This window comes from Canis lupus, chromosome 27 (assembly GCF_011100685.1).
Source record: "Canis lupus familiaris isolate Mischka breed German Shepherd chromosome 27, alternate assembly UU_Cfam_GSD_1.0, whole genome shotgun sequence".
In the NCBI taxonomy this organism is placed as follows: Eukaryota; Metazoa; Chordata; class Mammalia; order Carnivora; family Canidae; genus Canis; species Canis lupus.
In genome coordinates, this window is record NC_049248.1 from 10,485,295 (window position 1) to 10,557,383 (window position 72,089).

General features: G+C 34.6%; 1 protein-coding gene across 3 annotated transcripts; it reads right to left on the reverse strand.

The window, feature by feature from the left end:
- Positions 1-15,281: 15,281 nt before the first annotated feature.
- Positions 15,282-39,273, reverse strand: KLRK1 (killer cell lectin like receptor K1). 3 transcript variants are annotated; one of them, XM_038576779.1, is made up of 9 exons: positions 39,116-39,273; positions 34,635-34,758; positions 33,562-33,623; positions 32,189-32,296; positions 27,044-27,139; positions 26,545-26,625; positions 25,997-26,148; positions 24,669-24,772; positions 15,282-15,537 (listed from the first exon to the last, which is right to left on the reverse strand). In XM_038576779.1, exons 3-9 carry the CDS (start codon positions 33,599-33,601, stop codon positions 15,420-15,422), a joined length of 699 nt encoding a protein of 232 aa, XP_038432707.1. In that variant the 5' UTR covers positions 33,602-33,623; positions 34,635-34,758; positions 39,116-39,273; the 3' UTR covers positions 15,282-15,419. The 3 variants fall into 3 exon arrangements, with proteins under 3 accessions (XP_038432707.1, XP_038432709.1, XP_038432708.1); XM_038576781.1 differs by having other exon boundaries at positions 26,545-26,580; positions 39,116-39,272; XM_038576780.1 differs by lacking the exons at positions 34,635-34,758; positions 39,116-39,273 and adding an exon at positions 34,795-34,865.
- Between the last annotated feature and the right edge of the window lie 32,816 nt (positions 39,274-72,089).

Below are 72,089 nucleotides of genomic sequence, written 5' to 3' on the forward strand. Positions count from 1 at the left end.
TTTAAATCTAGGCTGAAGGTGGATAATGAAAGATATTCTAAATATAACCCAATAAATTCTGCTGATGTCTGCCTTCTGAGTGAAATCTCCAGGGCCCATTTTGCTTAGAGAGACATCTGAAATAGTAAAACCAAACAAACAAAAGAATTTTCAAAGGAATTTTAATTTTGTAGGTGCTTTAGAGGGGTCTTATTTATAACCTATACCAATTTTTCTCACAGTTGATTTTTTTTTTCTTTTGCCCACTTCTCTTACAGGATAAATAGTCTCTAAAAACTATCCCTCTGCATATCTTTCTATTTGGTTAACATCACATTCCTGAGAGTTGAATATTTCTACTTCTACCCACTTGGCTTAATTGAACTCTTTATTATGTAAGTTTATTCTCATTTATTTATTCTGTTTTTTATTTTTAATTTTTTAAAAAATTTTATTTATTTATTTTTTTATGATAGTCACAGAGAGAGAGAGAGGCGCAGAGACACAGGCAGAGGGAGAAGCAGGCTCCATGCACCGGGAGCCCGACGTGGGATTCGATCCCGGGTCTCCAGGATCGCTCCCTGGGCCAAAGGCAGGAGCCAAACCGCTGCGCCACCCAGGGATCCCTATTCTGTTTTTTAAAAATATTCACTCACTTTAAAAAAATATCACTGCGAAAACACATGCTCTAGCTATTGGAAAGAAGGGATAAAAATAACCTGAGTAAAGGCAACATTCACTTGAAGTAGGGGTTGGGGAGGAACAGGGAGGGGATAGTCACATATTTATAAACACGCTCTCCATCGTGATCACATAAACATTTTACACAAATTTGATGCTTGAAATGAAACACAAGGAATTCAGTCAGATGAGTGCAAGCTGGCCACAGATAGATGATCTTTCACTGATCCTACTCTGACAAGTGGATTTTGATAATATTGTAGACTATGAAGAATGCAAATTCAAGAAATCCAAGTTCAGGGAACTTCAGAAGAGAGGTATATATAGAGTCACATTTTGGAATACAGGTCAAGAAGATCCAATTTTTAGTATATGTGCTGCCGAGGTGAGCACAGGTCAAGAAGATCCAAAAGCTGAAATAGTCAGTATGATCATGACAGTCAATGACATTTTACCTGCTGCACTGAATCTACTGACTGTGGAGTTAGTCATTCATATCTGATAGTATTTCCATTTTATGCTTCTTACAAATTTTGTATCTTGGGTCACCTGGATGGCTCAGTAATTCAGCAGCTGCCTTTCACTCAGGGCATGATCCTGGGGTCCTGGGATGGAGTCCCGCATCAGGCTCCACACAGGGAGCCTGCTTCTCCCTCTGCCTATGTCTCTGCCTCTCTCTGTGTGTCTTTCATGAATAAATACATAAAATCTTTAAAAACATTGTATCTCTACTGAAAAGATCCATTTTTTATGCCAAGTTTCATACATCCTGTAAGATGCTTAAGCCTGTCAATCATTGTTATTGGAAATTATTTGTCTAGAAATTACACCTAATTTACCTCCCAATCTGGTTTGCAATACTTTCTCAAAAGTCTTGTAATGGTAAAATGTATTCCACTTAATGCAGAGTCTATTGTTCATCCAAGTGGATTTGCTGTCCCTTCCTCTGTGGCATTTGCTCTGTATTTGTGGATCTTGTATGTGAGGAAGTTCCCTCTCTCTCTCTGCCATCTGAGGTGGCTCACTTTGTATCATTTTAGGATCCTGGGCATAAGCTGGTTTTCTGTTCCTTTTCTGGAAGCAGGTAGCTTTAGCTTATTTTCAGTTCAGGGCACATGGCAGACTAGTTTTCCACCCTTTCCTCCACTGGCACTTGAACCCCTCCTAGAATGGAGGATGCAGTAGGTGATGGTGGAGTATTTTATTTCTCCTTCCCCAGTGGTAGCTTATCTTTTTCAAGGTCCTACAGTCAGAATGTTTAGGGCACCAGGTGGGTTTTATGTTTGTTCCTCAAAAGCAGACACTTACTACCTTTTACTAGGGTCCAGCGCAGGATCTCTAGATTTACCCCTTAACCCCACAAACTTTGGCAGACCTTGTAGACCTGTGCCACAGAAAGGAGATCTCTCAGATCTTCTAAATTTTTCTCATTTTTCCACAAACACTCAGGAAAAGACAATGGGAAATGACTGCAACTGGGTGTGAATTCTGATCAGCCTAGTGCTGCAATTATTTCTAAAGTCTTGTAATATTAAAATTCTTCAATGATTTTATAGCTGCCACTTTTCCTCCTATGTTTTCCCAAAGGTAAAATGGGGGGGGGGGTGGGTTCTGTATTTGCACAGAAGCAGGGCTTATTACCTCTTTAGAATTCAGTTCATCTGATTGCTTTTTTAATTCAGCAATCTCGTTCATTCAAAATGAATTATGATTTTACAGATTATCTTCCTTTTCCCTACTTTTAGTATGTGAGCTATGTTGTTGTATGGTTTACTACACCTAAAGTAGAAGCAGAACTCTGAATAAATCTTTAGAATGAACAAGTTTTATTCATCTTTTCCATAGATCTTTGTCTTCCATCTTCATGGAAGTTCATTGCAGTGATTCTGTGGATAACTTGCCTGATGCTTGTTTTGTCTGTTGGAATCTTAGCCACAATGTGTAAGTCACTATGCAAAACAGAAATCTGCCTTTCCATTACTCACACAATGAATATTTTTTATCAATTCAATTTCTTGATCCCATATAATATTCTCTGTATGGAGTTGAAAATGACTTCTTATTAGAGACATATCAAACTATTGTCCATTTTTAAGCATATGATGAACTCTACAAAATGCCTTACTATTTGTTCTCATATTTCCTTTACCCCCAAAAAAATCTTTTAAAAAAATCTTTCTCTTTGAGAAACTCACTCACACTTTTCCTTGCTCACAAATTTCCTTCTTCTGTGGTCAACTGCTGTATATACTTGTCAAACTTGAATTGTCATTTGATTTTATGTTTGTCACTCTATTATATTTGAGTTCCTTAAAGCAAGTGATGTTATTAATGATTTTTTATACACAAATTGAGTGCAGTGTCTTGCACATAGGAATATCCAATTATTATTATTTTTGAGTTTAAAACTGACTTTTCTGATTGATTTCTCTTCAGTGCATCAGAAGTCATGAAAAGAGAAAGGATATCCAGGAAATCTCTCCCTTAATCAGGAAACAAATAAAACAGGTCAAAGTATGAGTCAAATCTACTTGTATATCAAAAAGTATACTACATAATATATATTATATTTATATATACTATGTAAATATATATAATTTACATACTCAAGATGATGGCACTATCAAAGGTTGAACAAAATATTTTGACAAGGCATCATTGATTTTTATTGGATATCTATTTATGATTTATTTATATAGTTCCTCACTGTCTAATTCTTGAAACATATAGCTTTTTAAGAAATAAACGTATGCATATTTTTTCATTTTGAACACAAAGACATTATGTTGACATTTTTAAGAGTTATATATATTAGATATGCTTTAATACATTTCTAATTTTGTTGTTAAAAAATATTTCCTGACATGCATCCTATGAATCTTGAAGACAATGGAATATTTCTCAGCTATTAGAAATGACAAATACCCACCATTTGCTTCAACGTGGATGGAACTGGAGGGTATTATGCTGAGTGAAGACCGAAATGTTTTCAATGAGGTGAAATATTACTTTAGCATAAATGTAACACTAAATTTAAGTGGATAGAGTTTATAATGTAAAACTTCAATAATATTTTTGTTTGTAGAGGGTAGCTTTGCAATGTATACTTATATCTTGTGACTTGCACTGATGGAGGATATTGAGTGTTCTTTTTTTTTTTTTCTAGCTTGGAAATATCCTACTTGTTCAAGCAACTGGCATCAACGTGGAGAACACTGTTACTATTTTTCAAAGGACATACCTTCTTGGGAAGAATGTCAGCATTACAGCGTTGGTTTAGAGTTAAGATTCTTAAATTGACTATGAAAGAAGAGATGGTAATTGCAAGATTTTGTTTCATAAATTTCAATATCTGAAAATTTTAAGAACGAAAGCAGTCACTCAAGTTTTATATTCTTCTGAAACACTTTCTATATTGCAGTCACAGATATCTTTACAATTTCACTGTAATCATGAGAGTATGCTTCAACAACACTTGAGGGCTTCCCTTAGCACTTAGATTAATGTACAAAACACATGTGTAGGGGATCCATGGGTGGCTCAGCGGTTTAGCGCCTGCCTTTGGCCTAGGGTGTGATCCTGGAGTCCCGGAATCGAGTCCCACATTGGGCTCCCTGAATGGAGCCTGCTTCTCCCTCTGCTTGTGTCTCTGCCTCTCTCTCTCTCTCTCTCTCTCTCTTTGTGTGTCTCTTAAATAAATGAAATATTAAAAAAAACAAAAAACAAAAAACCCAAACACATGTGTGTAAGGCCACCTGCAGCCTGATCTCTATTTGCCGTTAAAGATTCTCCACCACACTGTTCTAAGGGATGTACGCTATGGTCTTCAGGTATTTTGAAGTTATTTAAATTCATCATGGTCCCCTGTGCTCTTTCATGTCCTTGTCCCATCTGCCTGTGATAGGTTTCATCTCTTCCATCTCCCACCCAAACTATCTTCTTCTGATTAATGTATCACAGTTTTAAGATTTTTAATTTATTAGATAATCCCTTTGGAAAACATCCTTGGTTCACCAAGACCTGTTAAAATCATTTGCTAATTTTCCTCCTTTGATTTTTTATTTCCATTCTTGTAGCATAGGTCACTGCTTATTATGTAGACTCACTTAAAGTTTTATTTTCAAGCACCTAATCCAAATGACTACACCTATATGACTTTTTGCTCACTTTTACAATCCGTAACTTAAGAAAATGCCTAGAATGTGATGTAGACTGGGAAAATAATTGCCTAGTGAACAAATGAGTCATTAGTTACTGGATTCCTTTGCCTATAGATAAAAAATCTAGGGTTAGTTCTTCCAAATTCCTTTGGTATACTGAAACAAATTCCAAAGGAAAGTGTCTGTAAGTGAAATGTATATTTTTGAACCATTATATTCTTCTTTCTCGGAAAATGTTCTGCTTTTTAATTTATTTTCCGTGCTGTGCAGAATTTTGTGATAAAATTGTCAAAGATGCAATATGATATGCTTCAAGAAAAGTTTTTGATCAGTTTATACTACAACAATAAGCAACTGAAATGGACCTGGCTTGATGGCACAGATGTTAACCTGCACAAGTGTTTCTTGCAGTTTTAAAATTTCAGTCCAGAATAATATTATTTTCTTTGAAATCTAAATAGTCAATGTGGATGTGAACAAGTGTTAGATTTTGTAACAGATATCTGTAATAAATCAACCAGGAGAAGACAGGATAGATGGATAGAAGGGAGTAAAATAGTTTACTAAACTAAAATTTTACTTTCATAATTCATTTCAATTGCTTATGAGTTCTATGACTGAAGTAATATACTATTGCATTTTATTAAAAGGTAATTTAATGAATAAACTTGCACAAGATTATAAAGTGAGTACATGAGATGCATCACTTTAATTGTCATGTGGTTTGTTTTACTCTAAGACATGTGCACATAATGAAATTTTCTTCCAGTGTGCTTTCCACCTCTCTAAGACCCACCAAGTGTACTTTCTATTCATTTGCTAGGGCCGTCATAACAAATTATCACAAACAGAGTGGCTTAAAACAACAGAAATTTATTCCCACACATGTTAGGTGGGCACATGTCTGAAATCAAGGTGTTGGTAGAGTTGTTTTTTTTTTCTAGAAGCTTCTTTCTTCTGAAGGAGTTAGCTAAACTTTTCCAGGGAAAAAATTAAGTATTATAGATAATTAATAACAATTTTGTAGTACTGTGTATGCTGTAGAATTTATTTACCAAAATGCTAATGTATAGAGAAAATAAGTAAATCTCAGTGAAAATGGAAGATATGCTTAAATTGCCTGAGGCCCTGGTGATGATAGTTGACAGTTGTTGGCCTAATTCAAGTATATACCTTCAATTTAACATTGCTACATTTGCTGCATCTCTGTGTGCCAATTTCTCCCTCATAAGGATACTCTCATTGGATTTAGGGCCGAATCCAATATGATTTCATTGTGATTCTTAATTATATCTATAAAGAACCTATTTCCAAATAAGGTGACATTCTGAGTTCTGGATAGGCATGAATTTTAGGGGGACACTATTCAATTCACTACATACTATCTAAAAAAGATTTCTAGGTCTTAGAGAATTTTATTAGGCTATCTGTAAGTGGGAGGTATACAATTGTATTCTAAAAGAGTTCAATGAAATTATAATATACAGTACAGTTTGAGAATAATTGGACTATGATGATATACTTCAACTCAATATTACAAATATTTTGATCATGGCATAGAAACTTCTCTGGACTTCCTCATTCAATGTGAAATCAAACCACCAACAATTGAATGGAGCAGTGGAGAGGAGAATCTTTTTTTAAAGATTTTATTTATTTATCTGAGAGAGAGAGAGAGCAACAGCGGGGGGAGAGGCTGAGAGAGAAGCAGGCTCCCCACTGAGCAGGGAGCCTAATGCAGGGCTTGATCACAGATTCCTAGGATCCTGACCTAAGCAGAAGGCAGATGATTAACCATCTGAGCCACCCACATGCTCTGAGAGAAGAAATTTCTGACCATTAGTGATAATATTAGCTAAAACAAATTATTCGAATATTAATAATAAAATTCTCCTAGTAAGAAGTTTGAAAAGCCAAACACCCTTATAAAACTCTCCTGGAAAAGTGGTAACAATTGTCTACAATTAATTATATATACAGTTAACCAACTTATTATTGGATTATGAATGCTATAGAGGTTGAAGTTTTGAAACAATGCAGTGATTCTGAATTGCCATAGAAGTTATCTGTATATCAGATGCCCATACATCCACTTTGTGTTGTACACTATTGTATAGTGAATGCACTTATGAAGCTTAGTGATAATTGTGCAGCAGAAAAAAATTGATATTGAAAATTATAAACTTCAATGTGCTGCTTTGATGGATTATATCTTTCAAGATCATGTCTTTATCTACCATTCTAATTTAAACATTCATTTCAAATCCTTGTATATACAAAACACAACCCAATGTATTACAGTGACAGTAATGAAGGTAAGAAATGGAGACTCTGATTATATAGATATATCTCCACTTTAAATATCCATATATATGTCCACTTTATTTATTTTTTAAAAAATTTATTTTTTATTGGTGTTCAATTTGTCAACATACAGAATAACACCCAGTGCTCATCCCGTCAAGTGCCCACTTCAGTGCCTGCCACCCAGTCACCCCCACCTCCTGCCCACCTGCCCTTCCACCACTCCTAGTTCATTTCCCAGAGTTAGGAGTCTTTCATTTTCTGTAAAAGGGGAAAAGAGAAAAATAAGTGGGAAATATCAGAAAGGGAGACAGAATATATGTCCACTTTAAATAGATATACATATATCAATCAGATTATGGAAGTACTAGAAGTTGTGGGTACAAGAAAGACTTCAAGGATGACTCCATGTTCATGCTTGAGCTTTTTATTTTGACATAATTTTACACTTAGAAAAAGCCTGCAAAAATAGACAAAAGATTATACCTTTATCCAGACTGTTTAAATATATTTTTTTAATTTTTATTTATTTATGATAGTCACAGAGAGAGAGAGAGAGAGAGAGAGAGAGAGAGAGGCAGAGACACAGGCAGAGGGAGAAGCAGGCTCCATGCACCGGGAGCCCGACGTGGGATTCGATCCCGGGTCTCCAGGATCGCGCCCTGGGCCAAAGGCAGGCGCCAAACCGCTGCGCCACCCAGGGATCCCCAGACTGTTTAAATATTAAAGTACTATCATATTTACTATATTTTTCCCTCTCTCTATCCCTCTCCCTCTTCCTCCCCACTCCTCAATATTTGTCTTTGTGTCCAAGAAATTTGGAAGGTTATCTGTCAGCTTTCTTTCAAAAGTGAGTTGAAGTTATTTTCCTACAGAAACTATTAGTATTATGAATAGACCAATATTCTCCTTTAAATAAATTTTTGAATGCAGTATTTTTGGATTTGGCTGTCAGGCAGGTTATAAACTAATATGGAGGTTCATTTGTGGTTAAAAATACTCAATGGAGATTTTTATTTTCTCCTCCATATCATCAGAGATCAAGACTAGTACGGGGGAGGCAAAACTTTACATGCACCTATCTTAAATTTTTAGGTGGGTCTATCCCTTGAACTAAAAAAAAGGTTAGCAAAATTTTTGAGTTTGAAAAGTTCTGTAAGCCTTCTTAGTGTAATATTTGTGCACATCTAATAAAATCATAGTTTGAAGTTTAGTTTAACCCTGGATTTCTTTTTTTGTTTGTTTGTTTGTTTTTAAATTTCTTTTTATTGGAGTCCAATTTGTATGAATTCTTTCTTCAGCAAGGGTGTCATTCAGGATAGAGAGAAAGATTTTCCCAGAAAGGAAAAGTATAAAGGAGTTCATGACCGCTAAACTAGTCCAGTAAGGAATTTTAAGAGGGACTATTCTAGTGGGGGGAAAAAAGAGACCAAAAGAAACAAAGACTAGAAAGGACCAGAGAACGTCACCAGAAACACCAACTCTACTGGTAACACAAAGGCACAAAGTTCATATCTTTGAATAAGCACTCTGAATGCTGATACTAAATGCTCCAATCAAAAGATAGAGGGTATCAGAGTGCCTTAAAAAACAGGATCTGGGATGCCTGGGTGGCTCAGGGATTGAGCCTCTGCCTTTGTTTTGTTTGTTTGTTTTTTAATTTATTTTTTATTGGTGTTCAATTTACTAACATACAGAATAACCCCCAGTGCCGTCACCCATTCACTCCCACCCCCCGCCCTCCTCCCCTTCTACCACCCCTAGTTCATTTCCCAGAGTTAGCAGTCTTTACGTTCTGTCTCCCTTTCTGATATTTCCCACACATTTCTTCTCCCTTCCCTTATATTCCCTTTCACTATTATTTATATTCCCCAAATGAATGAGAACATATAATGTTTGTCCTTCTCCGACTGACTTACTTCACTCAGCATAATACCCTCCAGTTCCATCCACGTTGAAGCAAATGGTGGGTATTTGTCATTTCTAATAGCTGAGTAATATTCCATTGTATACATAGACCACATCTTCTTTATCCATTCATCTTTCGTTGGACACCGAGGCTCCTTCCACAGTTTGGCTATCGTGGCCATTGCTGCTAGAAACATCGGGGTGCTGGTGTCCCGGCGTTTCATTTCATTTGTATCTTTGGGGTAAATCCCCAACAGTGCAATTGCTGGGTCATAGGGCAGGTATATTTTTAACTGTCTGAGGAACCTCCACACAGTTTTCCAGAGTGGCTGCACCAGTTCACATTCCCACCAACAGTGTAAGAGGGTTCCCTTTTCTCCACATCCTCTCCAACATTTGTTGTTTCCTGCCTTGTTAATTTTCCCCATTCTCACTGGTGTGAGGTGGTATCTCATTGTGGTTTTGATTTGTATTTCCCTGATGGCAAGTGATGCAGAGCATTTTCTCACATGCATGTTGGCCATGTCTATGTCTTCCTCTGTGAGATTTCTGTTCATGTCTTTTGCCCATTTCATGATTGGATTGTTTGTTTCTTTGGTGTTGAGTTTAAGAAGTTCTTTATAGATCTTGGAAACTAGCCCTTTATCTGATATGTCATTTGCAAATATCTTCTCCCATTCTGTAGGTTGTCTTTTAGTTTTGTTGACTGTATCCTTTGCTGTGCAAAAGCTTCTTATCTTGATGAAGTCCCAATAGTACATTTTTGCTTTTGTTTCTTTTGCCTTCCTGAATGTATCTTGCAAGAAGTTACTATGGCCGAGTTCAAAAAGGGTGTTGCCTGTGTTCTTCTCTAGGATTTTGATGGAATCTTGTCTCACATTTAGATCTTTCATCCATTTTGAGTTTATCTTTGTGTATGGTGAAAGAGAGTGGTCTAGTTTCATTCTTCTGCATGTGGATGTCCAATTTTCCCAGCACCATTTATTGAAGAGACTGTCTTTCTTCCACTGGATAGTCTTTCCTCCTTTATCGAATATTAGTTGACCATAAAGTTCAGGGTCCACTTCTGGATTCTCTATTCTGTTCCACTGATCTATGTGTCTGTTTTTGTGCCAGTACCACACTGTCTTGATGACCACAGCTTTGTAGTACAACCTGAAATCTGGCATTGTGATGCCCCCAGATATGGTTTTCTTTTTTAAAATTCCCCTGGCTATTCGGGGTCTTTTCTGATTCCACACAAATCTTAAAATAATTTGTTCTAACTCTCTGAAGAAAGTCCATGGTATTTTGATAGGGATTGCATTAAACGTGTAAATTGCCCTGGGTAACATTGACATTTTCACAATATTAATTCTGCCAATCCATGAGCATGGAATATTTTTCCATCTCTTTGTGTCTTCCTCAATTTCTTTCAGAAGTGTTCTATAGTTTTGAGGGTATAGATCCTTTACATCTTTGGTTAGGTTTATTCCTAGGTATCTTATGCTTTTGGGTGCAATTGTAAATGGGATTGACTCCTTAATTTCTCTTTCTTCAATCTCATTGTTAGTGTATAGAAATGCCACTGATTTCTGGGCATTGATTTTGTATCCTGCCACGCTACCGAATTGCTGTATGAGTTCTAGCAATCTTGGGGTGGAGACTTTTGGGTTTTCTATGTAGAGTATCATGTCATCGGCGAAGAGGGACAGTTTGACTTCTTCTTTGCCAATTTGAATGCCTTTAATGTCTTTTTGTTTTCTGATTGCTGAGGCTAGGACTTCCAGTACTATGTTGAATAGCAGTGGTGAGAGTGGACATCCCTGTCTTGTTCCTGATCTTAGGGGAAAGGCTCCCAGTGCTTCCCCATTGAGAATGATATTTGCTGTGGGCTTTTCATAGATGGCTTTTAAGATGTCGAGGAATGTTCCCTCTATCCCTACACTCTGAAGAGTTTTGATCAGGAATGGATGCTGTATTTTGTCAAATGCTTTCTCTGCATCTAATGAGAGGATCATATGGTTCTTGGTTTTTCTCTTGCTGATATGATGAATCACATTGATTGTTTTATGGGTGTTGAACCAGCCTTGTGTCCCAGGGATAAATCCTACTTGGTCATGGTGAATAATTTTCTTAATGTACTGTTGGATCCTATTGGCTAGTATCTTGTTGAGATTTTTTGCATCCATGTTCATCAGGGATATTGGTCTGTAATTCTCCTTTTTGGTGGGGTCTTTGTCTGGTTTTGGAATTAAGGTGATGCTGGCCTCATAGAACAAATTTGAAAGTACTCCATCTCTTTCTATCTTTCCAAACAGCTTTAGGAGAATAGGTATGGTTTCTTCTTTAAACGTTTGATAAAATTCCCCTGGGAAGCCATCTGGTCCTGGACTTTTGTGTCTTGGGAGGTTTTTGATGACTGCTTCAATTTCCTCCCTGGTTATTGGCCTGTTCAGGTTTTCTATTTCTTCCTGTTCCAGTTTTGGTAGTTTGTGGCTTTCCAGGAATGCGTCCATTTCTCCTAGATTGCCTAATTTATTGGCGTATAGCTGTTCATAATATGTTTTTAAAATCGTTTGTATTTCCTTGGTGTTGGTAGTGATCTCTCCTTTCTCATTCATGATTTTATTAATTTGAGTCTTCTCTATCTTCTTTTTAATAAGGCTGGCTAATGGTTTATCTATCTTATTAATTCTTTCAAAGAACCAACTCCTGGTTCTGTTGATCTGTTCCACAGTTCTTCTGGTCTCGATTTCGTTGAGTTCTGCTCGAATCTTTATTAACTCCCTTCTTCTCTTGGGTGTAGGATCTATTTGCTGTTTTTTCTCTAGCTCCTTTATGTGTAAGGTTAGCTTTTGTATTTGAGTTCTTTCCAGTTTTTGAATGGATGCTTGTATTGCGATGTATTTCCCCCTCAGGACTGCTTTTGCTGCATCCCAAAGATTTTGAACGGTTGTATCTTCATTCTCATTAGTTTCCATGAATCTTTTTAATTCTTCCTTAATTTCCTGGTTGACCCTTTTATCTTTTAGCAGGATGGTCCTTAACCTCCACGTGTTTGAGGTCCTTCCAAACTTCTTGTTGTGATTTAGTTCTAATTTCAAGGCATTATGGTCTGAGAATATGCAGGGGACAATCCCAATTTTTTGGTATCGGTTCAGACCCGATTTGTGTCCCAGTATGTGGTCTATTCTGGAGAAAGTTCCATGTGCGCTTGAGAAGAATGTGTATTCAGTTGAGTTTGGATGTAAAGTTCTGTAGATATCTGTGAAATCCATCTGGTCCAGTGTATCATTTAAAGCTCTCGTTTCTTTGGAGATGTTGTGCTTAGAAGACCTATCGAGTATAGAAAGAGCTAGATTGAAGTCACCAAGTATAAGTGTATTATTATCTAAGTATTTCTTCACTTTGGTTAATAATTGATTGATATATTTGGCAGCTCCCACATTCGGGGCATATATATTGAGGATTGTTAAGTCCTCTTGTTGAATAGATCCTTTAAGTATGATATAGTGTCCCTCTTCATCTCTCACTACAGTCTTTGGGGTAAATTTTAGTTTATCTGATATAAGGATGGCTACCCCTGCTGTCTTTTGAGGACCATTCGAATGGTAAATGGTTCTCCAACCTTTTATTTTCAGGCTGTAGGTGTCCTTCTGTCTAAAATGAGTCTCTTGTAGACAGCAAATAGATGGGTCCTGCTTTTTTATCCAGTCTGAAACCCTGCGCCTTTTGATGGGGTCATTAAGCCCGTTCACATTCAGAGTTACTATTGAGAGATATGAGTTTAGTGTCATCATGATATCTATTCAGTCCTTGTTTTTGTGGACTGTTCCACTGAACTTCTTCTTAAAGGGGAATTTTAAGAGTCCCCCTTAAAATTTCTTGCAGAGCTGGTTTGGAGGTCACATATTCTTTTAGTTGCTGCCTGTCTTGGAAGCTCTTTATCTCTCCTTCCATTTTGAATGAGAGCCTTGCTGGATAAAGGATTCTTGGTTGCATGTTCTTCTCATTTAGGACCCTGAATATATCCTGCCAGCCCTTTCTGGCCTGCCAGGTCTCTGTGGAGAGGTCTGCTGTTACCCTAATACTCCTCCCCATAAAAGTCAGGGATTTCTTGTCTCTTGCTGCTTTAAGGATCTTCTCTTTGTCTTTGGAATTTGCAAGCTTCACTATTAAATGTCGAGGTGTTGAACGGTTTTTATTGATTTTAGGGGGGGATCTCTCTATTTCCTGGATCTGAATGCCTGTTTCCCTTCCCAGATTAGGAAAGTTTTCAGCTAGAATTTGTTCAAATACATATTCTGGCCCTCTGTCCCTTTCGGCGCCCTCGGGAACCCCAATTAAACGTAGGTTTTTCTTTCTCAGGCTGTCGTTTATTTCCCTTATTCTATCTTCATGGTCTTTTAATTGTTTGTCTCTTTTTTCCTCAGTTTCCTTCTTTGCTATCAACTTGTCTTCTATGTCACTCACTCGTTCTTCCACCTCGTTAACCCTCGTCGTTAGGACTTCTAGTTTGGATTGCATCTCATTCAATTGATTTTTAATTTCTGCCTGATTAGATCTAAATTCTGCCGTCATGATGTCTCTTGAGTCCTTTATGCTTTTTTCTATAGCCACCAGTAGCTGTATAATAGTGCTTCTGAATTGGCTTTCTGACATTGAATTGTAATCCAGATTTTGTAACTCTGTGGGAGAGAGGTCTGTTTCTGATTCTTTCTTTTGAGGTGAGGTTTTCCTTCTAGTCATTTTGCTCAGTGCAGAGTGGCCAAAAGCAAGTTGTATTGGGAAAAGGAGAAAAAGAGAGGAGAGAAAGAAGGAAAGAAAAGAGAAAGAGAAAAAAAAGGAAGAAAAAAAATGAAAAAAAAAAAGAAGAAAAAGAGAAAGAAAAGGAAAGAAGGGAGAAAAAAGGGGGGTGGGGGAAGGAAACAAATCAAAAAGCAAAACAAAACAAAACAAAAAAAGAACCACGGGGGAGTATCTTCTGATTCTGTGTACTTTAAGTCCCTTGACTTCCCCTGGAACTTGTCCGTCTAGCTGGTCTTCTGGGGGAGGGGCCTGCTGTGCTGATTTTCAGGTGTTAGCAGTTGGGGGACCTGCTGTGCCCCTTCCTGGTGCGGCTCAGTGGGGGTTGTTTACCCCGTGAGGCCCCAGGAGCAACAGCCCCAGTGGCGGGGCCAGCTCTGGAAACCTGGATTCAGCCCCCGCAGGAACTCCGGAGCTCTCCGTCTGCAGGGCCTGGAGGCTCTGGGGCGGGGCCGCTGATCTGCTCAGCTGGGGCAGGAGCGTCCTTGCTGTCCTGGGCCCTCCCGGCCTCTGCCTGTCCCGGGGGGAGGCTGGATCCTGGGCTGTGTCCCCGCGCTCTGTGCTCCGGGGCCTGCGCTGTTGGATTCGCTCCTGGGCCACGCAGCCCCCTCCGCACGGAGCCTCTTCCTCTGCCCGACCCCCTCCGAGCTGCTCCGGGTCCGCCGTGCGTGTTGCAGCCCTTAGGGAGCTCGGCGCACTCTCCTGGGCTCGCAGTTGCTCTGTTACTGTCCCGGGGAGCCCGAGGGCACCCCCGCCCTCCTGGGTCCTGCTCCAACTCCCCACGAGCCCCTTTCCGCCCGGGAAGGGGGAAGGTCGGTGCAGCTCCTGCTCCTCCGGGACGGGGCTCTACTGTCCTGGGGACACTCGCCCCGGCCTCAGCCCGGCTCCTCGCGGGCCACTCCCCCTTGGAGGCCTTTTGTTTCTTTATTTCTTTTTCCCCGTCTTCCTACCTTGATAGAAGCGCAAACTCTTCTCACTGTAGCATTCCAGGTGTTCTCTCTTTAATTCTCAGGCAGAATTGATAGATTTTCAGGATAATTTGAAGGTTTTCTAGGTAATTTGGTGGAGACAGGTGATTGGGAGACCCTACTCTTCCGCCGTCTTGCCCCTCCCTATCCCTGGATTTCATCAACAGTTTATTAAATATAAAAATGAATCTGTTCATTACAAGAAATTTTACAAAAATTAAACAAAACATTCTTATAGAAGATGAATTATTTAATTATTGACCTTTATTTCCCTGCAAGGTTATTTTTGTGTCACATTATAGATGGAAAAATAATTCAATAACTATTGGCAGACTTTTCTTCTGGAAGTTTTCTTCACAGAGGAGGTTCAGAGAATGGCACTTTTTTTTTTTAAAGATTTTATTTTATTGTATTTTTTTGAGAGAAATTAGAATGAGGGAGAGAGCATGAGCAGGGGTGGGACAGAGGGAGAAACAGACTTCTAGCTGAGCAGGAAGCCCCATCGGCTTGATTCCAAGACCTGGGATCACAACCTGAACTGAAGGCAGACGCTTAACCAACTGAGCCACTCAGGCACCCCAAAAATGGCTTCTGTTTTTTGAATCCTTTATATTTTATAAGTCATAAGCTTTTACACAATCCTCTGCATGCAGATGTATGTGTTTGGAGTTAGACAGTTTTCAGTGTAACCTTTAAAACTTGATCCATAAACTGCACAGGTTCCATTCTGCATTTCAACCATTGTTAGTCTAGATTAGAGAGAAACATATGTTATGTTTGTGACTTTGTTAATATATAAATATAAAAATGCAATAAAATTTATTTAAATATAGGTATTGAAATAATATCATCTCAGGAGGTCTTAAGACCATGCCTTGTCTTTCTTTGTTAAAAGATATGCAAAATATAGCCAACTCAGTTATAAAAGCTAAAGTTTCATTCTTTTTATTTTTCTTTTTCTTTTTTATTGGAGTTCAATTTCCCAACATATAGCATAACACCTAGGGCTCATCCCATCAAGTGCCCCCCTCAGTGCAAAAGTTTCATTCTATTATAAATTGTATGTCACTATTTTTTCCTACATTGTAAATTAGTTTCAGAAGTCTGGAATCTTTTGATATATGTACCTGGATGAAAAGAAAGTTTTAAAATGGTTTTTTTAAGTGAATAGATTAGAAATGAATTTAAAATTCAATTTAGAAACCAGAAAATGTCATGTTTTATGCAAAAATAAACAATCTCCTTTGATATATGCAACTTTACTTTGTAAGCAAATAAAAATTGTAAAATTCTCTTATAAATTACGTGTGTGTGTGTATACACACACACATACATAATGTGTGTGTGTGTGTGTGTGTAGGCATTCCATGTAGAAATAGTTATATATGTATATATATTTTGCCTTGGAAGCTGGTGATTTGTCTTCTGCCAGGAACAGGTGTGAAAATGAAGGTCAAGGAAACAGTGAGGATGCATCAATGTGAATTTAAACAATAACATAAAGAAAGATCATTGTCAGATAGTATGTATTCAGGAGGGCAAGAGAAGAAACTCAGTCCATATAGAAAACACTAGCTAATATAGGGAAAAATTAAGAAATTTTTATTAACTGCTCTTGGTTGCTTTCAGACTATGCACACTAGAGCCTTATTTTTATATTTATTTATTTTAATTTTTTATTGGATTTCAATTTGCCAACATATAGCATAACACCCAGTGCTCATCCCAAGTGCCCCCCTCAGTGCCCATCACCCAGTCACCCCAACCCCTCGCCCACCTCCCTTTCTACTACCCCTTGTTCATTTCCCAGAGTTAGGTGTCTCTCATGTTTTGTCACCCTCTCTCATGTTCTGTCTCCTTTTCTGATATTTCCCACTCATTTTCTCTCTTTTCCCCTTTATTCCCTTTCACTATTTTTTATATTCCCCAAATGAATGAGACCATATAATGTTTGTCCTTCTCTGATTGACTTATTTCACTCTGCATAATACCCTCCAGTTCCATCCATGACGAAGTAAATGGTGGGTATTTGTCATTTCTAATGGCTGAGTAATATTCCATTGTATACATAAACCACATCTTCTTTATGCATTCTTCTTTTGATGGACTGCTTGGTTTTACCCCAAAGATACAGATGCAGTGAAGTGCTGGAACACCTGCACCCCAATGTTTATAGAGCCTTATTTTTAAATCTCACTTTGTTTTTGTATCTTTCAGTTTCTGCGTGTTTTCCCATGCCATTTGTATCACGTCTGCTAGAGCGCTAATTACCCTGGATTGTACTTATTTGCTTATAATCATATATTTGACCGAAGCGTGAAGTCCTTGAAGGATCTGTATCCTATTAATCTCTATCATTATCTCTGCATAGTTCCTGGAAATTGAGTAACACTTTTACAAACATTTATCACATGCATAAACTGAAACTTATTTTGCTAGCTGTTTTGCTTTTGCTTCTAAAACAAAAATTTATACTTGCAGCGTGGAAAATATTAAGATAAGGTGATACAAATTTTATTAGTGTTTCTACAGAATAAACTGGTTTTTATTAAAAATAAAATTTTAAGCCATACAGAAATAAAGTTATCCCAGGTCAATTCTAAGGTATACTGGGGCCTCCAGATTCCAAATATATAATGAGGTAGGGTAGGTAGTCCCTGTGACAATAAACATAAGGGGAGGTTTGAAAGAAACAGATGATGGTAAAGGGTTATGCATCGATCCCTGCCAATTAATCATTAGAGAAGCAAAGTAAACTTCAGAATTAGTGAGGAGAGATTTTTTTAAGATTATTTATTTTAAAGAGAGAGAGAAAGTGGTGGAGGGGAAGGGAGAAAATCTTCAAGCAGACTCTTTTCTAAGTGCAGAGCACAATGTGGGGCCTAATCTCAGGACCCATGAGATCATGACCTAAGTTGAAACCAAGAGTCTCTGCCCAACTGACTGAGTCACTCGGTCCTTTGAGAAGAGATTTTTTATTAGTCATTTAATGATAATTCTGGCTATAGAGTAAGAAAGACATTTATTTGAATTCCTAACACAACTATTACTCATTTTATAACTTAGGTGAATTATTATACACTTTAAGACTCTGTTTCTTACCAGCAAAATTAGGTTAAAAATGACCCCTATTACATGGTTTTTAAGAGTGCTCAATGAGAAGATATACATAGAGTACTTAAAACTGTGTCTGACAGAAAGAAAGCACCTAATTAACCCAACATTAGCACTAATATGTTGTGATGTTTTTATTACGTAGCACAGAATTAAAGGTTCAAATAAGTAAAATATACTTGAAATAAGGAATTACAAACTTTTATAGTCTAGACAATTTCTGTTTCCTCTTTGCTATTATGAGACGAAGGGCAGCAAAGGTGACAAGCCACTTGGGTTTTATTCCTGAACTTTGTGCTAAAATGTTGAAATTATTAAGTGATGTAGTGAAAAGTAAGGTGTTCTAAGTGTTATAAACAACCTTTTAAGAGAGCTTCCTTAGCTATTAGATATCCTACTCCAAAGGAGTAAGGCTATATTCATAAGCTTTATGAGCATTAGGATATTGTCACTTGGTTCTGCTGTACATAGTTGAGCTGTATAATCAAGTGGTTAAAAGAGCAGGCTATAGAAACAGAATACATAGTATATCTGGGAGTCCAGAAAAACCAAGACAGTTGAAGTTCACAGGCCACAGTACTTGATATGAGAGAGTTGAACAAATAAAGAAAACTGAGGATATGCAGAACATCTCACTTGAGTATTCAGCAGAGTATTGATTAATGTACATAAGAAAAGTACCCAAGAACAAAGAAGAAATTACCTAGTGCTTGCACATAGTCTAGAATCATGCCCATTTCACTAGCCATATGGTAAAAATTCATATTTCAAAAGACTTTGGGTAGATTACTTAGAAGTGTCTTGCTTCAGTAATAGAGGATAATTAATTGTCGACTGAGCATCCTTTTTTTTTTAAAAAGATTTTATTTATTTGAGAGAGAGAAAATATGAGTGGCAGAGAGGGGTAGAGGGAGAGGGAGAAGCAGACTCTCTGTTGAGCAGGGAGCCTGAAGCAGGGCTCAATCCCAGGACCCTGGGATCATGACCTGAGCTGAAGGCAGACACTTAACTGACTGAGCCACTCAGATGCCTCTAGACTGAACATCCTAATAATGCTTAAAAGCAAGGCCAAAACAGATCAAGTTGTTTCTAAGTAACTTATTTGTGTCTCAGAAAAAACAAACAAACTCATGTTTTAAAAATAAAAAATACATAGCAACAAAAAGATGAAATTCACAGTCTATGAAACTTAATAGGAAAATACATGTTAAGCAAAAAAACAAAATAGTATGACCATAATAAGAAAAAAATTCATCAAAACTGACCCAGAACTAACACAGATGTTAGAATGAACAGACAAGGACATTATGTCAGCTATCATGGCTGAATTCTGGATATTCAAAAAAGTGAAAGAAATACATAGAAGATTAAAAAATCAGCCAAATCAAACTTCCAAAATGAAAAGGTCAATGTCTGAGATAAACTATAACTTGAGAGGGTAGTGGACATTAGACATTGTAGGAGAAAAGATAAACAAATTTGAATTCAGGATGACAGAGTATATCCAAAATGAAACACAAAGAAAAACATAGAGTTAACTTCATCCCGATTTCAGTTTGCTTAGTGTACCTGTAATTGTAGTGTTTCTGAGGGGGAGGAAAGAGAAATGAAGGAGGAGAGATATTTGAAGAAATAATGGTAGTAAATTTTCTAATTTTTCTTGAAAATTACAAACTCATAGATCCAGGAGTCTCAACAAAATGCAAGCATAAGAAATACGAAAAACAAACAAACAAACAAACAAACAAACAAAAACTGGGACACCTGGGTGGCTCAGTGGTTGAGTGCCTTCCGCCCAGGGCATGATCCTGGAGTCCCAGGATTTAGTCCCACGTTGGGCTCCTTGCATGGAGCCTGCTTCTCCCTCTGCCTGTGTCTCTGCCTCTTTCTCTCTCTGTGTCTCTCATGAATAAATAAATAAATCCTTAAAAAAATACTAATCCAAGGCATTTTATAAACAAATCAAATCCAGTTATAAAGAAAAGTTATTACAGTAGCCAGAAGTAGAGAAAAATATGTATTACAGAGTAGCTAAATGGATTAAAAATGAGATACATCAATATGCTGCAAGCAAGAGACTTACTTTACTCTAAGGACACATATAAGCCAAAAGTGAATGATTGGAGAGTGATATTCCATGCAAATGATAACCAAAAGATAACAGGGGTGACTACAGATACATCAGACCAAATAAACTTTATGTCAAAATCATTTATATAAGATAAGAAGATCACTATATTGTAGTAAAGGGGTCAGTTAAATCAAGAGGATAAAACAATTTTAAGTATATATTCACCCAATGTTGGAGCACATAAATATATAAAGCACATATTAACAGAATTGAAAGGAGAAATAGATAGCAATATAATAACATAGGAGATTTCAATATCATACTTTCAACATTGAAGAGATCATGGGAAAACTAATAAGGAAACAGTAAATCTGAATAATACAATAGACCAAATGAACCTAACAGACATATTCAGAACATTCAGTCCAACAGAAGCAGATTACCCATTCCAGGATAGATTATATGTTGACCCCAAACAAGCCTTAACAAATTTAAGTTTAAAAATCATATCTAGAATCTTTTCTGACCACAATAGTAAGAAACTAGAAATCAGTAACAAGAGAAAAACAGAGGGGCAGCCCAGGTGGCTCAGTGGTTTAGAGCTGCCTTCAGCCCAGAGTGCGATCCTGGAGACTCAGGATCGAGTCCCACATTGGGCTCCTTGCATGGAGCCTGCTTCTTCCTCTGCCTGTGCCTCTGCCTCTCTCTCTCTCTCTTTGTGTCTCTCATGAATAAATAAATAAAATTTTAAAAAAAGAGAGAGAAACAGAAAATTTCACAAATACATGGCAATTAAGCAACATGCTCCTGAACAACCAATGATTCAAGGATAAATAAAAAATCAAAAAGGGCATCAAAAAGTGTCTTGAGATGAAAAAATGAAAACAGAACATGCCAAAACCTATGGGATACAGGAAATCAGTTCTAAGAGCAAATTTTATAGGTATAAATGCCTACATGGAGAGAAAAGATCTTAAATGAGCAACCTGATGTATGTAATATATATTATCTAATAATATATATCTAATAATATATTATCTAGTAATATATCTAGTATACTATCTTGACCATAGTTAGCAATACTATATTATATACTTGAAAGTTGCTAAGAGAGTAAATCTTAGATGTTTTCACACACACACACACACACACACACACACAAATTGTGGTCACCTGAAGGTGATAAATATATTAACTAACCTTTATGTGATAATCATTGCACAATACATATGTGTATCAAATCATCAAATTGTACATCTTAAACTTACATAATGTTATATGTTAATTATATATCAAGAGAGTTAGAAAAAATAGCACAAAGTTTAGTAAGGGAGAAAGGGAATTATACCATTGGAAGAATTCTATCATATACATAAGTGATATAATACTGGTTAGTAAATAAGTCAGTCAGAGAAAGACAAATACCATATGATTTCACTTGTATGTGGAATTTAAGAAACAAGAGAGTTGAATATAGGGGAAGGGAAGGAAAATAAGATAAAAACAAAGAGGGAGATAAACCATAAGAGACTCTTAATTCTAGGGAACAAATGGGGTGGCTAGAGGATGGGGAGATGGGATAACTGGGGATGGGCATTAAGGAGGGTATGTGATGTAGTGAGCACTGGGTATTATATGCAACTGAACAACCCCTGAAGTTAACAATACACTATAAGTCAACTAAGTTGAATTTATTTATTTATTTATTTATATTTTATTTATATATTTATTTATTCATGAGAGACACAGAGAAAGAGCGAGAGAGGCAGAGACATAGGCAGAGGGAGAAGCAGGCCTCATGCAAGGAGCCGGACATGGGACTCGATCCTTAAACTCCAGGATCACGCCCCCAGCGGAAGGCAGGTGCTAAAACGCTGAGCCACCCAGGGATCCCAACTAAGTTGAATTTAAATTTTTTTTTAAAGATATATTCAATAAGCTACAGAGCAAGCTGAAACAAAAACAAATAGCACTAGCTAAAAGCTAAGAAAAGAGATAACATGTTAGTATAACTTAAAATGTTTTTATTTATTTATTTATTTATTTATTTATTTATTTATTTATTTATTTATGATAGTCACACAGAGAGAGAGAGAGGCAGAGACACAGGCAGAGGGAGAAGCAGGCTCCATGCACCGAGATCCCGACGTGGGATTCAATCCCGGGTCTCCAGGATCGCGCCCTGGGCCAAAGGCAGGCGCTAAACCGCTGTGCCACCCAGGGATCCCTAAAATGTTTTTAAAAGATTGAGAAAGAAAGCAGGAATATACAGCAAACTGTATGACTAAAAACAAATAGCAAGATGAAGGCATATTAATCATGTAAATAATTACAGAAAGTAAATGTCTTAAGCTTCCCAATAAAAGGGCAGATTGGATGAAAAAAATGACTCCAATTGTATTCTGTCTATAAGAGGTTTACTTTTTATTTTAAAGATTTTTATTTGTTTGAGAGACAGAGCGCGCGCGAGAGAGAATGCACGCACAGGTGCGGGGAGGGGCAGAGAGTGAAGCAGGCTCCCCGATGAGCAGGGGCCCAAATGGGGCTTGATCCCAGGAGTCTGAGATGACTTAAACTGAAGTGAGACACTTAACAGACTGAGCCACCCAGGCACCCCAAGAGGTTTACTTTTAATATAAATGCACACACAGGTTAAAAATAAAGGAATGGAAAATAAAGACCACATTAACACTAATCAAAGAGAACCTGGAATGGCTATATTTATAATTGATAAAATAGAATTTCATAGCACAAAATGTCATTATGGAAAAAGAGCTCATTACATAATGATAAGAGTCATAACTCATTAAGAGTATGTAACAATCCAGTAACTTATCAATAGAAATTCAGAATATATTAGGAAAAGATTGTTTGAAATGCAAGTAGAATGCATAAATCTATAATTATAGTCCAAAATTTCAATACCTGTCTCAGTAATTGATAGAAAAAGTAGAAAATTAGAAAGGTTATAGAGGGCTTGAGCAACACTCTCAACCAATTTGACTTAACTGAAATTATAGGCCACTCTACACAAGAAGGGAGTAATATATCTTCTGTTCAAGTGCAGATAGAACATTTCTAAAGATAGGCCATAGTTTTGTCTTTAAAACCAATCTCAATAAGTTTAAGTAGATTCAAGTCATACAAAGAATGTTCTTTGATAAAATGGGACTAAATTAGAACTCAGTAAAAGAAAAATCTCTGGAAAATTCCCAAATGTTGGAAACTAACACACTTCTGAATAATCCATGAATCAAAGAAGAATGCAAAGGGGGAATTTAGAAGCTATTTTGAACTGAGTGAAAATGAAAACACAATATCTCAAACCATGTGAGGCTATTGCTAAATTATTTCACATATTAGTAGCCAGACTGCTTCTATTAGAAAAAAATAAAATCAAAAGATCAGTTTTCACTGAAGAAACTATGGTTTCTTTTTTAGGGGTGAGGCAAATGGGAGTCCTTTAATACAGCTGAAGGTCGAATGAGGAGCCTATGTGAGTGAATGCTGAAAGAAATACAGTGGAAGTGGGGAGCAGAAACTAATGAAATAAAAGATTGAAAAATAAATGGTAAATAAGCACAAAAAGGATGTTCATCATTGTTTTTCATTAGGGAAGTGCAAGTTACATTCACGATGAGATACTACACACCCATTAGAATGGCTAAACTGTAAGGGATTGATTGTAGCAAGTGTAGACCAGGATGTAGAGCAACTAGAACTTTCACACACTGCCAGAGAGTGTGTAAAATGGCATAGTCACTTTGGATAATAGTTTGGCAGTTCTTAGAAAGTCAAACATACCTATTATATTACCCAACCATCCCACTCCTAGGTGTTTATATAAGAGAAAAGAAAGCATATGTTTATGTAAAGAGTTGTATACGAATATCCATAGCAAGTAGCTTTATTGTTAATAGTCAACAACTGGAAAGTACTCACATATTCATCAACAGATGAAAGGATAAACAAGTTGAGCTACACTTATAAATGGAATATTTCTTAGGAATAAAATAAATTATTTTTTATACATGCTATGAGGTGACTGAATCTCAGAATGATTATACTGAGTGAAAAAACCAGACATAAGAACAGAACATACAACAGAACTTCATTTATTTTAAATTCCATAAAATGCAAATTAATCTACAGTGGGAGAAAGTGGTTAGTTGCCCGGGGACAGGAAGAGGTAGGTATAAAGGGGTAGGGAGGAGAAATTATTGCAAGGGTGCAAGGAGAAAGTTTTGCAAGTGATAAATATGTTAATTATTTTGATGTTATTAATGGTTTTGTGGATGTATACATTTCTCAAAAATTTTCAAATTGTACACTTTAAATATGTACAGTTTATTGAATGTAATTATACCTCAACAATTCAGATGATAACTTCAAGAAAGAATATGATACCTAGCCTCTCTGCTTAGTCTCCTTATCTGTAAAATGGGCATAGTCATAGGATTAGACGTACTTTGCACAGTACTTGGCACATAGTAAACAATTAATATCAGTCATTATTATTGGTATTGGCTGCTCTGCTTCACAATCTCCTAAACTTAGGTCTTTAGAGTATTTTGCTGAATCTATTAGAATATGGGAACATCCTGGCATTGCATGAAGTAACATATGATAATTGAATGACCATAGGGATAGCTTAGGGACAAATTCACAAATAGATACCTATTATTACAGACTTACTGATTGGGCAAGAGAATGGTGCCATCTTCCCACTGCCAGGATCCATTTGTTGGAATTTGTATTAGTCCCATCCAATGATATGATTTTACCAATTTAAAGAAATCCTGTTGGAGACCATAAATAAAATCAGTAATCAGAATTTTAATAAATACAAAGCCATAATCATTTAATCATTTTCCCCCCACATTTGGGGAAATGCATTCTGTCCTCTAGCCTATTTCTCACTTAAACACTGTACATAATACCTATAATTTCTGTGCTTTCTTATTTTTATTTATTTTTTACTTATTTTTTATTTTTTTTAAATTTTTAAATTTTTATTTTTTAATTGGAGTTCAGTTTGCCAACATATATCATATCACTCAGTGCTCATCCCATCAAGTGCCCTCCTCAGTGCCCATCACCCAGTCACCCCAACCCCCCACCCACCTCCCCTTCCACTACCCCTTGTTCGTTTCCCAGAGTTAGGAGTCTCTCATGTTCTGTCATCCTCACTGATATCTTCACTCATTTTCTCTCCTTTCTTCTTTATTCCCTTTCACTATTTTTTATATTCCCCAAATGAATGAGACCATATAATGTTTGTCCTTCTCCGACTGACTTACTTCACTCAGCATAATACCCTCCAGTTCCATCCACGTCGAAGCAAATGGTGGGTATTTGTCATTTCTAATGGCTGAGGAATATTCCATTGTGTACATATACCACAGCTTCTTCTTTTTTTTTATAAATTTATTTTTTATTGGTGTTCAATTTGCCAACATATAGAATAACACCCAGTGCTCATCCCATCAAGTGCTCCCCTCAGTACCCGTCACCCAGTCACCCCCACCCCTTGCCCACCTCCCCTTCCACCACCCCTAGTTCATTTCCCAGAGTTAGGAGTCTCTCATGTTCTGTCTCCCTTTCTGATATTTCCCACTCATTTTTTCTCCTTTCTCTTTTATTTTTTAATTTTAATTTTTAAAACAGATTTTACCCTATTTGAAAGAGAAAGAGAGCAAGCAAGAGAAAAAGAGAAAGAGTGAATGAGCACACAAATGAGGGGAGGGAGAAGGGCAGAGACAGAGGGAGAAGCATACTCCCCCTGAGCAGGAAGCCTGATGCGGACTCAATCCCAGGACCCTGAGATCATGACCTAAGCTGAAGGCAGACACTTAACCGAGCCATCCAGGTGCCCTTGTGCTTTCTTATTTTTGATGCAGAAAGTTTTAGGGTGGATATATCTGAGTCTTAGTGCCTCTCTTATGTTTCAGACTTATATTGCAGTGAGTTGTCTCATATGTTAGGACTAAATATAGGAATGGAAATTAAAACATATACTCAACCTGGTCCTCTCTGCTGTATATCTTCAGAAGACTGGAATTTTGAGACCTACAAGAAGCTTGGCTCTGATACCAGCTTTTACTCTCATTAAAAAATTGGTAACAGCTGTTTCTATAACATATCCAGTTTTTAGGACACGGACCACAATAACTTTCTAGAAAGAAAGAATATATTATTAATTCTGTATAAATCTGAACATTATAGCAGATTTTGTCTAGATAGGTTAAATACTTTTTTATTCCAACTCTAACATTCCAGATAAATCAATTTGATCATCTCCAATAACATATCTTTACACATTTATGTATACAGAGAGAGATGCCAAAAATAGATATCTTTTGCTCTTTGGAAGCATTCTTGTTGTTAAAAAATAAAAAAGTAAAAAAAAATTGGAATATATGGATTATGGACAAGAAGTAATCATTTTGTCATACATTCTCTTGTTTACACTATTGGATACATGCTAATACCCAATCATATAGAGATACATATAATTTTTACTTAAAAATATTAGAAAATTAAAAAAAAATATTAGAAAATTTTCACATACCTTGCAAAGAAATTGGAGCTTCCTGGTTGAATAATGCTAATAAAATAATAATTAAGAGGATTGAGAGGTACAAACTTCCAGCTATAAAACAAATAAATCATGAAAATAGAAAGTACAGCATAGAGAATATAGTCAATAATGTTATAATAACATTGTATAGTGACAGATGGTGAGCATTGAGTAATGTATAGAATTATGAATCACTACATTGCACACCTAAAACTAATATAACATTGTATGTAAAGGGCATTTCAATAATAAAAAAATAAAATTATTAAAAGGGCTTATAAAAATAAAATAAAATAAAATAAAAGGGCTTATGTGGTTAGTAACATAATCCTAACCAAAGTAGTTAACACATTTTTACAAGAATGGCAGAAACTTGAGAATGTGTATAATATTGCTAGTTTATGTTTCTGTGCTTCTGAATACTGATCAAAGTAATGCATTAAAATTGTTAAATGGAGAATTCTCTATCCACTCCTCTACTATCACTTACAATATCTGATGATTATGGCACCGCATATCATTACCATTATGATGAAATGGATCCCCATAGCTATAGCAATGGAACAGGTTACGAAAAGTGGAGATGCTGTCCCAAGGGAAAAAAAAAAGAGTGAGAAATAATAGAAAATAAGGATTAATAAGTTCTGATATGTTCATGCTTGATATAGACATTATGAATGTTTTTTAATGGGATGAGTGATAATCAATACTTTTACCTTAATTATTTTTCTCAAAACAAGTAATATAGGTACTTGTAAATGATCTTTAAAAAAGAAAGTCTATATAGAAATGCATATTCTCTCTTAAAGTTCTCCAGTTCCCTCCTTAGAATAATTCATAGTTATAATTTTGAATTTTTTTCATGTAGATACAACAAATACAGACAGCTCCCCTAGATCCCTTTATTAAAACACATTTAAGAACCTGTGCAAAATATTCTGTGATTTTTTTCACTTAAGAAAATATCTTTTGTGATTATTCAATATCATGTCTTATAAAGTCAAAATTTTATAAATAGTTGTTTACATTGTATTTCATTGGTAGATGGACAAAATCTATTGAGAGACGTTTAATTTTTTCCAATGTGTATTTAAACCATTTTTTAGTTTTGCTATTAAGATATAACAATATGAATAACACTTTATATATACCTGTGCATATTTTTGAGCACCTCTCTAGGAAAGATCCCTGACAGAGCAACTGCTGAGTCAAGGGTATTTGCATTTAAAATTTTTGTAATGATTGTCCTTCTCCGACTGACTTACTTCACTCAGCATAATACCCTCCAGTTCCATCCACGTTGAAGCAAATGGTGGGTATTATCAGAAAGGGAGACAGAACGTAAAGACTGCTAACTCTGGGAAAAGAACTAGGGGTGGTAGAAGGGGAGGAGGGCGGGGGGTGGGAGTGAATGGGTGACGGGCACTGGGTGTTATTCTGTATGTTAGTAAATTGAACACCAATAAAAATAAATAAATAAAAAAAATTAATGAAAAAAAATTTTTTTTGTAATGATTAAGTTAAAGAAGAAATACCAATTTATGTAGTATCAAAAATAAATTTAAAAGCCTGTTTGCTCACATCTGTTCTAAGTATTATTCACATTTTTAAATGTATCAATCTTCTAAGCAATATTTTTTATTTTATTTTTCCTTTTGTGAATAAGATTGAGATCCTTTACTATGGTGAAATAATGTATTTATTTTATTTCTCTGGAGACTTCTCTTGTCTTGAGTTTGTATTGAGTAGCTGGTTTCTTTCTTACATTCTGGGGTAAGAATGTTAGTTCATTCCTTACTATATATTTTGCAAATACACATTTCAGATATTTCTGCTTTAACATTATGAAACCTTAGAGGTGCTGAAATGAGTATTGGTTAACTTGATCAAACTTTCTATTATGGCTGATTTTCTTTTTGAGTATGAATAAATTGTCTTCTTTATTCTAAGTTTATAAAGTAAATTATGCTCATGTGTCATCATGTTATATGGATTCCTTTTTTACTTGGCCTATTTGGTATTTGTGTGTGTGTGTGTGTGTGTGTGTGTGTGTGTGTAATAAATGAGGCAGAAATTCAAAGTTATAATTTATCCCCAAATTGGCACTAAATTTTTCTAATATTATTTACTAAATAAATCAACGTGTTCTCATTGATATGAAATAACATTTTTAGCATGTAATACATTCCTATATGTATTTTCACTTATTCCTATATTCCTTATGTACCCTAAGAACTTTAAAAAAAGAACTTTAAATATGCTTTTCAAGAAATTGCTACTTTTAAAATATGGTAATTAATCTTTCAATAGAGTCACATTAAATGCATAAATATCGGGAGATAATTTACATCTTTAAAATGTCTTTTCCCATTATACATCTTATTTTATGTTCATCAATAGAACTTCAATAGGTTTACTTCTTGAGTTTTTAATCAAAAAGTTTACTTCTGTCTTTTAAAAAAATTTTCGGTCTTATGTATATGGCATTTTTATTTCATCACATTTTTCTTGTTTTTGTAGTTAGTAAGTTTAGTTTTTGTAGTTTGTAATTGATTTTTAAAAGGATTTTATTTATTCATTTGACAGAGAGAGAGAGACAGCACAAAGCAGGGGGAGTGGCAGGCAGAGGGAGAAGCAGGCTCCCCGATTAGCAGGGAGCCCTGTGCAGGGATGGATCCCAGGACCCCAGGATCATGAATTGAGCCAAAAGCAGATGTTTAATTCACTGAGCCACGCAGGCACCCTAAGCAATTGATTTTTATATTTTATTTGCAATCAAGTCCTCATATCAGATTTCCTTATTATTTGTCATATTTTTGAATGAAGCTTTTGAGGGCTTTAAAAAATATCTTAAATCACAATTTTTTTCAAATAATGTTCATTTTGCCTGTTTATTCTAATTTCATATTACTTGCTTTTTTTCCTTTTCTTGATTATTCATGTTGGTAACACCAGCAGAACAATAAATATTACACAACAGCAATGATAGTAAAAATTCTTGCCTTTTCTAACTCTAATGAAAATGCTGCTATCATTTGTCAGTAAGTATAATGATAGTTTCTGAATAAATATACATTTGAAAAACAGTATTTATATTTTAGAGGTCTTAAATATTAAGTTCTTTTTAATTAAGAACTCAATGACTTTTTATCCAAAACTTTTTCAACATTATGTATATGATAATACAATCTTTCCCCTTTGATTACTGCATACAGTACATTTCCATTCCTATAATCAACTCTTATAAAGTGATATTATTTAATAATCATTTATTTTTTAACATTTAATAAAAATTCATAGGTGGGAAGAATCTGTTGTTTTCCTTTCTGTGTGAGCTATTTCAGGCACTATTTTCAATGATATTCTGGCTTTATAAAAGACAGAATGCTTATCTTCATCAGTGCATTCTGAAACATTTCTGTGAATGGCAATCAAGTTGTTGCTTTCACACTGTTTAAGAACAAAATTCTGAAAGATATTTTATATTTCCTTTCTCTTTTGTTTCCATTTCTTTTTTTAATAATAAATTTATTTTTAATTGGTGTTCAATTTGCCAACATACAGAATAACACCCAGTGCTCATCCCGTCAAGTGCCCACCTCAGTGCCCGCCACCCAGTCACCCCCACCCTCCACCCTCCTCCCCTTCTACCACCCCTAGTTCGTTTCCCAGAGTTAGGAGTCTTCCATGTTCTGTCTCCCTTTCTGATATTTCCCACTTACTTTTTGTTTCCATTTCTATTTATTCCTCCTTACAGTTAGTTGTTCAGTGCTCCCTTTGAAGCTACTGTATCACATTCAATGCAATCTCTAGCAAGACATTAACAGTATTTTTCACAGAGCTAGAACAAACAATTCTAAATTTTGTATATGACCATTAAAGATCCGAATATCCAAAGTAATCTTGGGAAAGAAAAGCAAAGCTGGAGGCATCACAATTCCAGACTTCCAATTATATTACAAAGCTGTAGTGATCAAGACAGTATGGTCCTGGCACAAAAACAGACACATAGATCAATACAGTATAACAGAAAACCCAGAAATGAACCCAGAACTCTATGGTCAACTAATCTTTGACAAAGCAGAAAAAGGGTATCCAATGGAAAACGGACAGTTTCTTCAACAAATGGTGTTGGGAAAACTGGACAGCAACATGCAGAAGAATGAAACTGGACCACTTTCTTACTCCATACACAAAAATAAATTCAAAATGAATGAAAGACCTAAATGTGAGACAGGAAACCATGAAAATCCTAGAGGAGAACAGAGTCAATAACCTCTTTGACATTGGCCATAGCCACTTCTTACTAGTACATCTCCTGAGGCAAGGGAAACAAAAGCATAAACAAACTACTGGAACTTATCAAAATAAAAAGCTTCTGCATCGTGAAGGAAACAATCAACAAAAACTGAAAGGCAACCTATGGAATAAGAGAAGATATTTGCAAATGACATGTCTGATAAGGGATTAGTATTCATAGCCTATGAAGAACTTAGAAAACTCCACACCCAAATAATCCACTTTAAAAATGGGCAGAAAACATTAATAGACATTTTTCCAAAGAGATATCCACTTTTCCAAAGAGACATCTGTTGACATGTGTAAATAGATACATGAAAAATGCCCAACATCACTCATCATTGGGGAAATACAAATTGAAACTACAATGAGATATCACCCGACACCAGTCAGAATGGCTAAAATGAACAATAGAGGAAACAACAGATGTTGGCGAGGAATTGGAAAAAGGGGAACCCTCATGCATTGTTGTAGGAATGCAAACTGGTGCAGCCACTATGGAAAACAGTGTGGAGGTTCCTCAAAAAGTTAAAAATAGAACTATCCTATCATGCAGCAATTACACTACTAGGTATTTACCCAAAGGCTAAAAACATACTAATTTGAAGGGATGTGACCACTGATGTTTATAGCAGCATTATCAACAATAGCCAAATTATGAAAAGAACCCGAATGTCCATTCATCAGTCAATGGACATTTATCTTTTCATTTTATATATATTGTATACAATATATAGTGGAATAATATATACATATACATTATGAAAGAGTATTATGCCAAATGAAATCAATCAATCAGAGGAAGACAAATATCCTATTTCACTCATATGTGGAATTTAAGAAACTAAACAAATGACTATTGGGGACAAAAAGAGGCAAACCAAGAAACAGACTCTTATCTATAGAGAACAAACTGATGGTTACCAGAGGGGAGGTAGTTGGGGAGATGGGTTAAATGGGTGATCAAGACTGAGGGCCCTTGTGATGAGCACTGGGTGTTGTATGTAAGTATTGAATCACTAAATTCTAAACTGAAACTAATATTACACTGTATGTTAACTAATTGGAATTTAAATAAAAACGTGAAAACAAATCAAGAAACTGCTGTCTCAATTGTCATTACTATGTTAGTGATAATCTCATTTGTATGACACGAAAAAACCCTAAACTGAACAGTTTCTGCTAATTTTATTATATATTCCATTATTATATTAGAATTAATTTCATTTCTGCTTTCTTCATCAGGATAAAATTGAATGCTTATCACTTATCTAATCATATATTCCAAGATTCATTTCAGTATATTGAGAGAAGACAAATGAAATATTGAACTTACAGTTTTCTCCACATTTGCTGGTGATTAATGTAGGCTTTCTCTTTTGCCTTCGTGGAGAAGTACCATGTGTTACAGGTTCAGAGTTATAATTAAGGATTTCATTCATCTCTGGTGAAAAACAATTCAGGCCAATAAGAATCAGAGCCTTTCAGTCTTTTGGGTCATAAGTTTTTACAATTTAACTTGTCATACTATTCATATCTTTTAAAAGTATAACATCAAGTAACTTTGTTTTATATTACTTCGTTATGATTTTTGCACTTTGTAATATGAATAAAATTATATCTATTCTCTTGAAATATCTTTAGTAAGATCTTATAAAGTAAGTTAATTCTTAATGTATAATGAAATCTATCATTAATATGGAGACAGTGTATAGTAACAAGGACAGGGGCTTAGGGAGTTAGACATGTGTTTAATTCATAGAGCGACACTTGCTAAATTAATAACTTTACAAATTATAAAAAAAAGGAAGGAAGAGAAAAGAAAAGAACAAAGGATATCAACACAGCTTATTATAAGTATTTTTTTTAAAAGTGAAGTAAATAATATGCTCTCTTCCTGAAATAACAATCATTACTAAATATGTAAAAACTTTTTATAATAAAATGTTAGTACTAATTATCTTTTATACCTAAAATTAAACTAAAATATTGTTTATACACACCATATGTAATTTAATTATCAAACATGTGAAGAGGGTAGGTATTGCTTTATGGATGAAGAAATGGAATATTATAGGTGGCCAAAATCATATTGTGTATTTAATATAATGCCAGAGATAGAAATCTACTCATGTAAATATAGCATGTTTCATATCTCCATTTGGTAGAAAAGGGAAACTTAAGCACGTAGAAGCTGTGGATCATCCCAGATCTCAAAGCTAAAGACTGGTAAAATTATGATATTTGATTAAAATTCTTCTAACTGCAAATCCTTATACTGTCACTGTTTCAGGCTATCTTAAATTGTGAAAGATTTTACTTTAGGTGTTTAATGAAACAAAGGAGGGAAAAAGCTTTCAAGTTTTGAAAAATCCATTTAAAAATATAACATGAAATGAACATAAGAATCAGAATAATTTGCTTTCTTATGGCTTGTATGCTTGTATCAAATTCTTAGTATCTTAAAATTATGCACAGACCAAATTGCACATTTATATAGAAAGTACTGGGACACCTGGGTGGCTCAATAGTTGAGCATCTGCCTTTGGCTCAGAGTGAAACCAGGTTCCCAGCATCAAATGTCGCATCAGGCTCCTTGCATGGAGCCTGCCTCTTTTCCCTCTGCCTGTGTTTCTGCCTCTCTCTCTCTGTGTGTCTCATGAAAAAATAAATAAAATATTAAAAAATATATATATAGAAAGTACTTACCCATGCTGTGATGAGCCCACCGATCTCGGACCAACTTCATTGTTTAGTTATGATTGTTTACCCTAAAGATTAATCCAAAATCTTCATTTTGAACATGATCTATATCTTCCTTAGAAAATTGACAATACAAAAATATTTCTCCCATTCATATATACAAAGGGGAAAAAATGAAAATAAGAGTTCATATAAAGCCAGGAAAATTATTTTTTTACATTTCTCTTGGTTACAAAATAATAAATAATTATTTCAAAAATACACTGGGTATTTTTAATTCACCCATATTAAATTACTTAATCAAAAATATTTTCCATCACTGACCTTGAATGACACACACATAGTTCTCCATTTATAGTTATTTTATTTTATTTGGTGACAATTTTTTTTGCAAGGCAAATTTGAGTAAGATATATGGATTTTTTAAAATGTTTTTTTCATTTTACAGTACATTTTACAGTACATATTAATTCAACTTCTGTCTATACTGTCAACATTATCATCATTTATAAGTTATCATCACCATCATTATTAGCAAAAATAATCTCATATTTATTTATATAGTAACATCTTATAATGTCCAGAAGAGCTATCAGAAAAAAAAAATGGCTAGTAAGTATACATAGTGCATAGATAAAAAAAAAAGCTGTTTCATATTTGATCGTGGTAGTAGGAAGCAACAACATGTTTTTCATTTTGCAAATAAAGTTCTGTATCACAGAAGGTAAGTGCCCTGTACAGGAGCAGAAAACTCATTTGTGAGAATTCAAATGGAAATTCAATCCTCTAATCTCAAATGAAGATTCTTTCTTCTAGTTTTGTTTAATGACAAGACTCCATCTTACAGCAGCATCATAACTTCTTATTCTTCAGTAAGTATATCCTGCCTACTCATTATTGAATACAGTGAACAACAGTGTATATCTCAGAAGTAAGAAGCAATTCAAACACTTAAGAAGCAATTAAAATTATCTTATGGTGTAAATATTTTTGGAAACTTTCTTGAGTTTGAAACCTCAAAAATTTCTCATTTTTTTGAATAACAGTTGTTAGAAACACAAACACACACAAAAACACACCTGATCAAAGAAGGAAGGTCTTGATTCCTGTGGATAAAATTCTCCTATACAACTGAAAAATTTAGACATGTCCTAAGTTATCACTTTAGAACCAAAATTAGAGATGTACAGTCAATTCTGATTCCTGAGAAAGATATGACAAATGTTATTGTAATCTCACCTTATGAAGAAGCATAACACAAACCACAGTACTTCCACCTTATCACAGCACAGAAAATTCCACAGAGTGGTGAAAAAACTGCAAGGTATTAATGTGATTTTATGACTTAAATGATCAATTCAGTCATAAGAATTTTCCCAGAGTTTTGAGAAATGAATGGTAAGATTAGATCATCTCTTTCTGAATTAAAAATGAAAAATTGGGGATCCCTGGGTGGCGCAGAGGTTTGGCGCCTGCCTTTGGCCCAGGGCGCGATCCTGGAGACCCGGGATCGAATCCCACATCAGGCTCCCGGTGCATGGAGCCTGCTTCTCCCTCGGCCTGTGTCTCTGCCTCTCTCTCTCTCTCTCTCTCTCTCTCTGTGACTATCATAAATAAATAAAAAAAAAAAAAAATGAAAAATTGTCCTAAAATATGGTTGTAAGTACTGTGTGGGGAAAAAAAAAAAGAAAAAAATGTTAACTTCTTAATCATTTTGTGCATGTGCTACTATAAATTTGAATAGAATCAATTACGCTGTATCATATAAGTTAGAGCTATACAAAGATATCTTTCAAATATATACACATACATGTAAGCATATGTATACATATAAATGCATACAAGTAATTCAACATATGTGTATACAGATGACCTTTTAATTATAATTAAATAAATTATAAGCTGTATACAAAATAAAAGTTCTATGATGAATCATCATATGCCTATCTTAAACAATTATCCATTTGTGGTCAAAATACTTCATTTATGATATATGTCTGTCTAATACCCATCTTGCTCCTATTAAATAGGCCCTTTTCTCTACTTTCCTTGTGAATATCACTCATTATATTTCTTTCTAGTTCTCAGAACAAAAGCATCAAATCTTATGGTAGAATAGCAATATAATCAACAAATGTCTTAATGTTCTGGTTTTTTTTTTTTATCCAAAAGATACAAACATAGTGATTCCAAAGGGGCACCTAAACCCCAATGTTTATAGTAGTAACATCCACAATAGCCAAAATAAGGAAAGAGCTGTGATGCCCATCAACAGATGAATAAAGATGTGTATATATATGTGTGTGTGTGTTGTGTATATATACACACACATATGTATACATATGTATGTGTGTATATATACATATATGTATATGTATATATACACACATATATACATACACCATGGAATATTACTCAGCCATCAAAAATGAAATCTTATCATTTGCAACAATGTGGCTAGATCTAGAGAGTATTATGCTAAGCAAAATAAGTCAGAGAAAGACAATTTTCATATGATTTCACTCATATGTGTAATTTAAGAAACAAAGCAGAGTATCATAGGGGAAGGGAGGAAAAATAAAATAAGATGAAATCAGAGAGGGAGACAAACCATAATAGACTCTTAACTCTAGTAAACAAACTAAGCATTTCTGGAGGGGAACTGGGTGGGAGGATGGGGCAATTGGGTGATGGGCATGAAGGAGGGCATATGATGCAATGAGCACTGGGTGTTATATGTAACTGATGAATCACTAAACTCTGCCTCTGAAACTAATAATACACTATATATTAATTAATTGATTTTAAATAGAATTTCAAAAAAGGACATAATGACTAAATGTAATATGGTATCCTGGTTGGGATAATGAAACAGAAAAAAATATATTAGGTAAAAACTAAGGAAATCTGAATACAGTATGTTCTTCATTTAACAAAAATCAGTATCAGTTCATTCATTGTGACAAATGTGTCATACTAATACAAGTAGTTAATACAGGAAACGAGATGGGGTATATGGGAATTCTCTGTACTATCTTTGCAATTTTTCTGAAAGTTTAATGCTATTATAAAAGTAAAAAAATATTTAAAAATAAGTATTGGGGCTTCTTTAGAATGTAATAATAATAAATAATAATTTTATTAGTGTAATACACATGTGAGACTTTAAAGAAAACAAAAAACACTCTGGAGGGAAACATCTAAAAAATCAGTCACTCATATTAATTCACTGAACCTGAGCTTGTGAAAAACAACTTTAATCAGTGAATCTACAATCAGTCTATTCAATCAGTAAGAGATAATGATTAGGTGATAATCTTTAGCTAATAGAACAATTAAACACTTTATATATAATATGTATGAGATAAAATTAACATTGGCAAAATTGATTCTGCAGTTTGATAAAGCTATAAAAGTTTTTAATGAAATCAGTTGGCTATTTAAAATCTTCCCATGTGGGTAACACAAAAGGCAGATAGTTTTACAGGAGAGAAATAATAAGCTTTTGAGAGAGAGATCATTATACTTTATGCAAACTCTGCTAAATGGTATAGAAAAAAGGAACTGTTATTTCTTTCAGTAAAAGTAGAATTAATTACCTTGACCTAAATTAGATGAGAATATGTTAAGAAAGGAAAAAGTCAATCTCATTTATGAAAATTGTTGCAAAATCCTAAAACAGCACTAAACCAAATCAGTGTATAAAACTCATAGAGATAATCAAATTGAGTTTGTTTCACAATAAAATAGTAGTTTTCCTTTGAAAGAAAAATAATTAAATGTAATTTGCTATAAACAATAGATTAAAGAAATAGAACATAATTACAACCAAAGTGGAAAGCACATTTGCTATAATTCAATACTTTTTCATGATAAAAACAATCTTTGGCATATATATGAGAGGACTTACATAAACATCATTCTTAACTTGGAGATATTAATAGTCTTTTAGAAAACCACAAAAGCAAAGCAGTTACTCATCACTTCTTTTAAGTGTCATTGTGGAGATATTTCAGCACATTAAAGATGACCACAGGGAAGAGATAGAGACTGAAAAAAGTTTTTTTTTCTGATTCTATGTTCAACTATATTATTGGAAAGGAAGACATTTCTCTGCCTTAGGGTCTTTTTAGTTGAACTTAGAATCAAATTGACACGAAACAGACTAACAGGAGGAAATCAAATTTAACAGGCATATGAGTGGGGAATCCACAGATGGGAAATCCCAAAGACTATGAGGCAGCATGAAACTTACATGAGGTAAGGAGAGGAGGAGGGCCTGTGATACAAAAGGGAGAAAGCTCATCAGCAAGAAAGTGAAAGATATTTGTTATGCAGCTAAGTTCCTTAGGGAAAGAGGAGCCTCTGTTAATAGCTCTATTCTTTTCCATTATAAATTTATGCAGTTGAGGGGGAGACATAGAGATTTCCTGCATCTGCTGGGTTTCCATTACTGTCTTAAAAATTATTTTCAATTAGTTTTAAAGTAAGCTCTACGCCCAATGTGGGTCTTGAACTTAGGACCCTGAGATCAAGATTCATATGCTCCACCCACTGAGCCAGCCAATTGCCCTCCTTTTATAAATATATTTTTAATTTAAGTAAGCCCTAAGCCCCATATGAGGTTTAAACTCGTTACCCTGAGATCAAGAGTTGCAGGGGTTTTGATCACTTTAGCTCAAAATAAATCTTTATGCCAATGTGGTCCATTGTAGGGCAGCCTTACCTGCCCCTACAACATAGAAAATAAAAAATAATTAAGGGACATTTAGGTGGCTCAGGGGTTGAGAGTCTGCCTTTGGCTCAGATTGTGATCCTGGGGTCCTGAGATCCAATTCCACATCAGGGTCTCCTCAGGGAGCCTGCTTCTCCCTCTGCCTATGTCTCTGCCTCTGTGACTCTCATGAATAAATAAATAAAATGTTTTAAAAAATAACTTAATAACCAGTTAGTAGAAATAGTATTAGTATAACTGATGTAGCATTAATTTGCAAAAACACTTACATTAAACATCATTAATAAATGGAAAAAAAATCTTTAAAAATATATCATTAACAATGACAATAGAAACTCAATAAGGCACTTGTGAGTAAAACCAACAGAAATAGACAAGATCTACCTGGAACTTACATAACTTATTCAGTATTTTTTGAAAACTCCAAATTTTGTTGGAACTATTGGTTCTTATAAAGATGTCAGTTAATCCTGAAATGTTTCAGTGAGCCAATTTAATTCCAATTCATATCCCAGGTTTTATTGTATAACCTACAAAATAGGATCCTAAATTGCAAAAGCCAATAGTCTTATTGCTATTGCAGAAGAAAACGTGGGAGATTATTAAGACCTTATTTAATGCTATGTTAATTAAAACAAAATGATAGATGAACATGGACAAAGCAAACTGAAAAAGAAAAAGATACAGACAAGGAAAAGTTACGTGCACAGTTGAAAAAAGTACATGAGGTAGCATTGGAGATAAAGTAGGAAATGAGATACCATTAAATAATTAGTGCTGAAAAATTGTTTATAACAATATAAAAATATGAAATTTGATATTTACCATATATGTGTATATCACATGCAGAAGAATTACGAACTTAAACACACATCCCTGGTGTGTGTATAAGAAGTAAATATATGAGAGGTGTCTGGGTGGCTCAGTAGGTTGAGTTGACTGGTTGACTCATGATTTCTTCATAGGTCATGATCTCAGAGTGGTAAGATCAAGCCCTGCATTGGGCTCTAAGCTGGCATGGAATCTCCTTAAGATTCTCTCTGTCTTTCTCCTTCTGTTTCTGCCCCTCTCTCTCCTGCTCGCGCTCTCTCTTTTTTTGAGATAGAGAGAGAGAAAGAGGGAAGTAAATATATGAGAACTGGTATCATTTCATAAGATTGGCTCACAATACATTTTATTTATATTCATTTATTCAGAATATCAGGAAAAATATAAAGATAACTTAATAAAAAATACATAAAATTTAAAGAAAAATAAAGTTTCCAAACTTAAACTCCTAAAGCTGTAGTCAGGAAGCAAGGAGATCAAACTGTGTAGGGGTCATATGTTTCAAGGTTGGACAATAAACAAGTTGCTCAACACATTTTTTTGTTTGTTTGTTTAGTGACTACTATTTGCTAGATGCTTTTCTAGGCCTTGGGAATGCTTGAAGTAAACAATCCTGACAAAATTTCTTGTCCTTGTGAAGTTTACATTTTAGAGCAGGTGATGGAAAATGCACAAATAAATATGAAACGAGTTCAAGAAAAACAAGATGAGTGAATATAAATCAAGTTGGAGGAAAGAAGAATAATGTTATATTCTGACATTCTCATATCAATATTCTTTTCAGATAATCAACCTTTTCATTGACTTTTACACATAAAACTAGACCTATAATTAGGAAATGTAAGCTAATATTTTCTTACAATCACAATTTTACAACTGGCTTATGAAAGTAAATGAATGGATGCTCAAATGTGGGCTTTGTAAGAGGGAAACCTAAATCACAATTGCCTGAAGTGTCACTTTTATGTTAGTAGCATAAGATTTAAGTAAATTTGTGTCTCTTAAATATAAGATTGAGAAAAAGAGATGGAATAGGTACACTGCATTTAGTTTAGTCTACTCATTTCATTTTGTTCAAAAACATTCTTTTTTACTTTTTTTTTAATTTTTATTTATTTATGATAGTCACAGAGAGAGAGAGGCAGAGACACAGGCAGAGGGAGAAGCAGGCTCCATGCACCGGGAGCCCGATGTGGGATTCGATCCCGGGTCTCCAGGATCATGCCCTGGGCCAAAGGCAGGCGCCAAACCACTGCGCCACCCAGGGATCCCTTCATTTTGTTCAAATAGGAAGTTTTAGCTCTGTGAGGAAGTTACAAAAACATACCTACAAGTTCAGTTTTTTGAAATAAATACCATGATAAGCTAGGCATGGGAGCTCTGGTGTTTTATATATAGGCTCCTTAACAAACTTACAGAGTGAAGAAAGGCTTCTTAAAGAGGCATATTCTAAAATGAGTCCAGGATGATGTTAAAAAAAAAAAAAAAGCGAGGGGAAGAGTTAAAAAAAAAAACTTAGTATAAAGAAATAATATGTACACAGACATTCCAATTTCTTAATGCTGAGCACATACTGGATCTGTCATGCTGGAACACTTATTGAGGGTTTGCTCAACACTAGTGATGCTTTGGTGATATGTAAAATTGCAAAAGGACATGACATAATTTTCAGAAAACTTAATTTCTAATAAATGAAATACAACCAGCAAAAATTTATGCAGAAATGATAGTTCAACCACAAAAATATGTGAATGGACTTCATATGGGCATATTTATCCGACCTCTTAAACCTATTGGAGAAAGAAAGTGACAATGGTTTGCAAACAGTATGGATTCAAGTCATTTAAAAGCACTCACCACCACTTAGCAAACTATTCAGTAATTACTTTTGTTAAATGAAAATAACCACTCACCAAGACCTAATTAACTGGTCTTCTAGGCCAGTAGGATACATGTTCTGCTTGCTGACATGGCTCAGTGTGTATTAAGTTCTTCCTGTGTACACTAAGGGAAGGAGGTGCTGAGGCCATAGTGCAACTTTGTGGTGAGAAAAAGTCCTCTGGGGCAGGATGCTTACTTCAAGCTGTGACACTAAACCTGGATGTGGTCAGAGGTGTATACTGGGCAGTTGCCCAGAAATGAAAGTATAAGGTATGTGGTTAGGACCAAATGGAACTTTTGTAGTCACCTTTTCTGTAAATACGTTTGAATTGATAAGGAACATGTCCAAAAGACAAACCTAAGATTCACAAGAGCAAGGAAGTAATTTAAAAAGACAGAAATAGATCTGAGTCTGGATGTGGATGGACATATTGGAGCAAAGACTCTGAAATTTAGAGAAGAAACTGATGGTTATCAGAAGGGAGGTGGGTGGAGGGATGTTTAAAATACATGAAGAGGATTAAAAGTAAACTCCTCATGATGAGCACTGAGTAATACATAGAATTGTCAATCACTCTATTGTACACTTGAAACTAATATAACACTGCATGTTAACAGTACTGGAAAGTTTTTTAAAAAGTAAAAAAATCCTGCAAACATACTTATTCAGAAACTAAAATATTTATGCAGAACATCCAGCTAGGTATTATGTACTGGGCAAAGTACATATAATATCATAATATTGTCAATCAGTACACTAATAGGATGAATAAAAGGCAGAGATACATAAATCTTGAAAGTATTCTTTGGTGAGAGGGGAGGGGGAACAGGTCCCCATCTTGGCAATGAACTAGTGTTTGGCACAGTTTCTTGAACTCTTAATAGAAAATAATTTCTTGGCCCCCATCTCAGATAACTTTCTGTAATTCTAAAAATAAGCAAATCTGAGATGTCATTTTTTTCCACAAAGAAATATTTTTTATACTAACTTCTTATTCCATGCTAGGAGACTTATTTTTTTTATTTGTTTAATATCAATTTACATGCCATAATAAGACAGAAGAGATTTTTCCCTGTGTTATTACTTAGAATTTGTGAATAAACAGCTATGTAAATAGTAGTAACCCTTCCCAAAATTGTTCTTGAGTAAATCACAAGCACGACTTACAAATCAGATGACTTCAAATTTCTATTAGCATCTTACTTATTTTTCTTTGATTGCTTGTTTATTTATCTGCCATTTAACCTCACCTTTCCTGCCAAAGTGGTAATTTGCACATTCATGAAAAAAAATATAAGATGGCATTTACAACTTCCGCATCTTGCATCTAAGTGGATTTTTTATTTCAGTGTTCTAAATAACAAAGGATCCTAGAATTTTATAGGTGTAAAATTTGGATATTACTTAACCCAAGTGTCCAAGGAAATAGACCTACGAATGACATAGTTGCAGATCTGGGTAGAGCCAGTCTCTCAAGTCACAACTTTTTTTTTTTTTTTTAAATGCACCTAATACCAGTTGCTTAAATTCTGATTGACTTATTACTGCTTTCTTTATCTCCAACAGATTCATTTGTGTACATATGAATAAAAATACATGTAGCTTAAACTCTACAATTCTTATATTACCCTCTCGGAGAATATGAAAAATACTACTGAAAGCTTTTAATATTCCTTCTGTAGCTTTAGCTAACCTCCTGGAGACTTTCTATACTGCATTAATTATCTCCCCCTATTTTACACAGAAATAACAATACCAAAGTGCAACAAAATGCATAAATACAGGTATACACAGAACATCTTTGATATTTTCATGAAGAGTTTTCTATTTGATTCCTGAGCTAGTATCTATTGAGGACCTCTCTGGGTGGCAAGCATATTGTTTGGCAATGAATATACACAGTTAAATAAAGTATAAAGCACAAACCCTGCCATGTAGTTGTTCACAGTCTATTTAAGACATAGACATAAACATATGGTTTTAAATTTATACATAATATATAGTGGTAGACACAATAACATCCCTCCCCCCGCAGTGAAATTCAATAAGTAAAACTGTGCTTCTCCATTGTTATATTAATCTTCTCCATCAGAAGTGTTGAAAATGCATAGGCTCATTAAAAATCCAGGAAGGTATTTTGCTGAATGAAATAAGTCAATCAGAGGACAATCATCATAAATGTTCACTCATACGTGGAACATGAGAAATAGTGAAAGGGATTATAAGGGAAAGGAGGGGAACTGAGTGGGAAAAATTAGAGAGGAAGACAATCCATGAGAGACTTTTAACTCTGGGAAACAAACAAAGGGTTGCAGAAGGGGAGGAGGGTAGGGGATAAGTATTATAGAAGACAGGATCATACGTGACAATTTCACAATGGATTGCCAATATCAACTAGGAGAAAATGGTGTAGGGAAGATGTCCTGGATTAGGTGATTTGGGGGAATGTTTTATAAAAATATGTTAGATAGCAAGGTGTTTGGCTTAAAACGTACCAAGAACCAAAGATAGAAATGTCAAAGACACAGAAGAGATAATAAAGATAGCTATATGAAGTTCATTATTGTTGGTTTATTAGGTAAGGTGATAATAACTGGAGATCATGATAGAGCCTGGAACAGTCTGCAATGATAAGAAGCAAGTGTGAGAAGAAAGATTAATAATTTTAAGCTATTTTTTTTGAATAGTAACATGTAGTAATAAAAATCCTTTGAGGATTTTAAAGCAAGAACTGCAAGGTCAGATTTCCATGCTTTGGGTATACAATTTGACCTGCTCAGAGGACAATGCATTTGGTAATGGGAATAAAGAACAAACAAGAATAGAGGTCATGGGCCACAAGCTGAAGAAGTATGTTTTTACCCAGAATTATCATGTTAGGAATGGCGAATATGACATTAATTAGTGAAGTAAACTGACACAATGGATGACATGAAATCCAACAAGAGATGAAGAAAGAGCGGAGAGAGAAAAGCCACAGGAATGATATATATGTGTCTAAATTTTGCCCAGTGAAATGATGGTGCCACTAATCTGAGTGCACTAGAGTAACCAGCCCAGTAGTGATGAGGTAGGAATAAAAAACTAAGAAAATGTATTGCCCTCAGTGCCAAGTGAAGAAAGTGTTTCAAGGGAGAACTAATGATTTACTGTGTCTTGTACTGCACCTAATTCAAGTAAGATGAGTTTATCCAATAAGTTTACTATTGGATTTACAAAATAGAGAATAGTTCCAGTGTACTGTTGGGAAAAAAATCTAATTTGTGAAGCTTTAAAGGAAAATGGAGGAACACAGTTTAGAAATAGTTTTACTACATTGCAGCCAGGTGTTCATTAAATGTATCTTTTCTGAAAGTGATGAACTGTGCTTCTCAAATGTATGTGCTTCTCAAATTAGGTATGCTTCATCAGGTGTGCTATCAATCCTGACTACAAAGAGGTGCACTCTCTTCCAATGGCACTTATCTGCATTTTCCCTATTGTTCTGATCCAATCTTTCATATTCTGAGTAGCTTTCACAGTTTCTATCTCCCTTTCTTGTCTTCAATTGTTCTTTCAATTCATTTACTTTCTCCCTAAATGTTTCTAATCTGTTCTTTATGCCACTGATTTTTCATTTAAATACGTTTTTTTTTTCATTTCTAGAATTCCTTTTTTTGAAAATTTGAGTATAGTTGACAACCAATGTTACATTAGTTTCAGGCATACAACTTAGTGATTTGACATATTTGCCCATTAATGCTATGTTTTGACTTTTTCAAATTTCATCACAATCATCACAAAATATCAATCTTCCTGATGGTTTCAAGGACATTTCCCTTTCCCCTGTACCTTGTTTCTTATTCTCTATTTCTTATTTATGCTAAATACTTCTGAAGGGAAAGAGATTCAGATGTAAAGTCTTCAATCATTATCCTGCTGCTTGTTCTAGGCTTATTATTTTTAAAAAAATATTTAGTTATTTTAGAAAAAGAGAAGGAAGTGGGGAGAGGGGCTGTGGGAGAGGAGGAGAGAATCCTCAAGCTGATTTCCTGCTCAGTCTGGAGCAAAGGTGAGGCTTGAACCCAGGAGTCTGAGGTCATGACCTGAGCCGAAATCAAGAATCCCGCACTGAACCGTCTGAGCCATCCAGGCACTCCTGTTTTGTTTTGTTTTGTTTTATTTTGTTTTTAATGCCAGTGTAGCACTGGTTGAGATGAAGAGAGATTTAACTACATACACAAAGCCATCATTTTCCCAAGCTCATTCTTGGAAGCTGGATTACTTTTATTTGGAAATTATATCTTAATCCATTAATTTTCTGTTGAGAGTTAGTTCTGACCATTTACTTTGGTAATTTTCTGCTTAAAAATTTAGTAATCTTTATTTGTTTATTTATATTGATTAAAATTGAGCAATATTTTTGTCATAAAATTGTATTACTTTGTTAATTAATTCAGGTAACGTACAAAGAAGTTTCCCTCTGGCGATATTGAAACTTTGGGAGGAACCATGTTACTGGACAGAGTATTGAGGATGTCATATATTCTTCTTTATGGAATTTCCCTTCCTCCTGAAGCTGGACATACTGGTGGTACACAACCACCCTCAGCACACTTAGCATACAGTCTGGTATCTCTTATGCACAAAATCACATTCCTCAGTGCCTTTCTCTTAGAGTCATAACAGGAATAAATCTATTGATTTTTATTTTGTTAAGTTTCAAAAAAATGCCACATAGCCTAGATCATCTTTAGGTAAAACTAAAGAACTTAATGCAGGTATCTAAATTCTTACTTTGGCAATACAAGTCTTAAGCATCTAAGAACTCATTACCTGTTACCTTTAGGTTGATCTTTTCTTTTATTATTATTGTTATTATTATTATTATTATTATTATTTGTTATACTTGCCCTTTAATGACTTAATTTTTACTTTAATTTCTAATTTAATTTTGATGTACAATTATTTTGATTTTTAATTTAATTTTCTGTGAACTCTATTGCATTTGTTTTTATTATTATAATCAATTTCACAGAAAATTTTTTTCTGTATTCATTTTATGTTGTTTTCAAGGTCTGGTAAGAAATTGCCATTTTAAAAGAATTTTTCCTATGGTTTGAAAGGATAATAAGTCATGAAGTAGCCGTATATGCTAAATGTGTTCAACTTAGGCCAACACAGGAGTAATATTTTTAAGTAGTAAATGTAATTTGTCAATTTTCTATTTTTATATTCAAATAGTCAAATAGGGTCTGTATTACAATGTTCTCCTGGAATAACTATGCTTTTGCTTCTAAAAAGCATATGGAGATCTTGTGTGAAAACGTATATACACACACACACACATAAAATATTATATAAAAGGTATATACACACATATAAAATATTATATAAAAATAAATATGTATAAATATCTTTAAAACTCATATATATATGTATGTATGCATATTTTTGGGATTCTGTAGTAAAGGAAAAATTACTACATGTAAAGTTATTGATAAAGTAAGTTAGGGAAGCACAGTTGTCTTGGTCAGGAATCCGAAAGAACTGCAAAACAAATGAAGCACTCAAAACCATTATATCAGTCGAGAAAGCTGAGGTTATCGTACAGTAACAAATAATTTCCAAATATTGGGTCTTATTTCATGAACAAAATTATATCTGCAGTTTATTTCTTACTTATACCATATGCCTCTCACCCAGATCACCTTCACCTCTGGACAAAACTTTATTAAGTAGCCTCTATCTGGAACATCACTGGCTCTTGTTTCAGAGAGAAAGGAGCTATAGAAAGCCATGAATTTGCCTCCTTGTATTTCATCTTAGAAGTGCCCAAATGAGCTCAACAGGGTAAAGATATATAATTCTTTCACCAGGAACATTAGTATTCCATTGCAATTAAATTAAATTTCTTGGTTACAAATTCAGCTAAATTGAGTAGGCAAGTGGAATAAATAGAACATTAGAAGTACATAACCAAAAAAAAAAAAAAGAAGTACATAACCATAGCGAACCCCCCAAAATTATTTATATAAATATTTCAGAAATTAATGTATATATAAAAATATGATATATACATATGTATATATATTTTATATATACTATTGATCTTTGAACAATATGATTTGGAACTGTGACGGTCCACCTATATGCAGATATTTTATAGCACTGTAAATGTATTTTCTCCATTTTATGATTTTTTATAATATTTTCTTTTTTCTAGCTGAATTTAAGAATGCAACATATAATACATATAACATACAAAATACATGTTAATTGAATGTTTATGGTATTAATAAGGTTTCAAGTCAACAGTAGACTATTAGTAGTTAATTGAGGGAGAATCAAAAGTTCTATGAGGATTTTTGACAGCAAGGGGTTCAGCATGCCCAATGCCCACATTGTTCAAGGGCCAACTATATATCTGCATCTATATCATATAACTACCTATATCTATATCTGTATCATCTATCTATATCTATATCATCTACATCTATATCTATCTCAGAAATAAATGCTAGCAAGGCCTAGACAATTGAAAAGCTGTGAAAAGATGGTGTCAGGAATACATGGAAGAATTGTCATGTCTCTACACTATAAGCATTAGTATTTTGTCATGTCACTAGACTATACTATAAGCATCAGCATTTTTTTAAGGGCTTTATTTATTTATTTGAGAAAGAGAGAGCAAGTAAGGGGAGAGACAGAGGCAGAAGCAGACTCTCTTCTGAACAGGGAGCCTGACTAGGGGCTCGATCCTAGGACCCTGGGAATGTGACCTGAGCTGAAGGCAGATGCTTACCTGACAGAGCCACTCAGGTGCCCCTATAAACCTCAGTATTGCTTTTGGTTGAGAAATTTGGTGAAGATGACTATTCCAGTTGCAAAGCCTGTGAAAGTGGTACCAAAATTTTCCTTAGGACACAGATTTCTTAAATCTAAATATTTTCCAAAACAAAAGCAATCAAAACAACCAACGTCAGAACTAAAGTTGCAAATCCAGAGGAATGTAGGAGTTATGTCATTAGAAATGCTACACACTAAATGAATTAGCAGGGGTCCCAACATAATAGAGATTAAAGAGAAAAGGACGATTCATGGATTCTGAATGTACAAGAAAAGTATTTCAAATATACTTGGTCAGTTATGTTGAAAATTTTTTTACATTTCTAAACTTTTCAAAAAAAAGAGCAACATATCTAAGAGGAGATAATATTAGAGGTTTATTTTATTCTTGATATGTAAATATACTTATCACATTTAACTGTATAAAGAATATTTCTTCCAAAATGTTAAGATTATATACCTAGCAAAATGATCAGTTAGCATTTAAAAATAGCAGTCACCCCCAAAAAGTTGTTAGGATATTTTCCTTTTTTCAAATATCATTATCTGCCATTATCTTTGAAGACAATGATCTCTGGGCATGGGAGAATAATTTCACTAAGGGTGAAGAATTTGTTTTATTATGAAGATGATGATGATTACAATGATGATGGTGGTGGTTATGTGGATGAAAGATTAGTGTTTTGATGATTTTATGCACTACTACACATCCAGAGATTTAAAAATACAAACATAACACTTGTGTTTGTTTTTGTTATTTGAGTATAGCTGATGCACAATGCTATGTTAGTTTTGGGTGTAAAACAGTGATTTGACAAGTTTGTACATTACACTGTGCTCACCACAACTGTGGTTACCATCTGTCCTGTTTCTTTCTTTCTTTCTTTCTTTTTTTTTTTTGTCATCTGTCCTGTTTCTAAACCCATTTTCTGTGGTTGGAAAATGTTACATCTATGTCAGGGTAAGGCAACTTAAGCTGAATCTCCCTAGGAATACTAACAATCCAGACAACACATAGTTTATGGTGAGAGTAAACAAAGTAAGAATTGGGGGTGTATGAATTCTTTTCTTAATTGTTTTTAGTCTTTTATATTACACAAGTGTTAATTTCAAAATTAAATTATTCTTGAGGCATCTGGGTGGATCAGTCAGTTGGACATCTGCCTTAGGCTGGGTTCATGGTTCCAGGGTCCCGGAGTTGAGTGATTAAGCCCTGTCATGAGCTCCCTGCTTGGTGGGCAGCTTGCTTCTCTCTCTTCTTCTGCCCTTCCTCTTGCTTGTGCACTCTCTCTCTCTCTCAAATAAATAAATAAAATCTTAAAAAAAATTAAATTACTCCAGTTTTCAACAATAAGAGTGCATATACAGATGTGGATGAGATGCTCCAACATTGAAAGGAAAAGGGCATTTCAGTGTCTTCTTCCCCTAGGACCTTGTAGGTTTCTGAAACATAGGAACCAAACTGGCTATCTTGTCAAAACTTGATGATCCTTTTCAAATGTCTTCAATTCCAAAAAAAAAGATAGCTTTTAAATATGTACAAAACAACACATTGTGGGAGGAAACAGGGGTTTTCATCACTGAGAAAATGAACAATAATTGTGATGTGATTTCCAAAATGGGAATGCATGTCCAGTAAAAATTACTCTTGTTTAGTGTCCATACACAATGTGTTGAATTTCTCAAAAGCCTTATTTAAAATGCTAATATCTTTGATGTATATTATTGAATTGGCTGAATCAGTAGATATTTTTGATGGGACATTAAACTAATATATTGAAGGAATAGAGCTTTGAATAGGTGAAAAGAGAAAGATAAAGTTCTAGACTTTGAGTCCGCTTGGAATCAGAGTTTATTGAGTATTAGGGAAGCAATATAAGAAAAGAAGACATATAGCAAGAACCCAATGTGATTACACTTTATTTTAAGGATCTTTAAGCATTATTATTTATTCCTTAGATCAATCCTATCAGGCAGCTGTACGTATGGTCCTCATGTCAGATGATGAAAATTAAGCATAATGTTTTTAAGTAAAAATGACTGAGACTTAGTGAAAACTTATGTACCAAGAGGTGCTTTTCAAATAATCTTTAAGTATTTCTATGAATAAAACACTAATTCTATCATATTTCTCAAGAAAGGAGCCTGAGTCAGAGTGCTTCTGTAACTGACTCACAGGGCTGAGAGTTTATGTTCAGAAATTACATTGACATGACCTGGTTTCATTGCTGATGTCCTTAAATTTTATCCCATGTTGTTTATTCCCCATTTTTACATTGATCAAGGACCCTGGTGAAAGCATCTATGGGATAATGTTTACCGCTAAACAAAACCACCTTCTGAGACTATTTGGCATGGAGGACACAAAAAACTAGATGTGAAGTTAAAAATTAACTAAGCTTTTAAATTACTTTCCAATAAATATATATATTTTACAAACACTTTTCTATCTCATAAAATATGAGAAAAATATTCCCATGGCTATTATAGAAGATCAGGCTATAACCAGTGATCTATATTCCTTTCATCTGACCACTTTGAAAAGAGTATGCTTTGCAGACAATTAATTACAGGTTTGGTCATGTGACTTCTTTTAATGATATAATGTGAGTGAGAAAGTGACATTTTACAAGTTGAGGGCCCAAGCATTAAAAAGCACATATCTACTGGCTCCTCTGAGAGCTACTAATCTCTCTTATAAAAGATCATATACCAAGTATCTTACTTCTGTAAGAATAAAATACCTTAAAAAGTTCTGAACTGAACATGGAGTCTGGAGTTAAGTTCAAACATGCCCAACCTACATCAACTGAAACACCCTCAAACTATACATGGTTGAATAAGAAGTAAATTTAAATTATTTTTAAATGCCAATGCAATACTGGGTAGTTTATAACATAGCTGTAGTAATTAGTTACAGCCGCCATTTATATATTGTATGAAATTAATTTTGAATATTCATATCATTTATATGAGTGACTAAGAACATGCTATATTCAAAGAGATAAATGTAAATGAGATACTAAGTTATTTTGCAAATAATAGTCAAATGTAAGCTCTTTCCCTGTTGTGAATAAACTAAGGTAGAAATATCTCTGAATAATTACCAAATTACTAAAAGCTCTCCCCCAAATCTGTCAATACCCAGCTGTTTGATCACACAAGTATTAGTTATGCTTTTAATTCATATTTTCTGTTATTTAACATTTTTATTATTTAATAATATAACAATTTTTCCCATTAAAGTATTTTTCTAAGCATTGTAGTGAAGAGTAGCAAAAGTTATTTAACATTTATTTAATGTTTGTTTCCCATTAAAGTATTCCAAGCATTGCAGTGAAGAGTAGCAAGAATAGGGACATGGAGAATTTAATAAAAAAGGGTATCTTCCAAACTGTCTGCAATCCAGGTGAGGAAAAAAACAAAGAATGAAAAAGTATTAAAGAACACTGGTTATTATCCAATGAAAATACCAATCTTCTGCCAAAAAAACAAATCTAATCAAAATAATGCTGCTCTAAAACAGATTCAGAGCATATGTGTCGGTTACATTCTCTGAGGATGTGGAGCAAATGTGAATGGCTCTTATATAGCACCCCTATGATGACTGCATGATCACCCTGAGTGCCTATTAACAATTGAGTACTCTCAGCTCCAATCAATCCCTCTGTGCCCTGTTTTCAGATAACAGAGGTAGGTGCTATACACTTCTTTTCCTTGTCAGCTCACATGAAATTGAGTTTCGTCAGTAAAAGGCAATGGAGAGATATTGCAGCAGAAAGGGCTCTTCTGGTTTCATGGTGTTTTCATGTTGTTTGGTCGCTATGACTTGGTTGCCAGCTGCATGCAAGCAGGAAGTCCTGTGTATTAAGCTGCCAGCAAGTTTTTGTGGCCAGTAGCAGCGAAAGCTTCCTCTGCTCTGTACCCCACTAACAATCTGGCAGGCATTCCTCCTGCTTGCCAGTCACAGCCTGAGATCCATCCTTACCAACTTCAGCCTGTGGACTGTGCAACTGCTCTCTCAGGCCAAGGCTGTGAGCATGTCTGCCATGAAGCTGTGTACGCCCGGTGGTCTTCAATGATATCTAAATCTTATCTTCAGAGAGTAGACCTGGTTTTCCAGTGATCTATGCTTTAGGTGCTCTCCTTCAACTCTAGGAAATTCTTTATGATGTTCCTTATTTTAGTAGCCTTTTCTCTTAGGCTTTCCATTACAAATAGATAATAATTGTTTACATCAAACTTCCTCTGGTTTATGTCTCCTGATTCAATTCTGACTAATAACCTAGCCACCCTGGGTTGTCAACTCTCATTTGCAACCCCTTGAAGGGCACTAACAAAGCAATTTATTTGGAAATATGAGTGGAATTACTCACTTTAAGTGAGAACTTTATAGTAACAGTGCTTGATATTATAATTTGTAATTTATAAACAACAAAAGCTTAGGAAATATATAATATGTACCTGAGTATATATATATTTTACATTAATAAAATTAAGATAGAAAAACAGTTCTAGGGCAGCCCGGGTGGCTCAGCAGTTTAGCACCACCTTCAGCCCAGAGTGTGATCCTGGAGACCCAGGATCGAGTCCCATGTAAGACTTCCTGCATGGAGCCTGCTTCTCCCTCTGCCTGGGTCTCTGCCTCTCTCTCTCTCTCTCTCTCTCTCTCTGTGTGTGTGTGTCTCTCATGAATAAATAAATAAAATCTTAAAAAAAAAAAAAGAAAAGCAGTTCTAGGATAACATCTCAGATACACTTTGGCCTTTGGTGATTAATGATACATCACTGTGTATCTATCCTTAGTAGCAAATAAACTATTCTAGTGAGTGATGTTGATAATGGGAGAGGCCATGCACATATGCATGCAGGGGAAATATAAGATAGCTCTGTACCTTCCTCTTAATTTTGTTGTAAACCTAAAATTGCTCTGAAAATACATTTCTGAAAAATACTCTGAGAAAATAATTGGCTTTTGAAGAAAGGATATTTTTTTAAGATCTTGAGATAGTATTATACCCAAATTCAGTAACTAAATTGCTTTATGTTCACAAACATATGTTTTCATTTCTATTTTTTTAAGATTATTTATTATTCATGAGAGACACAGAGAGAGACACAGAGGCAGAGACACAGGCAGAGGGAAAAGCAGGCTCCATGCAAGGAGCCCGATATGGGACTCAAACTCGGGAATCTGGGATCACTCCCTAAGCCAAAGGACAGATGCTTAACCACTGAGCCACCCAGGCATACCTGTTTTCATGTCTAAACAGGATTCAAAAGAACCTTTGCTCGACTCAAAATAAAAAAAAAGGACAATTCGTGTCTCTCTCTGAAGATACTGACAACCTGAAATACAGAAAAGTATATCTCATTAATCTTATCAATACATAACATTATATTCTGATGAATAAACAATTTATTTTGATGAACAGTTACATATCTAAATCTGACTGTTCCCCATATCATTTTAATATGGAAACACCTCCACAATTGTGTTTATATAGTTGTTCATATATAGCTGTTTTTCTCTGTAAAATTAATTATTTTAAGGCATGAAGCATAAATATTCTCAAGAAACTTATGCTTTGGAAAAGAAAGTTGAGCATTTTACCTGCACAGATGAACTATAATGGCTTCTCTGGGAGACTCTTATCCATGAAGATGTCCAAAAAACACTATAAGCGAACAAATTTTATTAGAAGTCAAATAAAAGCTCATAGTCATTTGAATTTTGTAGTAACAAATACATTTATTCTTTCTTTATAGAATCTTTTAAATTATAATGTAATATTAAACATTAGGCATATTATACTTTTATAATATACTTACTATAAAAGTTTCAAAGTGATCATAAGTGAAGAGGACAAACTTACAAAGATAACCATTTCGTGGCTCTAAAAATTGATTAAAGGTTAATAATAATTTGTGAAATATTTACATTGGAAATAATCCTAGATATTCCAAGTAAGAAGAAGCACATTTGTCCTCTTGTTGGCGAGGACAACTCCCATGTCTCCCACCATTCATCCTAGCTCAGTGATCAAGAAGAATTGTAGTTTTTACAACTGGAGAAGCTGCAAAAAACAATGATGCTGTTGCCATAAGGGAGACATGATTAGCAGTGGGGAAGGGGGTGAAATAGCTCATTCACTCAGCTCAAATTGCTGATTTTGCTTGGCAATTAATGAGAAAAACCGTTATGTTGACTAGTCAGAAGTTCGTGGTGCTTGTATCAAGCTCTGTGACTTCCATAAATAAAATGGGAAGATACTGTAATGGAAAGAATGAACAAAAAATTGACATGAGTTCTCTACACACTCTTGGCTGACGGGAAAAAAAAAAAAAAAGTACTTGTGCACAGAGAGAGGAGACCAAGAGGAAACCAATAGAAAGTGAAAGCAGAAGGAGGCTTGAGAACTGCTAGTGAAATTATAAGCATTCCCCTCCTACACTCACACACTCACACACACACACACACACACACACACACACACAGATATACATGCATATTCATCACAGGCAAAGGGTAGAAGCTCTACTGAACTGCAATATTTGAATGCAATATTTTGAAAAAAAAATAGGAGTTGACATCTAAGCTACAAAACCACAAGGGCAATCAATAGGAATGTATAGGCCAAAAAATAAAAAAAAAAACAATAAGAGTTTTGGAATAACTGGGCATACAGATCAGCAAGTAGACTTAGAATATTCTGCAACAAAATTTATGAAAATTTCAAAAATAATAAATCAAAGAAAAATGAAATAGTGCTCATGCTTACTAAACTATATTATCAAAAATTCTACCTAAAAAAATTAAGAAAAAACATGAAAAGGAACTGGAAGGGGCTCCTGGGTGGCTTAGTCCATTCAGTACCTGATTCCTGGTTTTGGCTAGGATCATGATCTTATAGTTGTGGAATGAGCCACTCTTGGGCTTCAGATTCTTTCTCCCTCCACTTCTGCCCATACCTGCTCACAGGCACTCACTCATGCTTTCACTTTCTAAATAGTTAAACAAAACCCTAAAAAAAATTACGATGGAACTGAACAATGTTTTAGCATGGAAATGTCTTCCATACTAAGGGAAAATATGGTCTATAGAAACTATTACAGTGGTAAGATTTTTTTGAAAAAAATATTTTAAGGTAATACTTAAAAATCAATGTAAATTGTAAAGAAAATCACATTCAAGTAATTAAATGAAAACATTATGGTAGCAATAGATCAAATAGGAATTATCAATGTAGAAATAAAATTATGCAAATAGACCACAGAAATTCTGAGTTTATAACTACATAGCTCAAATGAAAAATTCACTCTATTGGTACTACAGAAAACTTGTGATGCTGTAGGAAAAATTGATGAAATTGCCAAAGGATTTACAGAATTTATTCATTCCATAGAATGAGAGAGAAAAGAGAAGTCTAATCATTTTTGATGAGCGTGCCAAGACCATTCAATAGGGAAGGGACAGTTCCTTTCACAAACAGTGTTGGGAAACTGACTATCCATATACAAAAGAATGAAATTGGATGCCAATATTTACACTATATGTTAATGTTAACTCAAAATGGCTTAAAGACCTAAAGACAAGATGTAAAACTACAAAATTCCTTGAAGAAAACATGGGGGAAAGTAAAAAACATTGTATTTGGCAATGATTTGTTGGAATTGACGCCAAAAACAAAGAACACAAAGGAAGAGCCCCTTGTAGATAAATGGGCCACATCAAACTAAAATGTTTCTGATACTCAAAGGGCATGATCAGCAGAATGAAATGACAGAGTAGGAAGAAACACTTGCAAATCATATATGAAACAAAAATTCATATCCAAAATATATAGGAGTCCTATGAGTTAGTAATAACAACAACAAAAACCAAATAACCCTCTTTAAAAATGGGCAAAAGGGGGATCCCTGGGAGGTGCAGCGGTTTGGCGCCTGCCTTTGGCCCAGGGCGCGGTCCTGGAGACCCGGGATCGAATCCCACGTCGGGCTCCCGGTGCATGGAGCCTGCTTCTCCCTCTGCCTGTGTCTCTGCCTCTCTCTCTCTCTCTCTCACTGTGTGCCTATCATAAATAAATAAAAGTTTAAAAAAAATGGGCAAAAGGGTGAAATGGAGATTTTTCCCAAGAAAATATACAAATGGTCAAAAGCATATGAAAGGACACTCAATATCACTAATTATCAGAGAGATTCAAATCAAAAACACTATGAGATATCACCTCAAACTCCTTGAGATGGATAAAAACAAAAGTGTTGGCGAGGGCTAGGAAACAGGGGATACGTGTATGCTGTTTTTGGGATGTGAATTAGTCAACCATCATGAAAATATGAAGGTGACCTCTGGGTGGCTCAGTGGTTGAGCATCTGCCTTAGGCTCAGTGTGTGATCCCAGCATCTGGGGATCGAGTCCCACCTCGGAATCCTTGCAGGGAGCCTGCTTCTCCCTCTCCTGTGTCTCTGCCTCTCTCTCTTTCTATATATATATCTATATATCTATATATCTATATATCTATATATCTATATATATATAATAAATAAATAAATAAATAAATAATAAATAAAATTTTAAAAATATGAAAAGCAATATAGAGTTTCTTTAAAAATTGAAAATAAAATAACCATATGAATTTACAACTTCACATATAGGAAAATATATAAAAGAGTTGAAAGCAGGATATCAAATAGATATCTGTACACCCAAGCTCACTGCAGCATTATTCACAAGAACCAAGTGGTAGAAGCAGCCCAAATGTTCAATGATGGGTAAATGGATCAAGAAAACGTAATATACACATAACGATATAATATTATTCAAACTAGCACTGGATCATGCTGCTGCTATTTTGTGACTGTCCCTTGGGACAAAATTGAAATTTTGACTCACTATCCTTACATTATGCTACTACCACACCCTATGCCCCCTCTTCCCGGGCTTAAGTCCCTACTGAACTCTGTCATCCGAGATCCTGTGTAACTGATACATTCCTCTAGCCAGCCCGAGTCACTCACAGTGATGAGCTCCTGAGGCCCAAGTACAGTTTCTAGGGAATGAGTCTCTACCTTAGACACCAGTGCCACAGCCTCAGCAAGTGAACCTGTGCACCAACACACAGTCATTTATGGTAGCTCTATTTGTGCCTGATCTTGGATGACAGCTCCAATACACTTGAGGCTCTGAGGTCAGCATGCCACACCAGACACCAAAGAGGATTCTCTCAGCAAGAACTTCTTCCCAGGGCAAAGTAGGAGAGAGTGGGATGATATATGTAATGTGATCAAAGAGAAAATGACCTGTCAACTAAGAATACCTGATTCAGCAAAGCCGTCATTCAGAAATAAAAAAAAGGTAAAGATTTTCTCGCATCCCAGGAGATGGTGTGTCAAATTTTCAACTTTCACCCCAGATGGCAGTCAGAGGAGAACAGTAGCATGACTTCAGTGGTGGTTGGTTAAAGCCACAGTCAGAAGAAATTTTAACCTGCCTACAGAGAGGCTAAAGGCAAGTAAGTCTTCAAGGCTGAAATAAAAAGACAAAAAAAAAAAAAGTAACAGAAAAACATATACAGATATAAAATAGCTAGTAGAGGCAAAAGAAATAGATCCTGGAAGTTGGTAAAGACAATTAATTTGGATAAGTGACCAAAAAGTATAAGCAACAAAAACTAAAACAGAAATGGGATTGCATTAAGCCAAGGAACTCTGAACAACAAAGGAAAAAATTTAAAAAATATATTGAAAGAATAATGCACAGAACAAGAGCAAATATTTGTTAACTATATATCAGATAAGGGACTAATATTCAAAATATATAAGGAACCCATACAGTGCAGTTAAAACAAATAAAATAATCCAATTTTAAAAATGAGCAAAGGACCTGTGAAGATACTGTTCTGAAGACATAGAAAAGGCCAAAAAGGGGGATCTCTTGGTGGCTCAGAGGTTTGGCACCTGCCTTTGGCCCAGGGCGTGATTCTGGAGTCCTGGGATTGAGTCCCATATTGGGCATCCTGCATGGAGCCTGCTTCTCCCTCTGCCTGTGTCTCTGCCTGTGTCTCTGCCTCTCTCTCTCTCTCTCTCTCTCTGTGTATCTCTTATAAATAAATAAATAAATAAATAATAAATAAATAAATAAATAAATAAATAAATAAATAAAAATAAAATCTTTTTAAAAAAAGAAATGGCCAAAATATGTGAAAGGTGCTCAAAAATCACTAATCATCAGGGAAATGCAAATCAAAACCACTATATGGTATCACCTCATACCTGTTCGAATGGCTTTTTCCAAAAGATAAGAGATAACTAACTTTGGTGAGCATGTGAAGAAAAGGAAATCCTTTGAAGGAAATGTAAATTGGTGCTGCCACAATGGAAAATAGTATGGTGATTTTTTAGGAAATTAAAAACAAAGCTACCATATGAATCAATAATGTTACACATGTACATATTTAATAGAACTGGAATTGTTATCTCGAAGTTATATCTGCATGCCCAAGCTCATTGCAATGTTATTCACAATAGCCAATATATGAAAAGAACTGCCAACAGATAAACAGTTAAAAAACATATGACACACACACACACACATACAGAAGAACACACACATATTTATACATATTGAAATATTATTCAGCCATGAGAAAGAAGAAAATTTTGCCGTTTGTGACAAATGGATAGATCTTAAAGATATTATGTTAAGTGGCAATAGTCAGGCAGAGATAGAAAGTACTGTATGGTGTCACTTACATGTAGAATCTAAAACATTGAACTTGTAAAAGCAAAGAGTAGAATGTGATTTACCAGGGGCTTTAGGCGGCGGGGGGGCGGGGGAGATGTTTAAGAATACAAAGTTATAATTAGTAGATAAGTTCTGGAGGTCTAATGTACAACATAGTGATTATGGTCAGCATTACATATTATAAACTTCAAAGTTGGTAAGGCTAAATCTTAGCTGTTCTCAATAAATATAGAAATGTTAAATAAATGACATGAGAAAAATGTTATCTAACATTACCTTAGTAATTACATTCCAATACGTAAGTATATCAAATGAACACATTGTATGCTTAAAGATATACAATGTTATATGTCAATTACCTCTCAATAAAAATGAACAAAGGATATATTTGTAATACCTACGGCTGCCAGGAAGGAAATAAGGATATATCTAAGATCTCAACAGAGGAATTTTTAGATACTAACTGCATTATTCCAAATCAAAAACCTATTATCTCACAGCGTGGCAAACAGAGCATCGCAAAAAACAAATTCCCAATGGGTCATAAACCCTATTTAAGAGATAAATAAATAATAAATAAATAAATAAATAATAATAAATCCATCCTAGAAAATAACAGGGAATTATACTCATGAACTAAGACTAATTTTTTTTCAACATGCTATGATTTTAATTGGGATGTCATTTGAATAACTGCATGAAGTTGGGAAGAAGGGACATCTTAACAATATTGAGTATTTCTAACTGCAAACACAGAATAGCTTTCTATTTATTTAGACCTTCATCAGAACTTCATGGTTTTTCACAACTACGTCCTTTTTTTATAAATTTATTTTTTATTGATGTTCAATTTGCCAACATATAGAATAACACCCAGTGCTCATCCCATCAAGTGCCCTCCTCAGTGCCCGTCAACAAGTCACCCCCACCCTCTGCCCACCTCCCTTTCTACCACCCCTAGTTTGTTTCCCAGAGTTAGGAGTAAGGCTAATTTCTGAAATAGGTCCAAAATAATCACTAATACCCAAAATGATAAATTGGCTATAGTTACAATAATACATTTTGGTAATTAAAAACTCCAGTATGGGAGTAAAAATGCAAGTCATAGAGCCAAAAATCTATTTGCATCTTATAAATTCAGAAAAGAGCTCATATCTAAAAGATGACATGGATTTCTAAGAAGGGAAAAGACACCATCTTGGAGAAGTGGACAAAAGACAAAGTTGAGCACTTCTCATTCTCACAAAAGAGAATATCCTAATGATTCAAAGTCCAGAAAAAATGGTACTGCTATATAACCACCAGACTTATTGTATTAATTTTTCTGAAGCTACTGAATTTTGGATCAAGGTTCTATTTAGTAAAATGCATATTTACACAATACATTAGAAAATGTTGGAATAATTTAATAAATTGAAAACATAGGTGACTGTGCAATTTCATTGTATTCCTTAAAGAAAAATATATTATAATTAAACATAGGTACAATTATAATGTTATACTTCTACATTTGAATTTTTATGATAAATTTAATATTTCTATGCCTAAATATATGCTAGTTATACATCATTTATAAATTATTATACATATAATATGTGAAAAAGATAAGGAAAGGCTTTTCATAAAATAATTATATACTCACTAAAAGGAACTAAATTTCTGAGAACAGATTTTAAAGTGTCATATTCATATAAGACAGCAACACTGAAAACTCACAAACTATAGACAAATCGATGATATAGATGAATTACAAATATTATGTGAGAGCTAAAGGAGACATACATAAAAACACATACTACATGATTCCTATGATATAAAAACCAAAAATAAGCAAAGATATTTAATAATATGAATCAGCAGGGTTAGCAAAGACTCTAAATTTCTATTTCAGAATCTGATTTGTGGTTGCCTGATCCTAAATACTTTGTGATCAATTTCACAATCATATGTTTAGAGTCCTTGATGTGTGGTAAAATTAAATAGTAAAGTTTATTTCAGGCAAAAGAGCATTATTAGAGGCACAGTTTTCTTTTCTTTTTTTAAGATTTTATTTATTTATTCATGAGAGACAGAGAGAGAGGCAGAGACACAGGCATAGGCAGAAGCAGGCTCATGCAGGGAGCCCAGGGTGGGATTGGATCCCAGGACCCCGGGATCTTGATCTGAGCCAAAGCAGACATTCAAGCATTGAGCCACCCAGGTTTCCCAAGAAGTACAGTTTTCTATGAAAAGCTAGACTGGCAATTGTCAAATGTACATTAACAGTATAAAATATAAATAAAATGCAGGAGAGTCAAACGATAGAACATTAGTGAACTTTAAAACAATAATGAATAAACTACAAATACATACAAAACTATGGATGAACTGTACAGAAATAATATTAACTGATAAGCTATTAATCAGATGGAAACATGAAATCTTACCAGTTCAACTTCATCATCTATATAGAGCAGGTTAGAGTACATAGAAATACAGAACATCGAACATTCATTCAGTGCTAATGTAATAGCAGTTGTTGGAATATGTAAACCACTCTTTTGGACAATGACGACAGTGATAAACTGAGGAAAGATTATGAGATATTATCCAAAAAGCTTTGAATTTTAACAAATGAAAATGTACATACTTGCATATATATATATATATATATATATATATATACACACACATAGGTGTGTGTATCCATGCACACTCACAGGATGGCATAAATAAAACAAAATAGGTTCATATACAGCAGAGAACAGTCAGCCTCTCATTCCCAATTTTTGTACCTATATAAAGCAAACACACAAAAATGTCCATCTCTGCATGTTGAGAGTCGCTGAATGCAACCACTTTCTTGGAATAGTAAAATGATTGATCTCTTCTTATAGCAGGAGGAAATTTGAAGCAAATGGTAATAATGGGTTTGGTGATTTTATATTTCTTCAGATTGTTATAAGAAGTAAACTCTCCAGTAATCATTACTTCTGAAAGTTTATTATGTGATTTTTCTAATTGATATTCCCTGAAATAATCTATTATCATTTTTTCCTAGACTAAATAGAGATAAAATAGTAACTATGTTAATATCAGATTTTTGAAAATGATGTACCTTTCTGGATCCTTGTTTCCAGGGATGTTTTGTTTTGCTTCAGTATGTCAGTAGCAAGAAAATTAAAGTAATCCCCTTACAAACTTATTATTAAACTAAATAAATAATAATTATCTGAGTTTCTTAGTTTGAAATTTAATGTATTACTTAGAATGAGAAAACTCTGTAATAAAATTTATTTTACCAGTTAAGAGTTAATAAAGTGATGAACATGTAGGGGAAAATAATTCAAAAGCCTGAAGAACAAACCTCACCACTTCTTACAGTATTTGGTTTAACTAATTCCAAGAATTAATTTGTATATCTCAAAAAGGTCTCTCCCCTCTAACTTGCCCTTGAGGTATTGAAGCCTGAATATATTAGTAATAATCTCTACAATTATTTCTAATTTTGACAAATTCAGAGTAACCATTCCTGCACTTAGAGCATACATACATTAAAATGAGATAACACAATTCCATAATATGTGCAACATTTCGAGGCACTGATGGTAATTAAACTGAAAAATTCCCTTGTAACCATTCAAACACTTACGGAGAATACCAGCTATTGCGAACATAGTGGACATCAAGACAAAGCAGATGATTCCCAGGATCCCAGTAATGAACTTCCCTGGACATGATGGTAAATAGTAGGAAGAGAAATGAAAACACTGACAAAAGATAGATGGAAATAATCATTTAAGAAATGTACATATAAGAGAACCAATGATGCACAGAGAGTCACATATAAAAACATGGACTCCAACCCCTATCGACCATTGTAATCTTCTCTCAGAATATACCATTGCATTTGCAGTAAATATACTACTCCGTGAAATGTTGATAAAGATGACGAATTACAGCAATGCCTGAATACAGTTAGTGCTCAGATTTCAATTACAAGACCACATTCCAGCTCCAAGCTCTGATCGTCACAAATAAAAAATATGGGAGATCATTCCCTATTCATTCTCTACACCCCTGCACCCCAGAACACATCCTACAACAGTTATACTGAGTATTAAGTGCTTTACCTTTGCAGTTGTAGTTCTTGTTGTTCCCTTGATCCTGAAAAGTATTTTGAAGATTTAATTCTGCATAGCTTATTTTCTGCTCAGTTACTAAAATGGAACATTTAGCACCTTTAGCTTTCATTTGCTATCTTTCTGAGTCCATAGCCTGATTGAGTTCTGCATAGGTACCTTCTTGGTTATTCATCTCTGCAGCTGCGTAGTGGCAAGCAAAGTGCTAAGTGGAACTGTACTGAAGGACTTGAAGAGTGAATATAGTGACAAGACAGGACAGTCGCACTGTGTAGAATGTGTGGTGAATGACTTCATTTGCAGTTGAACAATGTAAAAGCTGGCACTAATTTCCTTAGAGCTTTAAAGAAGCATTTTATGATGAAATAAGTGTTTTTTTTACAATGATACTCTATGCTTGACACAACAGTAGTGACTGGAAAAACGTAAAGCAATAAAATTGTGAAGAAAAAAGGGAATTCAGGAATAATCTTGCCCTTATCAATGTTAGGTCAGATTCCACAGTACATTACAATGTTAGTAGAATAACTGTTAAAATTAAAATGTTGTATTAGAAAAAAATGCTATATCAACTTTTTTGACAACTTTTAAATCCATATTGGTTAAAAATTGAGTGCTCTAAGATTGGAGATAGTAGTTTTAGCATATTTAGGAGTTTCCTGTAGTATATGACTTTTTTGGGGGAATTTACATTTCTTTGCTAAAAGAATTCACTATCAAGTGAATTTTTATTTTGAATAATTGTTGAGTTCTAGAAATTGTTAAATTTTTAAAGAATGATTCTATATGTTAAAAAATGTTACATGGACACAATAAAATTGTCTGAAACCTGAACAAAATTGAAAACAAAAAGCAGAAAATATTTAAAAAATTACTTCTAAACCACCAGAACTTGACAATTGATTTAATGGTAAAGATACAATAAATAAAAATATAGATCATTTATGGAAGAATATTGTTGGTACAACTACAGAAAGATTTGTGAATATTAAAGGCTTTAGTTGAATGAAGAATTCTAATAAATTAAAGAAATGCAATTTCAGAATTCAATGGATTAACTCAGGAGTCAATGAAATCTGAAATTACTCCTGGCTCTCAATTATAGAGTTATAACCTTTAAAAAGTTCATGTCTAGCTGCCTAATTTTTACCAATCTATTTTATTCTCTAAAATGAGAATAAAAATAACATATAATGCATACAAAGCATTTATATCTTTAGATTATGCATAATTCATTATACAGGAGTTTCAGTATTGAATTTTTTTTGCCAAGTTTTGATCAATTTTTCAAAAAAGTCTTTGAATGTTTATAATTAAAATTAGCATTTTACAGAAGTTATTATCCTGCTTTTTATAAAAAATCAAATTGCTTTCATTCATCTAGGCAAATGTATGCATGAATTATGTTTGACCATTATGATTTGATGCACTCATTTTAAGAATCTTTTTTTAAGATTGGGCTAAATATCAAATAATATATATAATTATATCTATAGCTGATGACAAATCTAAATTAAGTGTTCCCTGACATGATGCTTATAGGTTTCACTTAAAATAATATTGATTTGCAAACACAATTTGCACAGATGTATATTATTAATTACTTCTCTGAAGGCAAGAATTTGAATATTTTAAGAAGTTCTCCAACATATTTCACACTCATTCCTGTCTGTTACCCTGAATTGTTGAAATCAAGATACCAATGTTCTCTGGGATTAATTGTATATTATTTGTACATCCGGTGCATCCCATCCAGCATTTGTAATCTCCCCTAAATGAGGTGACTAGGAGAGAGACAGGGCAGTAGTGACACATACCTTCTGTTGGCCAGACAGTTGTGCATCTTCCAGTAGGAGGTCAGGTTACTCTTGTAAGCAGAGAATATCTGTGGTATTCACAAACTGCTGGTCCTGTGGGAACTCAGAGTGAGGCAATAGTGGAAAAAGTCAATTTCTCATCAATGTGTCACTTAAAATTTGATCAGGAAATTCTTACACTTGGGCTATTTTGAAGAGAGTGTATTTCATACACTCCAGGATGTAGAGTCTTTCAAAAAACTTATAATGTGTCATTTAGTTTGTCCCTTGAGAAGTGCCTCTGAGAAATTTTTATGTTCCAGAAGACATTGGGGCCAAATTTTGGCATAATATATTTCTTTCTTGTCATTTCGATTACTGAGAATATTCTAAAATCATCATCCCAATAACAGGTATTTCATGATATTTGACACTAATTCTGAAGACTTACTATATTTTCAACTTTATTGTCACTGTCACAAAGACATCAATTTCCCAACTTACCTCTTTTGTTTTTTAAGATTTTATTTACTTCAGAGAGAGAGAGAGAGAGAGAGAGAGAATACATCTGCAGGGGGAGGGGCAGACGGAGAAGGAGAAGCAGACTCTCCACTGAGCAGGGCGCCCAAAGGGAGGCTAGACCTCAGGAATCAGGGATCATGACCTGAGCTGAAGGCAGATGCTTAACCACCCAGAGTGAGCTACGCAGGTGCCCTTCCAAACTTATCTTCTCAATTATTCTGTCTTAGGCTTTAATATACCTGCAACCAATTTTAATATTTACAAATAAGTTATTTAGATTTGTGCTGAAACAACTAAATACCTGCAGGACGGAGACAATATTGAACAATACTGAACAATAGCACCTTGCCAGAGATTTGAATATTAAAGTTATTTATATTACTCGTAGTCACCTTCCAATGATAATAAATTGTCTCTTCTCTAATAGGAATATTTGTTATGAATGATAAATGCCAAGTCCTAAGTATGTAGGAGGAGAATGAATTGTAATTTTTGAAAATTTCACTTAACTGAAAAAATTGGGAGATAGCAGAGAAATTACTTTTAAAACACAATAAATGATATATGAACATCAAAAGATAAAACATTAAATTTAAATTATTTAATGCAACAATTGAATTCTTTTCCTTTTTTTTCATTGTTGGAATTGATTTGCCAATGATTTTTGAGGATATTTGCACATATATTTCTATTGGTCTGTAGTTTTGGGGTTTTATTGCCAAAAACATGTCACTGGATGACAATTTTAATTTTATTTTTATATATTTATTAATAATGGTGTATAGGTTGCAAACAATATTATTTTAGTTTTAGGTGTAGACATAGTGGATCAATACTTATACATATTGTGATATGATCATCATGATAAAATTCATTACTATCAACATTCTAAATTAATAAAATTTTGACTTTATTCCCTATATTGTCATTTACACCCCTGTGACTTATTTATTTTATAACTGAAATTTTGTACCATTTACTTCCTTTCACCTATTTCAGTCATTTTGTCCCTGCTCCCCTCTGGCAATCACATTTGGACTTTTTGTATAGACTTTTCTGTTTTGTTTCATTGTTTTTAGATTCCACATGATCAGTTAAATTGTGCATTATTTGCCTTTCTCTAATTTCATTTAGCATAAAACCTCTAGATCCATCGATATTGTCAAAGATGACAAAAATGTCATTCTTTTTCATTGCTGAGTAATATTCCTCTGCTGCTGTGTGTGTGTGTGTGTGTGTGTGTGTGTGTGTCTGCTATTTATTCATTTTTTTATAGTTGGACACATGGTTTGCTTCCATATCCTGGCTATTGTAAGTAATGACGCAATAAACAGGGTGGATACATCTCCTCAAATGAATGATTTCATTTTCTTCAAATAGATACCCTAAATGAGTTTTTGGATATTATGTTATTTCTTTTTTTAATTTTTTGAGAAACAATCATACTCTTATCTATTATGACTACACCAGTTTAAATTCCCAGCAATAGTGCACAAGCTCCTGGGCCCATTTTTTAGTCACTTGCTTGTGTTCTTTTGGTATGGAGATGTTGGACTTTATATATTTTGAATGTTAACCCCTTGTTGGATATATCATTTGCAATTATCATCTTCCATTCAGTAGGCTACCTTTTTGATTTGTTTCCCAGTTTCTCTGGGTAGGCAAAAGATTTGTAGTTTGATATGTTGTTTATTTTTCATTTTGTTACCCTTTCTTAAGGAGACACATCCAAAATAATACAGTTAAAACCAACCTCCAAGAGTTTGCTGCCTATGCTTTCCTTTAGGAGTTTTATGATTTCTGGTCTTATACCTAGGTCTTTAGTTCATTTTAGAGTTTGTTTTTGTTTTTGTCTGTGTATGATGTAAAAAGTGGCCTGTTTTCATTCTTTATCACATAGTATTCCAGTTTTTTAAACACCATTTACTAAAGCCTCTTCTTTCCTCATTCACTATTCTTGCCTTTTTTGTTATATATTAATTGGCCATATAAACAGAGGTTTATTTCTGGGATTTGTATTCCATTCCTTTGATCTATATGTGTGTTGTTGTGCCATTTCTGTTTTGATTGCTACAGCTTTGTAGTATAGTTTGAAATCTAAAAGCACGTTACGTATATTTTGTTTTTCTTTCAAAAGTTTGCTTTGGTATTAAAGTCTAGTTTGTCTAATATAAATAATACTACTCCTGCTTTTTTGATGTCTGTTCACATGATTGTGTTTCTCAACTCCTTCACCATCAATCTGCAGGTGATTTTAGGTAAAAAATGAGTCTCTTGTAGGAACATATAGATTGGTCCCTTTTTAAATTCATTTTAACACCCTATATCTTTTAATTGGAGAATCTTGTCTATTGAAATTCAAAATAAGTATTGATAGATAGGATTTATTACCATTTTATTACTTGTTTTGTCATTGTGTCTGAGGATTTTCTCTGTCTTTCTTGTCTTTGTTACTTTTGATCTTTCTTTCCCACTGAAAAGGTCCCCTTTAATATTTCTTGCAGGGCTGGTTTAGTGGTCACAAACATTTAGTTTTTGTTTGTCTGAAAAATCTTTTATCTCTCCTTCTATTCTGAATGATAACCTTGCTGGATAGAGAGTATTCTTGGCTGCAGATTTTTCTCACCAGCACTTTGAATATATCATGCCACTCTCTTCTGCTTACCAAGTTTCTGCTGAGAAATATACAGCTAGCCTTATGGGTTTTCTGTCATAAGTTAAGGACTTTTGTCTTTCTGTGTTTAAGATTTTTTTATCACTATAATTTGCAAAATTAATTACAGTATGTCTTTTGGTGTTGGCTTGCTTTTGTTAATTTCAATAGGGGTTCTCTGGGCCTCCTGGATCTGGACTGTAAAAAGAGACAAAGAAGTGCATTATACAATAACAAAGAGGACAACCCAGCAAGAAGATCTAATAGTTGTAAATATATATGCTTTCATCTTGGGAGTTCCTAAATATATAACTCAATTAATAAGCATAAAAGAACTCATCAATAATAACTCAATAATAGTAGGGGACTTACACACACCTCTTACATCAGTGGACAGATCATCAAAAAAAAAAAAAGAAAACAAGGAAACAATGGCTTTGAATTATACACTGGATCAGATAGATTTAACATATATTCAAAACATTACATACTAAAAATAGCATAATACACATTCTTTTCAAGTGCACATGGGACATTCTCTGGAATAGATCACATATTGCATCACAAATTGGCCTCAACAAATACAAAAAAGATTGAAGTCATACCATGCACCTTTTCTACTACAACTATGAACCTTGAAATCAACCATAAAAAACATGTAGTCTAAACAATGCTAATACATAACGAATAAGTCAACCAGGAAATCAAAGAAGAAATTTAAAAAAATATATGGAAACAAATGAAAATGAAAACATAATGATCCAAAGCCTTTGGGATGTAGCAAATGAAATCCTAAGAAGGAAGTATGAGCAATACAAGTATACATCAAGAAGCAAGAAAAATCTCAAATAAACAACCCCTGACTCATGAATGGATAAAGAAGAGGTGTTATATAAATACAATGAAATATTATTCAGCCACAAAAAAGAATGAAATCTTGCCATTTGCAACAACATAGATGGAGGTAGTGTCATGCTAAGCGAAGTAAGTCAGTTGAAGAGAGACAAATACCATATGATTTCACTCATATGTGGAATTTAAGAAAAGAAACAAAAGGGAAAAAAAAAGAGAAGGGGTGGCAAAGCATAAAGCAGACTCTAAACTATAGAGGGAATGTGAGTGGGGGAATAAGTGAAATAGATAATGAGGATTAAGTAGTGCACTTGCTGTGATGAGCACTGGGTGTTCTATGGAAGTGTTGAATCGCTACATTGTACACTTGTAACTAAGATTGCACTGTAGTTTAACTAATTATAATTTAAACTAATACTAAGAAAATAATAAAGATTGCTTTGGATATTCAGAGTCTTTTGTAGCTCCATACCAACTTTAAGATAATTTATTCTAGTTCTGCAAACAATGCTATTGGTATTTTCATAGAAATTACACGGAATTAATAGATTGTTTTGCATAATATGGATATTTTCACAATATTAATTCTTCAAGGACATTAGCACAGTCTACCTTTCCATTTATTGATTTGTGTCATCTTTGAATTTCTTTTATCAATGTCTTATAGGTTTCAGAGTTAGGGTTTACTCCTCCTTGGGTAAATTTATCCCTAAGTATTTTATTCTTATAAATGCAATTATAAGTAGAATTGTTTTCTTAACTTCCATTTCTCCTAGTTTTTTACTGGCTTATATAAATACAGCAGATTTCTACATATTAATTTTGTATCTTGCAACTTATCTGATTTCATTTATTAGTTCTAATAGTGTTTTCGGTGGAGTCTTTAAATTTTTCTACCTAGAAAAACACTGTTGTTTACAAATGCAGTTCTGTATTTTCCTTATCAGTTTGGATGTCTTTTATTTCTTTTTCTTTTCAACTACTGTAGCTAGGATCTCCAGTACTGTTTTGAGCAAAAGCAGTAGAAGTTGGGATCCCTGGGTGGCGCAGCGGTTTGGCGCCTGCCTTTGGCCCAGGGCGCGGTCCTGGAGACCCGGGATCAAATCCCACGTCGGGTTCCCGGTGCATGGAGCCTGCTTCTCCCTCTGCCTGTGTCTCTGCCTCTCTCTCTCTCTCTGTGACTTTCATAAACAAATAAAAATTTTAAAAAAAGCAGTAGAAGTGGACCTCTTTTCTTTATCATGATAGTAAAAGGAAAGCTTTTGGCTTTTCACTGTTAAGAATAATGCTGGCTGTAGGCTTGTAATATATGGCCTTTATTATGTGAGCTACGTTCCCTCTCTACACTTTGTTGGGAGTTTTTTTTTTTTAATCATAAATGGATTTTGAATTTAGTCAAGTGTTTTTTCTTCATCTTTTGAGATTACCATAGGATTATGACCTTTCAATTAGTTAATATGATATATCAGATTAATTGAGTTGCAGATATTGAACCATTCTTACATATGTAGAATAAATTCCACTTGATCATGGTGTATGAGTCTTTTATTGTATTGTGGAATTCAGTTTGCTAATACTTTGGTGAAGATTTTTTCATGTTCTTCAGTAATATTAGCCTATAATAGTCTTTGTGTGTGTGTTATATCTTTGGTTTGGATCAAGGTAATGCTGACCACACAGAATATATTTGGGGAGTTTTCCTTTGTCTTAAATTTTAGTTCTCTTTTTAAAACAATTTTATTTAGAGAGAGATCAAGAGTGAGCTTGCACAATTAGGCAGGGGAGCAGGCAGAGGGAGAGGGAGAAGTAGGCTCCCCACTGAGTAGGGAGCCTGACCCAGGGCTTGATCCCAGGACCCTGGTATCATGACCTGAGCCAAAGGCAGACACTTAACTGACTGAACAACTCAGCCCCACATATTGATTTTTTGGGTTTAATTTGAGAAGAGCAGACATTTTATCCTTTTTAATATTTATTTAAATTCAACTCAGTTAACATACAGTGTATTATTAATCTTAATGGTAGAATTCAATGATTTATCAGTTGCATATAACCTCAATGCTCATTATATCAGATGCCTTCCTTAATCCCCATCAGTAAACTATCACATTCCCCCACCCACCCCTGCCTCCCCATCAGCAATCCTGTTTGTTTCCTAGAGTCAAAAGTCTCTTATGGTTTGCCTCCCTCTCTGTTTTAATATTATTTTATTTTTCCTTCCCTTCCCCTATGTTCATCTCTTTTGCTTTTTATTTATTTATTTATTTTTATTTATTTATTTTTAATTTTTATTTATTTATGATAGTCACACACACACAGAGAGAGAGAGGCAGAGACACAGGCAGAGGGAGAAGCAGGCTCCATGCACCGGGAGCCCGACGTGGGATTCGATCCCAGGTCTCCAGGATCGCGCCCCGGGCCAAAGGCAGGCGCCAAACCGCTGCGCCACCCAGGGTTCCCTCTTTTGCTTTTTAAATTCCACATACAAGTGAAATCATATTGTACTTGTCTTTTTCTGATCGACTTATTTTACTTAGCATAATACCCTCTAGTTCCATCCGTGTCATTGCAAATGGCAAGATTTCATTCTTTCTCATAGCTGAGTAATAATCCAATGAATATATGTACCACCTCTTCTTTTTTTTCTTTTAAGATTTTATTTGTTGTTATTTCGAAGAGACACACACACACACAGAGAGAGCATGAGCAGAGAGAGAGAGAGAGAGAACCAGACGCCTCCCTGGGCAGGGAACCTGATGCAGGGCTTGATCCCAGGACCCTGAAATTATGATCTGAGATAAAGGCAGACACTTAACTGACTGAGCCCACCCAGGCACCCCTGTACTACCTCTTCTTTATCCATTCATCTGTCAATGGATATCTGGGCTCTTTCTATATCTTGGCTCTTTTGGACATTGCTGTTATAAACATTGGGTCGCATGTGCCCCTTCAAATCACTATTTTTGTATCCTTTGGATGAGTACCTCAAGTGCAATTGCTGGGTCACAGGATAGCTCTATTTTTAACTTTTTGAGGAAGGCTCCATATTGTTTTGCAGGGTGGCCATACCAGCTTGCATTCTCGCCAGTATAAGAAAGTCACCTTATTTTTAAAAAGATTTTATTTATTTTTTTGAGAGAGAGAAAGAAAGAGCCATAGTGAGAGCAGAAGCAGAGGGGAGGGGCGGAGGAAGAAGCAGAGTCCTCACTGAGCAGGAAGCCTGATGTGGGGCTCGATCCCAGCACTCTGGGATCATACTCTGAGCCAAAGGCAGATGCTTAACAGAAGGAGCCACCCAGGCACCCCAAGAGTGCCTCTCCAACATCTATTGTCTCCTAATTTGCTCATATCAGACATTTTGAGTGGTGTGGTAGTATCTCATTGTGCTTTTGATTTGTATTTCCCAGATGTCAAGTGATCAGCATTTTTTCATGTGTCTGGTGTTAACTGTACTTTAAAAGTTTGGTAGAATTCACCTGTGAAGCCATCTGGTCCTGGATATGTGTTTGTTGGGAGTGTTTTGATTACTCATTCAATTTCTTTACTATTAGTTGGTCTGTTTAGATTTTCTCT

Bases quoted from the DNA above. Each gene is read 5' to 3' on its own strand.
- KLRK1 (XM_038576779.1), bottom strand. From the start codon at position 33,601: ATGAAGTTGGTCCGAGATCGGTGGGCTCATCACAGCATGG. The intron at 27,140-32,188 runs GTAAGTTCAATA...CCCTTGGGACAG, and splicing joins CAGCAAATGTGGAGAAAACT to CATCTCCACTTTTCGTAACC. The intron at 26,149-26,544 runs GTATGTGAAAAT...CTTTCTTTCTAG, and splicing joins AGCTCCAATTTCTTTGCAAG to AAAGTTATTGTGGTCCGTGT.